Source organism: Festucalex cinctus, chromosome 11 (genome assembly GCF_051991245.1).
Source record: "Festucalex cinctus isolate MCC-2025b chromosome 11, RoL_Fcin_1.0, whole genome shotgun sequence".
NCBI classification, from domain to species: domain Eukaryota; kingdom Metazoa; phylum Chordata; class Actinopteri; order Syngnathiformes; family Syngnathidae; genus Festucalex; species Festucalex cinctus.
The window spans coordinates 5,701,421-5,762,368 of NC_135421.1; the positions used below are offsets into that span (position 1 = coordinate 5,701,421).

The 60,948-nt window shown below is 43.1% G+C and overlaps 2 long non-coding RNA genes across 2 annotated transcripts; one reads left to right on the forward strand and one right to left on the reverse strand.

Moving 5' to 3' along the window:
* Positions 1-37,861: 37,861 nt before the first annotated feature.
* On the forward strand, positions 37,862-54,867 carry LOC144030126 (uncharacterized). The gene is made up of 2 exons (XR_013287200.1): positions 37,862-37,921; positions 54,449-54,867. It is a non-coding gene; the product is annotated as an uncharacterized LOC144030126 (long non-coding RNA).
* Positions 40,083-40,900, reverse strand: LOC144030125 (uncharacterized). Its single transcript, XR_013287199.1, has 3 exons — positions 40,791-40,900; positions 40,550-40,604; positions 40,083-40,474 (listed from the first exon to the last, which is right to left on the reverse strand). It is a non-coding gene; the product is annotated as an uncharacterized LOC144030125 (long non-coding RNA).
* Positions 54,868-60,948: the final 6,081 nt, after the last annotated feature.

Below are 60,948 nucleotides of genomic sequence, written 5' to 3' on the forward strand. Positions count from 1 at the left end.
TTTTGTGCTTGAGGTGGACGCATCGGATTCAGGAGTGGGGGCTTTGCTCTCTCAACGGTCTCCGGTCGACCAGGTGCTCCACCCCTGTGCCTTTTTCTCCAGACGTTTGACACCTGCCGAGGCAAACTACGATGTGGGAAACCGTGAACTTCTGGCCATTGTCGGTGCACTTCAGGAATGGCGTCACCTTTTGGAAGGAGCTAAGGAACCATTCACAGTGTTCACAGACCACCGTAACCTGGAATATCTGCGAACTGCCAAGCGGATGAATCCCCGACAGGCCAGGTGGGCGCTTCTTTTCACACGCTTTGACTTTATCACGTACAGACAGGGCACTAAAAACAAGAAGCCAGACGCCCTCTCTAGGATGTTTGAGTCGAGCCGTGGAGAGGCTACTGAGGATGAGACTATCCTTCCGGTCCACTACGTGGTGGGGGCGCTGCTCTGGAGGATTGAGGAAAAGGTGGTGGAGGCTCTACGAGACTTACCTGTGCCTGCGGAATGCCCAGCAGGTCTACTCTTTGTTCCTGACGTACTACGACGAGAGGTCCTGCAGTGGGGCCACGAGTCGAGGGTGGCCTGTCATCCTGGAGCGACTCGTACGCGAGAGGTTATTTCCCAAAGATTCTGGTGGCCCTCTCTCAGGCAGGATGTTCTGGACTTCGTTAAGGCATGCGCCGCCTGCGCATGTGGAAAGGCTTCTCACCAGCCTCCGTCGGGCTTGCTCCATCCCCTCGACCATGGTCACACATTGCTTGGATTTGGTGACTGGTCTCCCGGGGATCTTCCGTGGTCCTGACTATTGTGGACAGATTCTCCAAGTCTGCTCATTTTGTCGCATTATCCCGGCTGCCATCCGCTTTGGAGACCTCGCGTTTACTGGTGAAGCACGTTTTCCGTCTGCATGGCATACCACAAGATATTGTGTCAGACCGTGGACCACAGTTTGTTTCACAAGTTTGGAAAATGTTCTGCAAGTCCCTGGGGGCCACCTACAGCCTGTCATCTGGATACCACCCGCAATCCAATGGACAAACTGAGAGAACCAACCAAGACCTCGAAGCGATGTTGCGGTGCGTATGCCAGTATAATCCCACTACTTGGACAATTCATTTGCCTTGGGTTGAATACGCCCACAACACTCAGGTTTCCTCTGCCACTGGTCAATCACCCTTCTATGTTGCTCCGCTGTTCCCTTCCCAAGAAGGGCAGGTGGTCCTCCCCTCAATTCAATTGCACCTGAAGCGAGCCCATCGGGTCTGGCGGGAGCACCGGGCGGCTCTCTCTCGCACTGCTCAGCGCAACCGCCAGGTGGCGGATCGTCGCCGTCGACCGGCCCCTGTCTACAGGCCGGGTGACATGGTCTGGCTGTCGTCACGGGATCTCAGGCTGGCCGGTGGGGCCAAGAAGTTAGGACCGAGGTTTGTGGGTCTGCCCGAGGTGGAGGCCATCGTGAACCCAGTCTCTGTGAAGCTGCGACTTCCACCGACCCTAAAGGTACATCCTGTCTTTCACGTGTCTCTGCTCAAACCGGTATCCTCCAGTGCCTTGAACCCCCCCGGCAGCTCCACCTCCCGCTCCACGTACTCTGGATGGTGACCCGATCTACACGGTGAAGGAGATTTTGGATTCTAGAGCTCGGGGCAGGGGGTTCCAGTACCTGGTCGACTGGGAAGGCTACGATCCTGAGGAGCGGCAGTGGATTCCCCGCTCCTGGATCCTGGATCCGTCCCTCCTGCGTGTGTTCCATGCGGCACATCCGGAAAAACCAGGTGGTCCGCCAAGAGGCGTCCGTTGAGGGGGGGGTACTGTCATGTTGCTGGGCTCTCAGTGTGTTTTCCTTGTCTCACAGTGCCTGATTAATGAGAGGGGCGTGTCCCCTGCACCACACCTGCAGGGCATCACCTATTAGGCCTTCATAAGGACTGGGACTCCTTGCAGCCACTGTCGGGTCGTTGCTCCGTCTGCTCACAGCCATCGTCTAGTGTTTCTACTGTTTTTCGCCTTCGCTAATTATTATTATAGTCCAAGATTCTCGATTTTCTTCTACGTAAGTTTTGCTACGTCTCTTTTTGTTCCCACTTTTATGTGGCGTGTTTCATAGCTATAGTAAGTTGTTGCTTTCTTGTGTTTGCGGTTTGTAGCCTTCGGGTCTTTTTGTGTTGTGTTAATTTCCCTCCTTGCAATTTGCAAGCACCTTTTGTTAACCTTTTTCCTGGCTGTGTCCAGCGCTTTATGTTCATATTCACGTGTTTTGGTGAATAAAACCTCTCGCTTACTCCTCTGTCTTCTGGGATCCACTCTCCGGTCGCACCGGAACCTAACATGTTTAAGCATCGCCAAGCAAAGGACACATGAGAGCAACACCTGTGGATTTCACGACCAACATGTCAAATAAAACAATTGTTTAAAAATCTTCCAGCAAATTCGACATGTTGAGTTGGGGCATTTGATCACTGTGATTGGCTGTTAGCTAGAGAATCGGCACACGGGGCAAGAAGAGGAAATGACAAATGCAGATAAACAGTACTCAACTTAACTTTATGTTTTTTCAGGACAGCACACATCAATATTAAAGTCCCCCATAAAGAGGATATGATCCCATTTCCGCATGATTTCGGCAAGAAGATTTGCAAAGTTGTTTAAAAAGTTCTTATTGTATTTTGGAGGTCGGTGAATGACACAGCACAGTGACAGTTTGGCCGACTTCAAAGAAGGTGGCTTCAAAGCTGTTGATCGATGTTTGGCTGCCCATCAATGGGGTTCAGCGGTTAGCAACACATTGCACACAGTGCAAGTCGCACCGCCTCCGCTTTCCACAATTCCTTGTTTAGCCCCGCCACTCATGGCATTAATAGTGTCACTGTAGTAGAGTGACGCCATGCCGCATGCACTGTGTGGAATAATGAAGTGTCACTCTGTGGCACCGCCCAACTCCAGATTTAATAAAAAAGTTATTAAAAAATAAATAACTTCATATATTTATCCGAGTCCTGATTGGGAGACAACGTCCGATACCGATCGAGTCAGCAACCACGTGATCGAGCCCAATTTCCGAATACGTGATCTGATCGGGACATCCCTACTTAATTGTTACTTTAGCATTGTTCTCAATGTTGTTTAAATCCGGACTTTGGGAAGTCCATTCTAAAACCTTAATACTACCCTGGTTTAGCCATTCCATTAGTACTTTTAATGTGTTTGAGTCATTGTGCTGTTGAAACACCCAACTGTGCCCAAGTCCCAACCTTTGAGCTGATGATTTTTTTGGGGGAAAATGGAAGTTAATGGCGGCACGGTGGTCGAGTGGTTAGGCCATCTGCCTCCCATTTCTGAGGACTCGGGTTCTCGGGCTGAGGACAGCAGCTTCTAATTCTTGGCTGACCTGCTTGGTCAGTTCTCGGTTGACTCTTCACCCTCCTGACCAATTTTCTCTCAGTAGCTGATAATAGCTTGCATTTTCTTCCTGATCATGGCAGTGATAAACAGTGCCATGCACTTTATACTTGCGAACAATTGCTTGCACTGTTGGTCTTCGGACCTGCAGATGCTTTGAAATGGCTCCAAGCAACTTTCCCGACTTCTTCAAGTCAATGATTTGCATTTTCAGAACATTTTTTTGACACTGCTGAGTTCCTTTGACAGTCCATTGTTGCAAATTGATGGCAAATAATTCTGAGCGACTTTGTCACAATAATGCCAAGGTATTTCAATTGAGTCGCTTTCTTAAATGGCAGCAGGAGGGAGACTCACCAAGTAATTTAATTGGGAGACTTTTGTGCAGGTTAAATTTATAGCCAGATTGTAGCTTAAACTGTTACAAACTATCCAAAATAGCAGGAAGGGACATATCCGTAGAAGGTCATCAGCATATAAAGGCAATTTGTTGGAAAGGCCAAAAGAGAAATCCCATCAAATTTCTAAGGCCGAAAGAGAAATCCTTTCAAATTTCTGTTCACTAGGAAGCCACAGGGTTAAGGGTTCAATAGCAAGAGCAAACAAGGATAGTAAGAGAGGGCATCCCTGATTGGTTCCATGAGATAAAGGAAAATGACTCAGACTTTACGTCATTAATGTTGATACTGGCTATAGGGGATGTGTAAAGAAGCTTGATCCTCGATATGAAATTTGGATCAAAACCAAATTTTCCTAGAATTTAAAACACTCCAAATGTTCAAACACCTTCTCTGCATCTAATGAAAGAATCATTTTGTCAAGGTTCGAGGACTTGCAGATGATGTTCAATTGTTGATAGATTGTTTGACCTGCAATGAAACCAGTTGGTCTGGGTTTATTGGCGTCGTAATGACTTTCTGGAGTCAAATGGTGAGCACCTGAGAATTTTAAAGTCAACATTTAGGAGGGAGATTGGTCTGTAACTGCTACAGTAGAGGGAAACTTCATCCTTCTTGAGCAGCAGGGTTATTGATGATGATATAACATTAACTTAATCTGTCACTACAAAAACCACAGGTAAAGGTTTTGATCAGACAGCTAAGAGAAGTCAGATGGGTGATCCAGATTGCCAAAATTTAAATAAAGACCAATAATTGAATGTGTCATGCATGAAATATTTGTATTTATTTTATTATCATTTGGCAGGACTAGCGCCCCAACCAGCAACATTCACTGTTTTTTCCAGGTTTGGTCATGTAATTTCCCCGATATAGCAGATTGTCAACTGTGTGTGCCGATTTATTGGTTTCACTATGTTGACACAGCTGTGACAGCTGTGTGATAAAGTTGTCTGCACAAAGTAAGACTGATATAGATACAAATAATTTGAAAGATATGCAGTATTTCTGGAATCAACATGATAGGTTAACTGTTATAACAGATACTCTCTCACATAACTTGCACAGTTTATTGACTTATATTTTGAGTTTTACTTTTATTTAATATTATTTTATGTAATATTACATATATGTTTTTAACATGGGCAATACATCATATGTACCATAATATCACTGTAAAACCCCCTACTGCCAAATTTGTGACCTGCCATAGCAAAGTTAGTCTCATGAGGCAGTAATGGTTCAATAGGTAGAAATTTAACCCCTTTCATCAATCAAACTTTACATTTTCAAGAAATAGACATTGTGAAACGTTAAAGAAAATCACACTATGTAAAAGATACTCAATAACGAAGTTGGAAATTGTCTCAAAATATAGCATAACAATTGTCAGGTGTGTGTTGTTGATGTGGGCCTAAGCACTGTTAAGAAAAGGCAGTGAGGGAGAAGTGGTCAAAAATGTTTATTTAATTAAACAAAACAAAAAAGGCCACTACTACTACTACAACTACAAAAAATGGTTAATTAACAAAAGTTAAAAAAAAAAAAAAAAAACACAAGGATTAGCAAGGCTTGGACCGAGGGAGCAAACGAACAGATGGGAAACACGACATAAACGGTGAACCGACAAGAACTGAACGAAAGCAAGGAACTAAATCCACCAACAGTGTGTGCAATCTTTTAGTGAACACCTGGACAAGACACACATGGCTGATGGAGCTGATTGGATGACACAAGGGACTGGGTTGACAAGTACAGGTGGACATTATAAAACTTGATTAGACAGACAATGCAGGGACATCAGGAAATCATGTCATGACAAATACAATCTTACCCAAACTTTTCTGTGTTTTACATACAAGTATCAATATCAAGCTGACAGCTCCATTTATGCTAATTTTCTACTTTGACTCATTTCAAAGGAAGACTTTAAAAGACTTATGAAAAACTAACCAGCTATTCTGTAAAATGGATAATTTCAACTCTTCCCTGAAAAAATTGCCACTTTATCTTGAGCAATTATGATTTTATCGCACTTTTTCTGAATATTTTTACTTTAAGTACTGTATCGGCATTTTGGACAGTCACGTGATCATCGTGACGTATCGCATACACATATACATTAATACACATTGAATGACGTGGCCGCCGGTGGCAGCATTGAACTCACGAGGAATGATCGCGTCCCACGGCGGACATCAAAGGTGGAATTTCGCCTTACAACAAAGAAGTACTTATTCAAAAGCAGTTACAGCCACAGATAAAACTGGCAGATTCGGCCGCCGGCGAGTTGAGTGGACATTAAACTTCCGGGTGACTTTTTGTTAACTTTGTGTTCATATTTGAAATGCTGTATTGTATTAATGGTGTTACAGCTCCCCCTATTGTCGAACATGGGGTCAGCAATGCGCAGTGGATGTTCAGTTGGTTTGGTAATGGCGGATGGCAAGCAGGTGTTGACCACTCCGAGGAATAAACGTTTGTAAAGACATCAAATGTCGTGTTGATTTGTACAATTCAACTCTTTTCACTCTGCTACATGTCGTGAGCCAGGGGCGAACTGGGGGGAAAAAGTGGCCCGGAAGTTTTGACGGACCAGCCCACACGTGTATTGTGGGGAGCCAGCCAGCCTGGTGTTTCGCGAAGATTTATTTATTTTTTTACCATAATCCACTGTATGTAGAATATCACGTGACTAAAACCGTAAAACAGGTGTACGGGCTTCCTGGGGTATGCTGCAATAGCTAACAAGACAACAGGTTAATGACTATATTGTTAGACCCTTTTAGTGCATATATATATATATATATATATATATATATATCCATCCATTTTCTTGCCCGCTTATTCCTCACAAGGGTCGCGGGGGCTGCTGGCGCCTATCTCAGCTGGCTCTGGGCAGTAGGCGGGGGACACCCTGGACTGGTTGCCAACCAATCGCAGGGCACACAGAGACGAACAACCATCCACACTCACACGCACACCTAGGGACAATTCGGAGCGCCCAATTAACCTGCCATGCATGTCTTTGGAATGTGGGAGGAGACCGGAGTACCCGGAGAAGATATATATATATTCTTCTTTTTCTTTCGGCTTTTCCCTTCAGGGGTCGCCACAGCGAATCAGTTGCCTCCATCTAACTGTCCTCTGCATCCTCTGCTCTCACACCAACTACCTTCATGTCCTCTTTAACTACGTCCAAAAACCTCCTCTTTGGTCTTCCTCTCGATCTTCTGCCTGGCATTTGAAAACTCAGCATCCTTCTTCCAATATAGTCACTATCTCTCCTCTGGACATGTCCAAACCATCTAAGTCTAGCCTCTCTGACTTTATCTCCAAAGCTTCTAACATGTGCTGTCCCTCTGATGTACTCATTCCTGATCCTATCCAACGTGGTCACTCCCAAAGAGAATCTCAGCATCTTCATCTCTGCCACCTCCAGCTCTGCCTCCTGTCTTTTTCTCAGTGGCACTGTCTCCAGACCAAACAACATTGCTGGTCTCACCACAGTTTTATAAACCTTTCCTTTCATTTTAGCTGAAACTCTTCTATCACACATCACACCTGACACTTTTGTCCACCCGTTCCAGCCTGCCTGCACACGCTTCTTCACTTCTTTTCCACACTCTCCATTGCTCTGGACTGTTGACCCTAAATCCTTAAACTCCTCCACCTTCTTGGTTTCTTCTCCCTGTAACCTCACTCTTCCACTTGGGTCCCTCTCATTCACACACAGTACTCCGTCTTGCTACGGCTAACCTTCATTCCCCTCCTTTCCAGGGCAAACCTCCACGCTTCTAGCTTCTCCTCCACCTGTTCCCTGCTCTCACTACAGATCACTATGTCATCTGCAAACATCATAGTCCAGGATAAAGGTAGGCCACCAAGGCAACAGGTTTATTTCTGGTCAGCAGCTGTCTCCTCTCAAACTGAGAGGAGAAGGGGATGTCAAAAAGTGGAGAACTAAAAACGCTCCACTGGGGAGGAAAAAACAGGCAAAAGGAACAGGGGACAACAAAAGGCGCTCCGCTCGGGAGGAAAAGGCACAAAAACAAGGCAAAACGACAAGGCAACGGGAACAAGGACTCGAGGACAGTGGGACGCTTCCCTGCACTGAGGTGTGACACTTCGGCAACGGAGGGGAGAATGCTGATGGCTTTTATTGTGTGGGTTGATTGGTGGCAGGTGGCGATAATCATGGGCGGGGACCGGTAATTAGTGAGCGGCAGGAAGGGCAAGTGACCTAGGGTGAGAGGAGAGTTAGAATTTCAAACTAAAACAGGAAACATGACTGATAAAATAAAAGCATGAACCGCCACGCCGGTGGCGGCGTGACAATACCCCCCCCCCCTCAACGGCCGGCTGTCGACGGCCCAGGTATGTCTGGTGTTCTGCATAAAAATCATCAATGAGCGAGGGATCAACGATGAACTGGGAGGGAACCCATTGCCTTTCCTCCGGGCCGTATCCCTCCCAGTCTACCAGATATTGTCTTCCGCGGCCCCGATTACGAACGTCCAAGGGTTTTCTGACCTTGTAAACGGGGCCGCCATCAATCATCTCTGGGGGAGGTGGATGAGGTTCGAAGGGTACAAAACGCTCCACTGGGGAGGAAAAAACAGGCAAAAGGTACAGGGGACAACAAAAGGCGCTCCGCTCGGGAGGAAAAGGCACAAAAACAAGGCAAAACGACAAGGCAACGGGAACAAGGACTTTCGTGGACCGGTTTAACTTGGCTGACGTGGAATGTGGGATGAACTCTGAGGGATCTTGGCAGGCGGAGTCTTTACGGCAGCTGAACCTAGAGTCTTGGTTACGGGAAAAGCTTTTGGACATGGTACCTTGAGTCGAAGGTGTTTAGCTGACAGCCACACCTGTTGGCCTGGGCGGTATTCGGGCGCTGGTCTCCTTCTCCGGTCGGCGGCCCTTTTCACCCGGTCTCCCTGGCGTTGAAGCGCCATCCGGGGCGCCGACCAGACTTTGTGGCACCGACGGACCATGGTCTGGACCGAGGGGACCGTTGCCTCCTCTTCCAGCTCGGCGAAGAATGGGGGGTCGTAACCATGGACGCATTTGAATGGGGTGAGACCTGTGGCAGATGTGGGTAGAGAGTTATGTGATTGCTCGACCCATACCAGGTAATCGCTCCAGGAAGTCGGGTTCTGGGATACGAGGCATCTGAGTCCGGTTTCAAGTTGTTGGTTTAGTCTTTCGGCCTGTCCATTGGCCTCCGGATGGTACCCCGAAGTCAGGTTGGCCTTGGCTCCCAGGGCTTTGCAAAACTGAGTCCAGAATCGGGAGACGAACTGTGGTCCACGGTCGGAAACGATGTGTAGGGGGAAACCATAAAACCTGAATATGTGGTGAATCATGATGTCTGCGGTAGTCTTGGCGGATGGGAGCTTGGTCAGTGGAATGAAGCGAACCATTTTGGAGAATCGGTCAACAACTGTGAGGATTGTGGTTTTACCTTGGGATGGGGGTAGTCCGGTCACAAAGTCCAAGGAGATTTCTGCCCATGGCCTGGATGGGATTGGTAGCGGTTGGAGAAGGCCCATCTGGGACTGATTGGAGGTCTTGTTTCTGGCACAAGTTGGACAAGCGGCGACATATTTTTTGATGGTGGTCTCCATTGCCGGCCACCAGAATCTCCGGGCCACAGCGAACATGCGGATTCCAGGATGACAGAACAGTCGTGATGTGTGAGCCCAGTGGATTACCTGGGCTCGGAGCCCCTCAGGTACGAAGAGCCGACGTGGAGGGCATGCCGTGGGGGGAGTGACATCTCGAAGAGCCTCCTTGACGTCGTCCTCTATCTGCCACCTCATAGCTCCTACCACACAGTCTCTGGGCAAAATTGTTTCGGGCTTGGTCTCAAAAGGTTCGGATTCGTGGACCCTTGATAAGGCGTCAGCCTTGATGTTTCTGCTGCCTGGCCTGTAGGTGAGAGAGAATGCAAAACGATTAAAAAAACAAAGACCATCTGGCCTGTCGAGGGTTGAGTCTCTTGGCATGGCGTAGATATTCTAGGTTCCGGTGGTCGGTCCAGATCACGAAGGGGTGTCCAGCTCCTTCCAGCCAGTGCCTCCACTCCTCGAGAGCCACCTTCACAGCTAGCAGCTCCCGATCTTCAACAGAGTAGTTGCGTTCTGCTTTGGATAACTCCCGCGAGAGGAAGGCGCAGGGATGTGTCTTGACGTCCTCTTGGCATCGCTGAGACAATACTGCCCCAATCCCAATATTCGAGGCGTCCACCTCCACCACGAACTGGCGTTTGGGGTCAGGAACTTTGAGGATTGGGGCATTGGTAAATGGAATTTTTAAGTCCTTAAATGCTCTTTCGGCTTCCGGGGTCCACATGAATCGAACCTGCGGGGACGTCAAGGCGTGTAGGGAAGCGGCAATGGTGCTGAAGTTTCTTATGAACCGTCGGTAAAAGTTGGCGAATCCGAGGAACTGCTGAACCTTCTTTCGCGAGTCCGGCGTGGGCCAATCTCGTACGGCGCTGACCTTGTCGGACTCCATCTCCACCCTCCCGGATGAAACAACAAATCCCAGGAAGGAGATGGTGTTGACGTGGAACAGGCTTTTTTCCGCTTTCACGTACAGATGATGATCAAGCAGGCGTTGCAGGACTCGGCTCACATGGCTTCGATGGCGTACTTGGTCAGGAGAGTAAATCAGGATATCATCCAGATAAACGTACACAAAGTGGTCAATGAAATCTTTTAGTACTTCGTTAATCATGGCCTGGAAGACTGCTGGAGCGTTCGTGAGGCCGAAAGGCATGACCAGGTACTCGTAATGTCCCCGGGGAGTGTTGAAACCAGTCTTCCATTCATCCCCCTCGCGGATTCGGATGAGGTGATAGGCGTTTCAGAGATCGAGCTTCGTGAATATCTTAGCTTGCTACAACTGGTCGAACACCGAGGACATCAATGGCAGTGGGTACCGGTTCTTAATCGTGATGTCATTCAAGGGGCTGTAGTCAATGCATGGGCGTAGGGATCCATCCTTTTTGCTCACAAAGAAGAAGCCTGCCCCCGCAGGCGAGGAAGACGGTCGGATGAGGCCGGCTTTCAAGGAGTCGTCAATGTAGGTGTTCATGGCCTGGCGTTCGGGTCCTGAGACCGAGTACAATCTCCCCTTGGGGATGGTTGATCCTGGGATCAAGTCAATCGGGCAGTCATATGGTCGATGTGGAGGAAGAGTCATGGCCTTGGTCTTGCTGAATACCTCCCGCAGGTGGTGGTAGCAGGAGGGAACGGTGTGCAGGTTCGGGTATTCCTCTTGAGCGGACGAGGCGAGGCGAGGTGAACCTTGGCTGTGGTGGTCCGGGGTGCTGGTTGTTCCAACCCGTGAGTCATGCAGTCCTTTCCCCACTCCAGTACGACTCCGGAGTTCCAGTCGATCCTGGGGTTGTGTAAACGCAGCCAAGGGTGTCCCAGAACCAAAGTGGGGGAAGAAGCATGGAAAACATGGAAGCGAAGAGTCTCGAGGTGCTGTCCGATTCGTACTTCCAGGGGTTCGGTGATGTGGGTGATACTAAAGAGTTCCTTGCCATTCAGCGCTCGAGCATGAATGGTCAGGGGAAGGGGTTCGGTGGTGGCTTGTACTTGCTTTACGAGGCTCCAGTCCATGAGGCTCTCATCGGAGCCGGAGTCGATGAGGGCTGACAGATCTGTGGTGAGCTTGCGGTGAGTTATCTGGATGTGCGTGAGCCTTTGGTCCTTGGCGGTTCGGGGTGACGGGGAACTCACCGGTGAGCCTCTTTTAGCGGTGCAGGTTCCCACTAGGTGGCCAAGTTCGCCACAATAGAAGCAGCGGCCCTCTCGGCGGCGACGCTGTCGCTCTTCGGGGGTTAGCTGCGCCCGTCCAAGCTGCATGGGTTCCTCTTCGGCGTGGCCCACCTCCCTTAGCGTCAGTCGGGGTGGGAAGATGGGCTGCGGCCTCCCTGTCACCAGGGGCTGTGACCGAGAGGTGGATTCCTCCCTCCTTTGGAGTCCGGCGATCTTGGTCAGTTCTCGGTGACGATGATCTGTGCGGATCGCGAGGGAGATCAAAGCGTCCAAGTCTGTGGGAAGTTCCACGGGGATCAGGAGTACTTGTATGGCGGGTGAGAGTCCTTTCATGAAGTGATCTTGTAGTGCTGTGGAGTTCCAGCCACTGTTCGTTGACAAGGTGCGAAAGCGGATTGCGTAATCGCTGACGGGTTCTCTGCCTTGTTGGAGCCGGCTCAAAGCTCGTGCCTTCTCTCGGTCGTTGTTGTCGGGATCAAAGACTTGGCGCAAGGCGGCTTGAAAGTCCCGTACATTCTGACAGACCGAGGAGCCCCTGGCCCATTCCGCGGTTGCCCAGGTTTTGGCCCGTCCAGTCAGGTGGGAAACCATGAAGGCCACCCGGGACCGGGCTGTGGAGAATGCCTGTGGTGAATGTTCAAAATGGATATCACATTCCGTGAGGAAAGTCTGACAACGTCCGGGTTCACCGGAGTATCGTCTGGGGAGGCCAGTCTCAATCCTACCCCGGTGAATGACGTGGTCAGGACGGAGAGTTCAGGGTGGGGTAGCTGTCCGGTGGTGGCTGGAGCTCGACGCCGCATGTGGCTCACCAGCTCGTGGACCTGGCTGGACAGTTCCCCCAGCTGTGACATCATGGCTTGCTGAACCCGGTCATGGTTGTCAAGCTGGACCTCCTGGCTCTGCAGTGTAGCCTCGACCTTTCCTGCTGGGTCCATGCTGGTCGAAGTGTATTGACACGACAAGGAGAGGTAGGACTCAGACGCAGGATAAAGGTAGGCCACCAAGGCAACAGGTTTATTTCCGGTCAGCAGCTGTCTCCTCTCAAACTGAGAGGAGAAGGGGAAGTCAAAAAGTGGAGAACTAAAAACGCTCCACTGGGGAGGAAAAAACAGGCAAAAGGTACAGGGGACAACAAAAGGCGCTCCGCTAGGGAGGAAAAAAGGCTCAAGGCACAAGGGGTAACTAAGGGCGCTCCGCTGGGGAGGAAAAGGCACAAAAACAAGGCAAAACGACAAGGCAACGGGAACAAGGACTCGAGGACAGTGGGACGCTTCCATGCACTGAGGTGTGACACTTCGGCAACGGAGGGGAGAATGCTGATGGCTTTTATTGTGTGGGTTGATTGGTGGCAGGTGGCGATAATCATGGGCGGGGACCAGTAATTAGTGAGCGGCAGGAAGGGCAAGTGACCTGGGGTGAGAGGAGAGTTAGAATTTCAAACTAAAACAGGAAACATGACTGATAAAATAAAAGCATGAACCACCACACCGGTGGCGGCGTGACAACCACTGTCTTACAGTCCTCATACCTGTCCTGCACCACTTGAACATACTTCTCCGCCACTCCAGACTTCCTCATACAAAACCACAGTTCCTCTCTGGGCACCCTGTCATAAGCTTTCTCCAGGTCAACAAAGACACAATGCAGCTCCTTCTGACCTTCTCTGTACTTTTCAATCAACCTCCTTAAAGCAAATACTGTCGTACTCTTTTTTTTTTTTTTTTTTTTTTTTTTTTTTTTTTTTTTTGGCATGAAACCATACTGCTGCTCACAAATGTTCACATCTGCCCTCAGTCTAGCTTCCACTACTCTTTCCCATAGTTTCATTGTGTGGCTCATCAGCTTTATTCCTCTGTAGTTTCCACAATTCTGCACGTCTCCCTTGTTCTTAAAAATGGGCACCAGCACACTTCTCCTCCATTCCTCAGGCATTTTCTCACTATCTAAGATCCTGTTGAACAACCCAGTCAGAAATTCTACTGCTACCTCTCCTAGACACTTCCATACCTCTACAGGTATATCATCAGGACCGAGTGCCTTTCCACTCTTCATCCTCTTCAATGCCATTCTCACTTCATCCTTACTAATCTTTGCTACTTCCTGGTCCACAACAGTCGCCCCTTCTACTCTTCGTTCTCTCTCATTTTCCTCATTCATCAACTCTTCAAAGTACTCTTTCCATCTTCCCATCACACCGCTGGCATCTGTCAACACTCTTCCATCCCTATCCTTTATTACCCTAACCTGCTGCACATCCTTCCCATCTCTATCTCTTTGTCTTGCCAACCTGTATAGATCATTCTCTCCCTCCTTACTGTCCAACCAAGCATACAAGTCATCGTAAGCCTCTTGTTTGGCCTTTGCCACTTCTACTTTCACCTTACGCTGTATTTCCCTGTACTCCTTTCTACTTTCTTCAGTCTTCTCAGTGTCCCACTTCTTCTTAGCCAACCTCTTTCTCTGTATCCACTTCTGCACCTCCTCATTCCACCACCAAGTCTCCTTATCTACTTTCCTTCCAGATGACACACCAAGGACTGTCCTACCTGTCTGCCTGATCAAATTTGCTGTAGTTGTCCAGTCATCTGGGAGCACATCCTCACCACCCAGAGCCTTTCTCAACTCCTTTCTGAAAGACATACAACACTCTTCCTTTTTCAGCTTCCACCATTTCGTCCTTGGCTCTGCCCTTGGCCTCTTTGTCTTCCTCACCACCAGAGTCGTCCTACACACAACCATCCTATGCTGTCTGGCTACACTCTCACCTACCACTGCTTTGCAGTCGCTGATCTCCTTCAAATTACACCGTCTACACAAGATGAAGGCTACACAACCACCGCGGATTGGCCATTTATCTTGGCCAAAAATTACGCGACCGCTTCAGTATTGTCCAACACCATTTGTTTGTATTTATTTTTTTTTCCATGAGGAGTGCGTCTAATCAAGAGTGCTACAGCCTACAGCAATGAACTTTTGTTCACTTTTACGCCGAAAATGAGCTGTTGTGTTCCTCCTCACGTGTCTTTGCTGTGCATCCTCTTAACTTTCATGCCATCAGTTTTCAATGATGCTCCATTACCAAATCATTTGCATTAAATTTATGGACTACTTGGTCTAATATTGAGCCATATTAAATGTGCTTTACACCAGGCCTACCTGTCAACGTGCTGCTGGAACCTGCATCAGCGTCTTTGGGCCCCTTTCCGTCACTAAAAAGCATTTGGCTGCACTTTAATGTAGCATTGTTATTTTCTTCTGTAGCCCATTTAATCCCCATGTAATAGAGAGAAGGGCCCAGATTCGTTTAATTATTTTTAGGTTGAGTTTTAAAGCAATTGTGTACCTATTACCAGGTTGGGACAACAACTATTTGTTAGAGTAAATAGACAAGACACCCAAATATCAAACATCAAAGATGTTTAGTTGTGAAAATTTGCAAGAGAAAGAAGAAGAAAAATACAAATGACGTTATCTAATGGCATAGAAACACAGCTCTTAATAAATTGTACCACTTTTATGCAAACAGAGAAAAAAAACTTCTCAGAAGACTTCAGCTTCCTTAATTGTACCAAAACAAAACCTATTTTACAATCTAAGCCGGCATAAAACAAACCAACCCCAAAGAAACGTTGCAGGCCTGGTCGGTTCTTCGTGCACAAATAGTTTAGATGTCGTACTCACAGTTCTGGTGAGAGATGGAGATGGTGTGCTCCACAGTGGGGGAAAGAAAGAGGAAAAGAATTGGCAAAGGAAGAATGTCAGGGAAAAAGAAAGGGGCAGAGATGAAGGGGTTGCGCTTCAGTCGGTAGCACAAACGGAGATATGCGAGGCACGGTGCGAAGAATCAGCTCTCAGTCCAAACCAGTAGCAGAAACCGGGCTCTCCAGACGTCCAGCAGAGTGCTTTCCAGACTGCTCACAACTGACCACGACTGCTCCTGAATTAACAGGACAGTACTGAGCTACAAGTCCATTTACTATTTCGTGTTGAACTAGCAGGAAATGGTCACTCAACTCAGTATCATTAGCGGCTACAGCTAACGAATATCACTATACTGGTAAGTCTAATCGCTACTCGCGATTAGCAACAAATGCTAATTCAAACCAAACGGACTGCAGTGGTTTTTTAAACATAACCAGACAGATGTAATTACCTCTTAGGCATCCCGGTATGTACAAACATCCAGTAAAACGAGTAGTTTGTACCGATGTAGTGTGCAACAAGCTCACACAGCTCGGTGAAACAGCTTCACTCCGGCAGGTGCTCAAGCATTCTCATCTCACGTCCACTGCAACAACCTAGCGTCAGTTGTAATAAGACCCGCCCCTTCGATCTCAACATACTGACATTGGCTGAACACTTGACACTTACCCAATGACAATAGAGAATAAAGATGAGTGACAGTTTACATAAAGTTAGGTTGCATTTATCGCCAAAAAATAACTATTACAATAGGAAATATACATAAACGAAACAAATAAGGAACCCACATACTTATTTGTAACAACAATTATTTTCTATTATTTATTTATCAACTATTTCTCAACACTTTGAACTGGGCTACACTTCCATCTTATTTTTTTCGGCACCACTCATTTCCTTCTCGCCCGCCTTTTTTCTTTGACATTTTTCTCTCTTTTCTCCCTCGCTATATATCTTGCTTTAGTAACAAGCTCCTACAACTTAGGGGGGTGGTGCGCTCCTGTGGGCTGACGCGCTTGTGCGCTCGTTTATAGTTAATTTACTGCTGCAGTGCTGCTTATTATTGATCACAAAGCGACAATCCGACGAAGCATACACGGTCAGTTGGCCAGCATTGTTATGAGTTTGTGTTTGACACTGACTTGGGCGAGTCACTCCGCCAGGCGCCAGCAGTGCGTGTTCTCCTGACAAGTTGCACGGCTGTTGCTTTGGCTTTGTTTACAGGCTTTTGGTGAGTCGGCCTGTATTTATAAAATAGTGGGCTGGCTGTACATATATTCTCTTAAATGATGACTATATGTATTGTAAAACACGAGGAGCGCAAAAAAAACAAACAAACAAAAAATCTTTTTTTTTTTTTTTTGTGGCCCGGGTCACCGGCCGTCCAGACCGGCAGCCCACCGGGGATTTCCCCGGTACCCCCGTGGGTCAGTCGTGAGCTAAGCCTGCTTCAGTCCAAATTATGAGCGGCCACCATCTCACACCCACATGGACTGACATGGAACCGGACATGTTGAGGACTTTACTCTGAACAGAATTGCCGCAGTATTTGTGATCGAAGACGTCTTTTTCTTGCACATTATGTCAGCAATTTCCCATTGAAATAAGCGAAGACGGCTTCCGGTTACGCACGGGGAAACGTCATCACGATCACATGACCAGGTACATGGCGTCCCACACCGTACAATCGAATTCGGACACTTAACCGGTTTAAACTAAATTTCAGGGAATAAGATGCCAAAGATGTTTGTACTTTTATTCTTTGTACACAATGCCTAATCCAATACTGGAAAGTGATTAATAAGGCTTGTGTTACTTTAATAATCCTACATCATTATCAGCTAAAATTACGTTCGGAAAAAAGTTAAAAAGGTTAAAGTGTCATGTTTCTGTGTTGGGTAGTTGGGTTTTAGTTTGGTTTTGGGTGTTTGTTGTCTTTTGTCCAGTTTTGTCTCCCCTAGTCTCGTCACTGTTAACCTTGTCCACCTGTGTGCGCCTTCCCTCCCCGTTTGTGTGACCTAATTAGTGCCCTCTGCCTGCTGTGTCTCCCAGGTGTGTCCTGTTAGTGTCATTGGTGTTGGTATAAGGGAGTGGTGTTTGTCTCACATGGGTGTGGGAGCATTGCATGTTGTTTGAATGTTTGAAGTTGAATGTTTTGTTTCTCAGTGTTGTGTCAGTCTGCCAAGTCTGCCAAGTGTTCCACGTCAAGTCTTCCAAGCCACGCCACGCCAAGTCTTCCAAGTCATCCACGCCACGCCAAGTCTTCCAAGTCATCCACGCCACGCCAAGTCTTCCAAGTCATCCACGCCACGCCATGTCTTCCAAGTCATCCACGCCACGCCAAGTCTTCCAAGTCATCCACGCCACGCCAAGTCTTCCAAGTCATCCACACCACGCCAAGTCTCCGCATCTGTTCACGCTAAGTCTCCGCATCTGTCCACGCTAAGTCAGTCCAGGTTCGTCATGCCAGTTCTCCCCCCGTTTGTCATGCCAAGTCAATCCACGTTTCCCACTGTCAATAAAGTCATTCTAGTTGCTGTCATTCTTCTTCTCCCTGCCTGGTTTTTCGGCCTCTGGGTCCATCGACCACACCCCCACCATAACATAAAGTACCACTGATTGAGCCACAGGATTTTCCATAAACATTGGCGATGAACTCTAGCATCACTGTTGCCAGGTGTACGATAATTATCGTATTTGTATGATAATTTGACCCTCTGTTCGATGTACGATCAATAATCCTAAAAAATGGCAAATGTACGATAATTTGACCATTTCGTATTATTACCGGCAAAATTTAGTTTTTTTACGAACCCTGAAGGCATTTGTTGTCATTTGACATAATAACAGCCAATTGCGCTTTGCTGAGCGCGAGAAACGAGTGACGTCCATGCATTGATTGGCTGAATGGTAAGTGCCCGCCCCCAGGAGACGCTCCCAGACAGGAAATCGCGCGAGACTGAAATCACCATAACAACGTGAATGAGAGCCAAAAGTAGAAGACAGAGGAGAGATAAACCAAAGCAAAGTGAATTCCATTGAAGGTGATAGTGAGGAGGGACGAGAGACAAGAAAGAGAAATAAGCAGCACCGAGCTGTAGGCTGAATTAATGGTTTAAAAAAATGTGTTGCTTTTAACACCCCTTTTTCTTTTATTAGCTTTTATTTTGTTCCTTAGACCGCAATCTTAGATCTGGCAGAGGCATCTTTTGAATTACAGTTATAATTCTCTAATAGAAAATATACAAGCTTCCTCCTGTAAACATCATTCAGCATATGTATTGAAGGCAAATTGTAAAATGTCTGAAGTCCTTTTGTTTACGTTTAAAAATTTTAAAACATCATAAATCATGCTGTTTCTACTAAGCGCTGTCCCAAATGTACTGTAAATATAGGATTGTATACTGAGGAACGTTTCTTTCTTTGGAGTAGTAATATGGCGGCCTCGCGGCTTCAAATGTCTTGGCCTGGCTACCCAGTAATATATACAGATCAGTGACGTTAACCCGCAACGAAGCTCTGAGTGCCTGTAAGCCACACAAGAACGACTATATTTGACTGTCGCGAATCAGTGAATTTTGGTTTTGACAGGTGTACGATAATTTCCATCAAAATACGATAATTTTGAGTCTATGGTTCGATAATCCTATATTTCCCACCTGGCAACACTGTCTAGCATACCAAAAATTGCTCTACTGGAGTTCATGACCCCAAAATGCTGGCATCTGATTGATCTATTGGCATTCGTTTGAATAATGTGTAATAATGGCAGATATACACCAGTAGGCCTGTGCTGTAGCAGTCCAACTTTCCCATCAAAGGCAATGTTTAAAAATAAGTCGGAAATTGTCCTAATTGAAGTACTCGTGAAAGATCGCAGTCAGTCGATCATGTGTAACACGCCCACCAACAGTGTGTGCAATCTATTAGTGAACATTTTGCCTTTTATTTAGGATTTTAGAAAATCAGGTCCTTTGTCTCATTAAAAAATATTGCTACAAAAAGAGGAGACTAAGTGGGCAGGGTTAACCTACATTGCATAAACAAAATTAGTTAGTTGGAAGAAGTTTCAGTATTTTTTTTAGATTGCTTGTATGTACAGGGATGTGGTGCATTGCGACGTGCACAATATCCACTTTTCCTCTTCGGGTAATGTTCCCATTTCTTGATTAGCATGTGTTGTGGCAGATGGGAAACAGAGGGAAAAAATGCCAGTTGTGCCAGATTGAACCATTTCTGACACTATGCGTTGTCACATTTGCTCTACCGTTGCTCGGTTTGTTTCTGTTGCATATCTTGGTGAAGCTGAAAATATGCAGGTCATGGAGCTGTGGATTGTGGATAAATTCAAGGAAAAATATGAAGCCTCCCAAATGTACACAGGGTTCCAGGTCAATCATCTTGATAGAGAAGATGAGAGAGAGAGAGAAAAAAAAAAGTTGATTATGGGCATCTCGTATCCTGCCGCCATATACTGTTGATGAATTATTTATTTGCTTGGGTGGTTCATCATAAAGCTAGGTCATCAGGAAATATCACTGTGGGTATGTGTGTGATGCTTGGTTGATCCCAACGCTAGCAGGATATCAGGTGGTCTTTTAATTACTCCTCTGGTATAGATAGAAATCACAAATGTGGCAGATGGATACTTCAGTTATCAAGGTCCAAATATCCAGAGCACCTTGAGTGTCATTCAAATAAGAGAGCCTTCTACCTGTGGTTTTAGACGCCAGAAGGAATGTGAATATGAAAATATAACTGCACTCTTTCACGCCCCTTGGCCTGCATGCCAATTCTTGCAAAACACGCTCTTGGTTCCCTCCTCAATGACGCCCACCTCCCTGGGCTCACAAATCCAAAGCAGCTGCCTATCCATCTGGGGATCATAAGATGACTTGGAGAATTAAAGCAGTCCTATCATCCGTGGCAGACTGGGCATCAGTACTGCATCATCACCAGCGACAATGAGGACGCTTCCCTTCCTTATTCAACTGCTGCTGTATGTTATCAAGAAAAAAAGCACTGGTAAACTCAAACATTTCACCTTTATTTATTTTACACCTATCTTCTAAAATCTAAATAGTAAATCATGTTTGGAAGTCATTTCCCAGAAACATGGACATAATGGTAGTATGATTAGCAATGCATCAATGGCAGTGCACAAATGTAACAATATCATGATAGAAATACAGAACCAGAGTGTGGGATTTTTCCTTGAATGTAATCAAATCTAATAATAATAACAATAATAATAATAATAATAATAATAATAATAATAATAATATCAAGTCATTTATTCTTGAAATATGTTTGGTAAATGGGACTCAAAGTGCTTTGGGTTTTTCCTGGCTCAAATTGAGGCAGAGGTGGTACCATCCTGACTGGACAACTACCGATACCAGGTATCGGGATCGGTGCCAATACAAGTCTTGTTCTAAGGTATCGGCACTCGTGGCGGTGACCTACACCATTATCGGTCGCCCTCCTGCAGCCTTTCTACGATCAGGAACTAATAATTAGAAATTATATGAGTACAATGTTGCCATTAATTTCATTCAATGTTAAGGGAAAATAATATATTGAGGTATATAGGTCTTTCTTTCAAATCATCTGTCATTTTTGGGTGGGGAATTTTATTTACTAGTCATATCGGTATTTGGCATTAGTATCGGTGACTAAAGAGTTCAGTATCGGTCTGGACATCCCTAATCCTGACCATGCGCCATGACGTGCATCATTTAACCACTAGCACTACCAGAATGCTAAAACAACTAGATCTTCCAGGTCTGTCATTTTAAGCCTAATATGGTCATTACTCCCTGTTTTGAGTAGCTAATAAAACCCCTCTCTTGATTTTCTGAGGCGGATTGATTTCGATTATTAGGCTTGTACTGCCAAAAATGTCATGACTGCATCACATCTAGCAACCTATTTTATTTATTTATTTTTTACTATAAGCTTTTACTATACCTTGACCTGCCGGGGGTGGGCTGGTTCTGACTTGCTGTCTGAAGTCCTGAGTGACCCAGTGAACACTCATCGTGATTCACCAGACTGTCAGTTTCGTTTTAGAATGTAGCTGTAGCCTACAGCCTCCTCTTTATCAGGCAGGAGGAAACTTCAGGTGAACCTGGTGTCCGATAGCGACCCCGAAGCCACATAACCCGAATGCCCTGACCAAGAACGTTTCAACGGTGTTTGTCCCGTCACTCCACGACGTTCCGTTCCGGAGATAGAGGGTCGACAAACCCGCAATTTTTACCCGGGAGAGCAGGCAAGTTTTTGAAAATCATCGGCCTCCTGGAAGTATTGGGGCGGCTGTATCTCCTGAACCGTACGATCTACCAGGGACATAAGGGCACCCCCAGACTCGTCTCAACAACAGCTTTCCAACGATGTCGGTGCCACAACATTGCGTTCCGGAGATAGAGGCCGACAGTTTCAATATTTCATACCCGCCGTAGCCTCCGTGCTGAATGGCAGTTGAGGCAGCGGCGGCAACTACAGAATCCCAGCGGCACAACCCCGTGGGTCCCGGTGACATGAAAGATGTACATTGAGAAGAATAGAACCGTCAAAATAACGGCTCTGGAAGATCTACGTCCAAATAAGTTTGCCTCGCTTTCCTGGCTGTGCTGCACTCGCGTCCATGTCTGTTGTTGTCAATAGGAGGGCGCCTCTGTAGCCTACGGGTACCACAATAGGTCAAATTGCGCATTGACTTACCACTTGAAATCAATAACGTTAATTTTTTAACAAACTAATTTGCGCATAATTAATTAATTAATTTTTCTACTGTCAATTATAAAAGAACGGGACGGGGCAAAAAGTATTCTATTCTATTCTGTCATTTGGTAGATTTGGCTTATATATAATTATTGAACGTAATCAATCGCGTGGGTATTGAAAATTTTGAAATTTTCTAAAATAGTTGGTAGTGAAAGAGTTAACAATAATAATAATCATCATCATCATCATCATCACAATAGTCCCAATAAGAATAAGAAGAAGACTATTATCATGTTAAAGCATTCATTCATTAAAACGGTTCTGTCATAACATTTCACGAGTGGGAAGTATCGGCCACTGTTTTTTTTCTTCTTCTTTTTTTCCAAGATTCAGAATATGAATTTCCGTTCCATGATGTGGCAACGTCTTAAAGTACAGCCCATGAAATGCACAGAAACTTCCAAATTTACTTCCAGCTTTACCAGCAAGACAACCAGACGCCCAACAGCCAGCCAGCGTCATTGTCAAAAATGCACACTATATATAGCTACAGACTACAAACATTTTGGATTCCCACCGTGGATGAAATATTGGCGTCATAATTTCGCTCCAGGCAAGCGAATCTCACGGCAAGTGCTCAAATCAAACAACGAGTGGAGGTTTTGCACTGTGGCTGGCAGGAGCCATTATTTAAGTGGATGACCTGGCCACAACCCACTTTTTTTTGTGTGTGTGTGTTTACTACAATCATTAAAAAATCATCCACTAATACCTATTAAATTGTAAATATAGTTCAGTGTTGGAAAAAACTGTTATGTTTATTGTATATTCTGTGTATGACTTTGGCGATGGCTGGAGCGTGCCACCTCTGCCTTGCAACCAGGAAATGGGTGAGAGCAACGGTTGCTCTGTGATTTGTTTCTTCTTCGGTACAATAAAGTTGGGAAGAAAAGAAAAGAAAAAAAAAAAGCTGTTTCTTCTTTGGTTATTGCTTCAGGTCTTTTCGGTGCACTGCTGCTGATATAGCGCCTCCATAATGGTGCAACGCTGCAACTGCAGTTAAAATATGTTGCTGTTGAGCAGATTTAGCGGAGGTGGCCAACTCGGAATTTTGTACATAGAAAAAATCCTGCATTTGACTACTCATTCACCTACTGATGATGCAGCATCAGGGGCAACTGGGCGGTTCAGTATCATGCTCAAGGATACTTCGATATGGTCACAATTGCATGGGTTCAAACCCACAACATCTGGGTTGGGAGACGACCACTCTACCATTGAGCCACGTCGCCCCATATTGCAAAATCAACTGAAAAATGTTATCAGGAAGGTGTCCAAAGAAATGTGAAAAGTGCAACGTACATTGTCAGTGCAGTATACGTCTCCAAATAACTCAATATGGCTATTACGTAAATCACATTAAATCCAGGCACAGGGGTCTGACAATCATACAGTTTATAAAGCCTGTTTTGGCACAGATCACCTCATTTAGAAACAGGAATGTGTTATAGCTCTTTATTTTCGTGGTTCTGCTTCATCTGCTTTGATGTACAACCCGTCTGAATGGAGATGTACTCTATTTGACTAAAATAATAATAATATGTATGTTCGGCAATGGTTTACATAAAAAGAAAAAAGCAGCTGCATCTACTGCAAATGATTGACAGCTTATATATCTGACAACCAGACATTTGTAGAATGGCTGTATTTTGGAATGCAATCAAAGACAAAATGCTGTTTCTGAACTTTCACAGCCATAAATTACCCAGGCCCTGGTGGATTTCAGCAAAAGTCCTAAGTGCCTCATTTATATACTTTGTTGTGGAGCAAATCAGACTAAGTGAGGTTATTGACCCACATGGCCTGAGGATTGTTGTGTGATGCGGCCACAGCATGTATTGCAATGGGATTAATCAACGACAGATAATCTACCCTCAACTTGCTCTGATTAGAGCTGCCTCCAAGGTAACATTTGCTCTTGTGCAAGCTAATGTGCAAGGGTAGCATGACATTGGGGAAAATGGAAAGGCTATCTTATGTGTACTGTCCCTGCAGGCATGGACAGATCTATTTTGTTCCTTTGACGTACTTGTCGGTGTGTGCATGTTTCTCAAGAGAACATGCTTCGGCAGTATGCACTTCACATTTGCTGTAATATCAACCAGGGTATGGGTATCTATGTTTTGAAAGAAACAAAATACTTAAAGGGGACATTTGGAAATTGTACTTTATTTGTGTGTATACAAAACATTAGCTCTCTGGAAAGCCTGTACATTTAAACAAGTACAAATTTGTTCTGCCTCGTTATGAAAATATGTGTGAGAGAGCATGTAAGATTTCTAACTGGTGGAAGAAGAGGGCTTTGGTTTAGTGGTCTTGCCTGGTGCACAATTGTGTTAGAAAGAAAATAAAAAATTGCAGCTTTGCAGAAACATTACAAAAATAAGTTACAAAAACAAAGGGCCCCATTTTCATGCCCAGCACAAAATAGCACAGTCTAACTGTGCGCATGGATGCTTCCTTTAGGTATTTTCCTCGAAATTGACTCATTGGGTTCCAAAATATGAGATTGGAGCACGTAAAGTGAGTTCATACAGGTAAACGGCAAGATCTCTCCTTGCGGATGATGTAGTCTGCCACGCATGTGAAGTGGGCAATTGGAGCGCCTTGCACCCTCAATCATGAACCACCCCCCAGTTGTGATGCGAGGTCAGGATGCTGCTATTGAAATTATAAATGAAATACAATGACTATCCACCACACGTCTTCAGAGCGCCAAATCGGTCTGCCTACGCAGAAATCCACTATTTAGACAGCGTAGGCGTAATGCATCTGGGAAATTCACAAAGACATGCCCCGGCACGAAGATGAAGATGCGCCTGTTTTTACACTAAGCACAGTTTACTTTCTGTCACAACATTGCGATATGCCTGAGAATGTCTTCTGCTGGCGGCACGGTGATTGACTGGTTAGCACGTCCGCCTCCCAGTACTGAGGACGCAAGATTGAGTCCAGGCTCCGGCCTTGCTGGGTGGAGTTTGCATGTTTTCCCCGTGCCTGCGTGGGCCTTCTCCGGGTACTCCGGTCTCCTCCCAAATTCCAAAGACATGCATGGCAGGTTAATTGGGCGCTTCAAATTGTCCCTAGGTGTGTTTATGAGTGGATGGTTGTTCGTCTCTGTGTGCCCTGCGATTGGCTGACAACCAGTCCAGGGTGTTCCCCGCCTACTGCCCGAAGCCAGCTGGGATAGGCTCCAGCACCCCCACGACCTTTGTGAGGAGCAAGCGGTTAAGAAAATGGATGGATGAATGTCTTCTACTGTTCTGTTTGTAATTGCTTTTAGGTGGTGTGCTTTTTTTTGTGTGTGAAGCACATTAAGTTGGCTTGTGTATGAAATGTGTTATATAACTAAAGTTGCCTTGCCTTGCTTCAATAAATCCTTAGTTGACATTACCAAATAGAAGCTGAAAAAAAAATCTACCTAGTTGTCATGGTTCAGCTTTATGCTTACAAGTGGATATAAATAAATGAATAAATAAATACCGTACTTTCCGCACTATAAGGCGCACCTTCAATTTTTTCAAAAGCTGACCATGCGCCTTATAATCCAGTGCACCTTATATATGGATCAATATTGAGCCGCAACAGGTCTCGCTGTCAAGACGCTTTCGGTGACCCTGCACGATCGATGACACGCATGCGTGGAAGATCCGCCATCTTGGATCGCTAGCTAATACTAATACTTTACCTCAGAGAAAATAATAAAACAGCTGGTTATTCATTTTGGGAGTGAATGGAGTTGTCAGAAAGCTGGTTTGTAATCTATTACTAAAGTTTGACTGACCTATCTGACTGTTTTGTTGACATTTCCATTAGCGCAGCACCATCTAATGGATGCATAACATAACCCCAGCCTTATATATGGAAAAAGTTTTAAAATATGTCATTCATTGAAGGGTGTGCCTTAAAGTGCGGAAAATATGGCACGTTATTTTTTTTTTAATTATTATTATTTTTTACAGCATTTCAAATTCCAAATTCCAATTGAATGTTTAATTGCCAAGGACTTCTTGGCAGGTCCGAAATTGACTGAGTGCAGTGGACGACAAACACAGCTACATGAAAGCCCCCTGGTCATTCAGGAAGCACATTCCGCAATTGCAAAGGTTGCTTTTCTGTAGTACTCATGGCAGTTGTGGATACACATTATACATTTTGTCCATTAGAATGTGGGGAGCTAGGGCAGGCTGACAGGTGGTGGTTTTTGCCCATTCTGAACCCTGAAGAGCAATGGATGCAGGTCTTCTGAACCTGAACAAGAATCTGCAATAGGATCTCCATTATGTTATTGTTCAAGTCTGCACTTTCACTTGAAATAACAACAACAACAATTGTCGTGGCTTAACTTGCATTAGTAAAAACAATGGTGTGCCATTCATCAAAAAAAATAATAATTGCATCATTGGGGAATTGTTTATTAGAATTTGTTTTGAATTGTGGGTGGTGGGGGGTTTCAAATCAACCTAAAATAAACATTCAGCCATGTGCTGTGAGGTAAAATCAAAATTGATTATTAACAGTGACAAATGGTGGATGGAGCCTGTATGTGCACTGTGTGAGTTGCTGATCTGCTTCCTGAAATTAGTAAAGTTATTTGTTTTTTTAAAACTCTCATCTTTAAAGTTATGTCTTTAATTTGACTTAGCTCAAATGCAACCTGTCGTCTGAAGATTGACTCTTTTTCTTTATCCACATCTTTTTCTGTGTTGAAACCAAATCTGACAGCATTTGACATTTCTTTTAGCAATTGAGGTTTTCGCAGCTCACTGTCCTTTTCCCTGACACGTCGTGCCTTTTTGCACAAGTGCTGGCTGACACTGGACTCTGGCAATGGGCTTGTCTGAGCAGTGACCACAGACTCGCTCATTTCCAGGTCCAGGCTAGAATCTTAAACAAGAGAGGACACCTCTTCATTGGCCACTGTCTGTGTTGCTGTATCACTAACATCTTCCAGTTGTTTGATAAGATTGCAAACATATGTAATATAAGTGGAAATTCTATAAGCAGTTGGTAATTCACAATTGCACACATTTTAAAGGCAGGTCTTCTGTTTTCACTCAGGAAAATACACTATATAAATACAGAATGTATAGCCATGAACTCCTTCTCAAACTACGCCTCTGGGCTTCTGTTAATGTGTGGTGGTGATTTTTTCCTAAACCCCCATTAGTAATTATATTGTTATATTGACCTAGAAATGCTGTAGCAGCCATGCATCTCACTACAAAAGTAAATGAATGCATGACTATTTGGAATTAAAAAATAAAGATGATGATGATACTCAAATTGAGTTTCATACAAGACATGTTGTTTAAAGTGATTTAAGTTAACTGAATACTTCACATACACGGAACAGAATGAAGATTAAAACAATTATTTGTAACTCGTGTTATGGTGCGGACGGATAGAACGGATTTCAACGACGACGTGCGCCGTGTGTCGCTCGATGGCTCGATGCCAAACGGCCATTTCTCATGCAACGATATGGAGCGTGCATGGAACGGCGGTCTCGGCTCTGTAGCTAAATCGCTTTGTGCTTAAAAAGACTTGTTATCCCCTTGGGAGGCAGCTCAGACACAAAAGTGTGTTGCCTCGTACTTCCTTTCTTCTGTGACCAGGCAGGGTTCCCACAACTACAGGGAATGTGCAAAAAGTGTTTCCATTTCACTTTAGCGAAATACTTCTATTTCAACACGTCTCAAAACCCACCTCATGAGAGCCTAAAAACTTTTTTGAGATATTTGAGAGTTTTTTTTTGTTTTGTTTTTTAAATCCTGTATTTCCTTTACCAGTGCTTCCTTTTGCGCAAACCTGAGGGTAATGGAAACTGACCTACTCGAGTGGAAAGAGGAACAGGCTATCGGATCAGAAGTTTGAAATACGTCTCTTGAGATTCAACCCCTGGTTTGAGAGCTAGAAAAGAAGAAATGGACAGGTGGAGAGGAAAGGTGTACGGAGGGGGGGGAGAGAGAGAGAGAGAGAGAGAGAGAGGGTCAATCCATCTTTTTTATTTTATTTGAAATGGCCAGATGTGAGGTAAATTTACATAGTTTTGTGAGGCTAAAAATAGTTTGTTTGCTTGTCAATGTTGACACTGTTTTCAGCTGATTATTATTTTATTCTTTCATATTGCACAGCAACTTTTGTTTTGAAGGCAAGTTGATAAAAACAAAAATGCCTGTCAAAATTTTGGCACGTTTTATAGTTCCATTACATTTCATAGCATTAGGACTGAGGGAGTTGTCTTTTCTCTTACTGTATGACAGAACACCAACAAAAAAACACCTTTATCTATCTATCTATCTATCTATCTATCTATCTATCTATCTATCTATATATATATATATATATATATATAAGTGGGCAATTGGAGCGCCTTGCACCCTCAATCATGAACCACCCCCCAGTTGTGATGCGAGGTCAGGATGCTGCTATTGAAATTATAAATGAAATACAATGACTATCCACCACACGTCTTCAGAGCGCCAAATCGGTCTGCCTACGCAGAAATCCACTATTTAGACAGCGTAGGCGTAATGCATCTGGGAAATTCACAAAGACATGCCCCGGCACGAAGATGAAGATGCGCCTGTTTTTACACTAAGCACAGTTTACTTTCTGTCACAACATTGCGATATGCCTGAGAATGTCTTCTGCTGGCGGCACGGTGATTGACTGGTTAGCACGTCCGCCTCCCAGTACTGAGGACGCAAGATTGAGTCCAGGCTCCGGCCTTGCTGGGTGGAGTTTGCATGTTTTCCCCGTGCCTGCGTGGGCCTTCTCCGGGTACTCCGGTCTCCTCCCAAATTCCAAAGACATGCATGGCAGGTTAATTGGGCGCTTCAAATTGTCCCTAGGTGTGTTTATGAGTGGATGGTTGTTCGTCTCTGTGTGCCCTGCGATTGGCTGACAACCAGTCCAGGGTGTTCCCCGCCTACTGCCCGAAGCCAGCTGGGATAGGCTCCAGCACCCCCACGACCTTTGTGAGGAGCAAGCGGTTAAGAAAATGGATGGATGAATGTCTTCTACTGTTCTGTTTGTAATTGCTTTTAGGTGGTGTGCTTTTTTTTGTGTGTGAAGCACATTAAGTTGGCTTGTGTATGAAATGTGTTATATAACTAAAGTTGCCTTGCCTTGCTTCAATAAATCCTTAGTTGACATTACCAAATAGAAGCTGAAAAAAAAATCTACCTAGTTGTCATGGTTCAGCTTTATGCTTACAAGTGGATATAAATAAATGAATAAATAAATACCGTACTTTCCGCACTATAAGGCGCACCTTCAATTTTTTCAAAAGCTGACCATGCGCCTTATAATCCAGTGCACCTTATATATGGATCAATATTGAGCCGCAACAGGTCTCGCTGTCAAGACGCTTTCGGTGACCCTGCACGATCGATGACACGCATGCGTGGAAGATCCGCCATCTTGGATCGCTAGCTAATACTAATACTTTACCTCAGAGAAAATAATAAAACAGCTGGTTATTCATTTTGGGAGTGAATGGAGTTGTCAGAAAGCTGGTTTGTAATCTATTACTAAAGTTTGACTGACCTATCTGACTGTTTTGTTGACATTTCCATTAGCGCAGCACCATCTAATGGATGCATAACATAACCCCAGCCTTATATATGGAAAAAGTTTTAAAATATGTCATTCATTGAAGGGTGTGCCTTAAAGTGCGGAAAATATGGCACGTTATTTTTTTTTTAATTATTATTATTTTTTACAGCATTTCAAATTCCAAATTCCAATTGAATGTTTAATTGCCAAGGACTTCTTGGCAGGTCCGAAATTGACTGAGTGCAGTGGACGACAAACACAGCTACATGAAAGCCCCCTGGTCATTCAGGAAGCACATTCCGCAATTGCAAAGGTTGCTTTTCTGTAGTACTCATGGCAGTTGTGGATACACATTATACATTTTGTCCATTAGAATGTGGGGAGCTAGGGCAGGCTGACAGGTGGTGGTTTTTGCCCATTCTGAACCCTGAAGAGCAATGGATGCAGGTCTTCTGAACCTGAACAAGAATCTGCAATAGGATCTCCATTATGTTATTGTTCAAGTCTGCACTTTCACTTGAAATAACAACAACAACAATTGTCGTGGCTTAACTTGCATTAGTAAAAACAATGGTGTGCCATTCATCAAAAAAAATAATAATTGCATCATTGGGGAATTGTTTATTAGAATTTGTTTTGAATTGTGGGTGGTGGGGGGTTTCAAATCAACCTAAAATAAACATTCAGCCATGTGCTGTGAGGTAAAATCAAAATTGATTATTAACAGTGACAAATGGTGGATGGAGCCTGTATGTGCACTGTGTGAGTTGCTGATCTGCTTCCTGAAATTAGTAAAGTTATTTGTTTTTTTAAAACTCTCATCTTTAAAGTTATGTCTTTAATTTGACTTAGCTCAAATGCAACCTGTCGTCTGAAGATTGACTCTTTTTCTTTATCCACATCTTTTTCTGTGTTGAAACCAAATCTGACAGCATTTGACATTTCTTTTAGCAATTGAGGTTTTCGCAGCTCACTGTCCTTTTCCCTGACACGTCGTGCCTTTTTGCACAAGTGCTGGCTGACACTGGACTCTGGCAATGGGCTTGTCTGAGCAGTGACCACAGACTCGCTCATTTCCAGGTCCAGGCTAGAATCTTAAACAAGAGAGGACACCTCTTCATTGGCCACTGTCTGTGTTGCTGTATCACTAACATCTTCCAGTTGTTTGATAAGATTGCAAACATATGTAATATAAGTGGAAATTCTATAAGCAGTTGGTAATTCACAATTGCACACATTTTAAAGGCAGGTCTTCTGTTTTCACTCAGGAAAATACACTATATAAATACAGAATGTATAGCCATGAACTCCTTCTCAAACTACGCCTCTGGGCTTCTGTTAATGTGTGGTGGTGATTTTTTCCTAAACCCCCATTAGTAATTATATTGTTATATTGACCTAGAAATGCTGTAGCAGCCATGCATCTCACTACAAAAGTAAATGAATGCATGACTATTTGGAATTAAAAAATAAAGATGATGATGATACTCAAATTGAGTTTCATACAAGACATGTTGTTTAAAGTGATTTAAGTTAACTGAATACTTCACATACACGGAACAGAATGAAGATTAAAACAATTATTTGTAACTCGTGTTATGGTGCGGACGGATAGAACGGATTTCAACGACGACGTGCGCCGTGTGTCGCTCGATGGCTCGATGCCAAACGGCCATTTCTCATGCAACGATATGGAGCGTGCATGGAACGGCGGTCTCGGCTCTGTAGCTAAATCGCTTTGTGCTTAAAAAGACTTGTTATCCCCTTGGGAGGCAGCTCAGACACAAAAGTGTGTTGCCTCGTACTTCCTTTCTTCTGTGACCAGGCAGGGTTCCCACAACTACAGGGAATGTGCAAAAAGTGTTTCCATTTCACTTTAGCGAAATACTTCTATTTCAACACGTCTCAAAACCCACCTCATGAGAGCCTAAAAACTTTTTTGAGATATTTGAGAGTTTTTTTTTGTTTTGTTTTTTAAATCCTGTATTTCCTTTACCAGTGCTTCCTTTTGCGCAAACCTGAGGGTAATGGAAACTGACCTACTCGAGTGGAAAGAGGAACAGGCTATCGGATCAGAAGTTTGAAATACGTCTCTTGAGATTCAACCCCTGGTTTGAGAGCTAGAAAAGAAGAAATGGACAGGTGGAGAGGAAAGGTGTACGGAGGGGGGAGAGAGAGAGAGAGAGAGAGAGAGAGAGGGTCAATCCATCTTTTTTATTTTATTTGAAATGGCCAGATGTGAGGTAAATTTACATAGTTTTGTGAGGCTAAAAATAGTTTGTTTGCTTGTCAATGTTGACACTGTTTTCAGCTGATTATTATTTTATTCTTTCATATTGCACAGCAACTTTTGTTTTGAAGGCAAGTTGATAAAAACAAAAATGCCTGTCAAAATTTTGGCACGTTTTATAGTTCCATTACATTTCATAGCATTAGGACTGAGGGAGTTGTCTTTTCTCTTACTGTATGACAGAACACCAACAAAAAAACACCTTTATCTATCTATCTATCTATCTATCTATCTATCTATCTATCTATCTATATATATATATATATATATATATATATATATATATATATATATATATATATATATATACATATATATATATATATATATATATATATATATATATATATATATATGTATATATATATATATATATATATATATATATATATATATATATATATATATATATATATATATATATATATATATATACATATATATATATATATATATACATATAGGCGGCAACCACTCGTCCACCTCCCAGTTCTGAGGACTCCGGTTCGAGTCCAGGCTCGGACCTTCCTGGGTGGAGTTTGCATGTTCTCCCCGTGCCCGCGTGGGTCTTCTCCGGGTACTCCGGTCTCCACCCACATTCTAAAGACATGCACGGCAGGTTAATTGGGTGCTCCGAATTGTCCCTAGGTGTGCTTGTGCGCGTGGATGGTTGTTCGTCTCTGTGTGCCCTGCGATTGGCTGGCAACTAGTCCAGGGTGTCCCCCGCCTACTGCCCAGATCCAGCTGAGATAGGCGCCAGCACCCCCCGCGACCCTTGTGAGGAATAAGCGGTACAGAGGATGGATGGATGGATATATATATATATATATATATATATATATATATATATATATATATATATATATATATATATATATGTATATATTAGGGCTGTCAAAATTAGTGCATTAATTTTGAGTTAATTCAAAGTTCCTTTAATGCCACTAATTTTTTTTTACGCGACTTGGGGTAATTCCAGTCGCAACACATCCACGTCAACATTTAGCAGTAATAAATGTAATAATAATGCATATATTTGTGGAGACTGGGGTCAAGTTGTATTTTACAATTTTAAAAAAGTGCAGAATTTCACAAGTTACTTCATATTAAAGATTAGATAGCTCTTAAAATGAAAAGAAAAATGTACTGAGCTGTCACCAATGTCTTCCAAATAATGCCATCTAGTGGCAGAAAAATGACCTCAACACAAATCAAAATCACACTAGTTTTTTGTTTTTGTTTAACAGTGTACAGTACATCCTTAATTTGAACTCAATTGTATTAATTATTATGAAATTACTTTATCACTGACTAAAATATACAATATTTCTATTAGTTTAATATTTTTTCAAATTTTTTTGTGTTATCAAGAGTATGAAAACTTGGGGAAAATTATTTTAGTGTACATTTAGAACAGATATAAAATGTTACGATTAATTGTGAGTTAACTATTGAAGTTGTGCGATTAATTCTGATATATATATATATATATATATTAGTGGTGTTTAAAAAATCGATTCGGCAATATATCGCGATACTACAGCATGCAATTCTCGAATCGATTCAATAGGCAGCCGAATCGATTTTTTAACATCCATTCTTGATGGAAAAATATTCAAAAAAACGTCTAACTTTCACACCTTAAGCATGGAAGAATGTTATATTAATGGAACATTAAATCAAGACGGTTCAATACGCATCTCGATACATGGGGTGCGAGCCGATACAAGGACGGTTCGATTTTAAAACGAAACGATTCGGTCGATTCAGTATGATTAGGTTTCGAAGTTCGATTCAGTAGGATTAATGTTCGATTCAGTTCGAATATATATATATATATATATATATATATATATATATATATATATATATATATATATATATATATATATATATATATATATATATACATATATATATTTACACATATATATAAGGGGTGTCACAATGTCGTTTTTTTTTTTTAATCGAAATCGATTACAATTATGTCACGATTTCGACCATCGAAATAAAAGAGGGGATAGACGATCACCCCCACCTACTCCGGACGCCCCAGCAGGGAAAGCAAATGAGACACAGCGCATGTAGCTACAAACGCCACTTGTTAACTGACCTGCAGTAATGGCAAGCGTGGATAAAGGAGACGGAGCTCGAAGCCGCTCCTGCTTCTCTCAAGTCACCAGTTTGGAAACATTTTGGGTTCCTGGTGAGTTGTGTCGACAACGACCACAGTGTGCAAGATATGCTATGTACCATATCCAGCCACGGGAAACACTACAAACATGGCAGGACATATATGCAGGTATAACAAAGATTTAGATTTGTCACGTTCAGCTAGAAGTGGGAAAACAACGGTCCAGCCAACTATTCCACCCTCATTTACAATGAAACTTCCACACACCTCAGCTTGAACCACGGTATAATATGCCCAGCAGGTCGCATATTTCAACAAAAGTTTTGCCCTCCATGTATGAAGATGCTAAAGAAAAGGTTCTGCTGGGTCTGAGCAATGCAGTTGGTTGCCATAACAACAGATGGCTGGATAACATTCTAACTTCAATGAAATGAAGATCGTGATTGGAGACGAGACGTGTCGTCCCACTCCGTTGTGCGTGAGAGGGATGACTGGCAGGTCTCCGTGCCCTTCCTATGCTTTTGCAGTGCTGTGCGATCATATTACGAAATGATTCGTACTATTATGTAAAAACGTCTATCCTACCATATAACTGTGTTATATGTGTTAATACTTACATATTTGTGAAGTGTGTTGGGTTAGCTCTATTGCTACTAGGGATGAGCCTGATAGCCGTACAACACAAGTATCCGGTATATGGATAATTCTTTTTTTCCAGATACAAACATAAACGGATATAGTTCCTTATTATCCATATCCGACGCTCTACCGCTCCTCTTACTCTCTCACTGCTGCTGCTCCAAATCAGTGTGTGTGTTGTTCTACAATTAAACTTTCGTGTGGACGGGGCCTTTAGTCTCTTGTCTTTCTGTCTGCGTTGATCCATTGTAGCTTTCCCCTTGTCACTCTGGCGGTATTTTGTTTGTTTTTTTTCCCCCCTGTTGCCCCCCTCCAACACACACGCACACACCTCTTGCATCGCTTGCTTCTTGGAGTTTGCTTTTGATTTTGTTAATTAAAATCCTGTTTGGGGGTGGCACGGTGGATGAGTGGTTAGCACGTCCGCCTCCCAGTTCTGAGGACTCCGGTTCGAGTCCAGGCTCCGGCCTTCCTGGGTGGAGTTTGCATGTTCTCCCCGTGCCCGCGTGGGTCTTCTCCGGGTACTCCGGTCTCCACCCACATTCCAAAGACATGCACGGCAGGTTAATTGGGTGCTCCGAATTGTCCCTAGGTGTGCTTGTGCGCGTGGATGGTTGTTCGTCTCTGTGTGCCCTGCGATTGGAGGGCAACCAATCCAGGATGTCCCCCGCCTACTGCCCAGAGCCAGCTGAGATAGGGGCCAGAACCCCCCGCGACCCTTGTGAGGAATAAGGGGTCAAGAAAATGGATGGATGGAAAATCCTGTTTGGACTTCTCTGCCTCCTCACCCTGCTTCATCGCATTTGGGTCCACAATCACACCCCAAAAATAACAGCATCACTGTGTGTAGTGTTCTACCAATTCTCCATGCATGCGTTGTGTGTGTGTGGCTTGACTTATTAAAATAAGTTTTCCACTCACTTGAACATGTGAACGTTGTAACATGAGGACTCATAGGAATTCCAGTAATGTCAAATGTGTCAGCCTGGATCGAGGTTTGACGTTTGGTGGCTCCCATTACAATGCGTCACATTGCATCAATCTTTTTCCATCTATAAAAAGGCAGCGGGAGACGATTCGGTGAACAAATCTTTTGAACAGTTCTTTTAAATGAACTGATTCTAAGTGATTTAGTTCACCCAAAAGAACTGTAATTCCCATCACTACCCTATAATATCCGCCCATGCCGCCGGGTCTACACGGGCATAAGGCTATATGACATGAAACATTAAAATATCAATGTCATCTGACTCCCTGAAAAAAAAAAAAAAAAAAAAAAAAGGTTTAAACCAATTAAGTGTCAAAATGATGAAATTAATTCGATTAATTTGTCCATTTAAAGTACCACGATGTGAAAATTAGCTAAATCCTGAAATCGAGGTGCTTATAAATAAATACACATCCTCTCCCTTGAGCGGCTCGCGTCTGCTTATGCTCATTGTTTTGGGGTCCTTCGTTTGGTGGTTGGCGCGCTTGCTGATGACGTCACGCTGCTATCGCGAAGCTGCGGTATGGGACGTCATCGGAAGGCGCACAGGACCCCGCAACAGTTGTGCAGGCAGTTCACACATGACCGCCTGTTTGCTACTTCGGCCAAACGCTACACTGCCTACTCGCACACATTATGTCTCCTGCAGAAGACGAAGACTTGATACCAAGAAAACAGACTCATGTTATGTCTATTATATGGAATTGGTTAGGCTTTTACAAGAGCGACATAGAGCAAACTACAAGCATGCGCAAGGTTTCCCGAACAGCTGTTAAAACGAAGAGTAGCAGCACAACTAACTGATTATAATAAGCTGTTGATCTTGAAGTTCTATTATATACAAATGTTATTGCGAGTATAGTTGTATTTTTGCACAAGTGGTAGAATACTGGATGTGTGGTTTACAATACCTGTTTACAATTGTTAGAACTACTTGTGGCATTTAAGTTATGCAAAAGCTATGAGTAGCTTTTTTTTGTACAACTATGTAAGGGACATTTAAGTTTAACAAAAGCTATGAGTAGCTTTTTCTTCGCACAAGCTAGGTATGTGGCATTTAAGTTTAGCAAAAGCTATGAGTAGCTTTTTCTTTGCATAAGCTATGTGGCATTTAAGTTATGCAAAAGTTATAGGTACTTTTTTTGCATAAGCTATGTATGGCATTTAAGTTGAGCAAAAGCTGTGAGTAGCTTTTTTTTCGAACAGCTATTTGGCATTTAAGTTATGCAAAAGCTATAAGTAGCTTTTTTTGCTCAGCTATGTATGTTAAATTTACGTTAAAACTGATTCAAAATCAGTGTACGTTATTGTCTGAACATTTTGCACAAGATTTATTTTTGAATGAATCAAACCTTGTTTAAATGTTTTTTTTTGTGTGTTTTTTTTTTTTACTTTTGATTTAAATCAATTAACTCTTTCAATCCCACGCATTTTCTGACAAGGTAACTCCAGAATCCCACCAGATTTCGAATATTTTCACCCATTTTCAATGCTTATTAGAATATTGTGTGCTATGACTAAGACATGGTGGGTGTCGTTTGAAAGATTGGGGTCTCCTCTTTCATTAGAATTTTTTTTTGCAACAGTTGGTTCAATAAAGCATCTAAAAAAATTAACGCAGTGGCGTTATGATGCAGGATTAGATTTAGGGTTAAATAAAGTAAGTAAAATACCACGTTTTGATGTAGGTGGGACTGCACACTGCAGCTTTCTACCTTATCAAATAAGTAGTGTGCCGTGTTACTTTTTTTTTTTTTTAACTCTTTCAATCCCACGCATTTTCTGACAAGGTAACTCCAGAATCCCACCAGATTTCGCATATTTTCACCCATTTTCAATGCTTATTAGAATATTGTGTGCTATGACTAAATAGACATGGTGGGTGTCGTCAATGGCAGAGCCAGAGGGGGGGCCGGGGTGGCACGTGCCCCTGCTGAAATGTGATTGGACCCAGCAGACGCCAAATGATTGGCATATCACGGCACCGGCGCAGTGACGTCGCACGCCTGGCCGATGCAACCTGCCAGCATTTTTTTTTCAAGCAGACGCCTACTAACTGTTATGCCCCTCCTGAACAGTAGCTGGCGCTACTTACGACAAAGCATTATAATCCACCTCACTAGAGTCTGGAGAAGGAGAATCATCTGTTTTGAGCAGTCTCCTGAATACCGAGAATGCATGTTGGCGTTTGGCTATATCATGTTTGTTTGCCTGTGAGACGTGAGTGACTGTTTAAAATAACTTTTATGTTCAGATTATGGGTGTCAAAATTGTCGCATTATTATCTCGTTAACTTAAAGTGCCTTTAACGGCACTATTTTTTTTTAACACTCGATTAACGACCGCTCCTTATTTGGAAAGCCTCTACTCAGGGAATTCTAGTCACCACGCAGTAGAAACGTCCACGTCAAAACTACCCAATAGAAATGCACTGGAGCTAAAATACAGTGTTTAAGGGGCAGAATATAGGTGGAGGAGCCATTTGGACTGTGTCTCACCACTACCACCCGTGCCTTGCTTTGAAAGAACGCACTCGGTTAGCCGTTGCGTTCGCACCGAGCACCAAGAGGCGTCCATGGGCACTCTGAAACCCCTGTGAGAGTAAAGAGCCGAATGGACGCCGTCTTGACAGTTGGAGTGAGCACAAGCCTATTTATCTTTAAATGTGAGGCGTATTTTATTCAGCATCTCCACAAAATATCTCATCAGGGTGAAAGTGAAACTACCGATGTGTTCGCTGTAACAGTAGAGCGGCCTCAGCTGCGTCTCGCATCCGAGAACTTAACAAAATAAAAGCGTCCGACGTCATAAAAAGGATTCACTATAACACAATTTAGCAGTAATAAATTAAATGATACTGCCTAATGTGTGGGGATTGGAGTCAAGTTGTATTTTACAATTTTAAAATGTGCAGAAACTCGCAAGTTACTTATTGTTTAAAATTACAGAGCTATTAATATGAAAAGAACACATCGGTCGTTTCTGGTTCCTATGCAGTAAAAATTCGTCATTTTACAATGCACATCCTATTTCACTTCACAAAATAAAAGCCTAGAGCGAATGCATATACTGTATTTGTGGGGACTGTGTTGTATTTTACAGTTTTAAAAATGTGCATAATTTCACAAGTTACTTCATGTTAAAAATTATGCAGCTCCTAATATGAAAAGAGAAATGCATTGAGCTTTCACTATTGTCTTACAAATCAGTCACGCTTTTTACAGTACAGCACATATTTTATTTTTAATTGAATTATTATGAAATTGCTCTATCAATGACTAAAAAAAAAAAAACCATATTGAAATTGGGGGGGGGGGGGTACATTTTATTGTAAATGTAGGTCTAAATTGAGATATAAAATGTTCAATTAATGTGTGATTAATAGTCAGTTAATTATTGAAGTAATGCGATTAATTATGATTACAAATTTTAATCCACTGACACCTCTAGTTCAGATAGATTGTTTTGGACGGACATCAATAAGCAACGTAGTTTTGTGCAAGCTAAAAATAAGTATGTTGTTGTTGTTATGCAATACAATAGCACCCTCCAATGGTTGAAAGTTCAAACCGACACTAACTGACGTTTGCATTTACAGGTAGAAGGGGAGGATTTATTAACATGATTATTAATTAATCACATTAATAAATTATGTGGTTGTAAATGAAGTAGTAGTTGGAGTAATACATTTATTTTTCACAGGGTGTGTGGAAAATGAAGTTTGGCACTTCGACAGGATCTTTAGTCATACTGTAATACAAATTTGCATTATGTTCATATTATAATGTTATGTTGATAAAAGTACTGTAATTGCATGAATACAGTATCTGCATGTGGGTGCAAGTTCATTCAAGTTAAACAGTGCTGAATTATTTTTTTGTACATTTGATACATTTTAATAAACGGCACATTATGTGCAAAAATCTCCCCTGTGCTTAATATGTACTTAAATATATTTGAACATCGATAGAGACTCCGATTGAAATTAATTTTCATGAAAACAAATTTGGCATCATCTTTGGATGAAGTATCCTTGGCCCCCCCTTGGCCCCCCTATTTATAAAAGTCTGGCTCCGCCACTGGGTGTCGTTTGAAAGATTGGAGTCTCCTCTTTCATTAGAAAAAAAGAGTATGACTCTACCTTATTCTGTTCTTTAGTAATCATCATTTGAAAATGGCTTGATTTGACATAATTCAAGAATCTCGGGCAAAATAAGGAGAAATGAAGCTTTTTGTGAAATGATGCATTTTCTGCAAAACAGTGACTTTTACAGTAATATTTTTTGGTTTAGTGGCATCTCAAATATCTCAACAGTCCTTGCCTTCCATAAAACATGAAAAAAAAAATGAAAATGTGTTTTTGATAGCAAAATAAGGATTTATTTACATATCTGATAGCGTGTGTAAACAGCAATATTTTCACATTTCACAAACTATTTACAAAATGTTGATTATTTACAGGAATGTTTGTGCATGTGTGTGGGCGTGCGTGTGCGTGCTCGTGTGTGCGTGCTCGTGCGTGTGCGTGCGTGCTCGTGCGTGTGCGCTATTTACGTACTATACAGGGAAATAACAGCTCCATTTTCACATTTGATAAACTATTTACAAATTTGGGGTTATTTACAAAATATGCATGCATGAATGGGTGCATGGGTTTTGTTTTGAAACCCAATAGTGTCTTTTGTGTGATCGCGTGTGAAGCTTTCTTCTGCGTTCAGGGGGACACTGCAAGATGTTCACACGCTTGTGCCTCTGCCAGTGTAGTAGCTGCTTCTGTAAATTACAGAAAATACTGTGATCAAGATGTAATTTTTATTATTGTTGCAAGGTATTGTGATTTTTTTTTACCTCTCGGTCGCACTGCGTGTGACTGCGAAGGGGCCATTTGTGTACGCTGCCCCAACTGTAATCGAATGTTGTGCAACATGCGTTAGTTAGTACGAGGTTACAGACATTGCACATACAGTATACAGAAGCATGTCTGTGAATATTCTCATCCATCCAAGTCATTTCATCCCTGTCACATTCAATATACTGAACTAGTACAACTGTGATCACTCGATTTACAGAATGCTAAACGTTAGCTTACCTCCGGGGCTTCCAGGAGCTTTCGGGGATAAATCGCTGCTGCTGCTACCTTTGCCACACTTGAATTGATCTGTTCAACTGGTGAAGGCGGCTCGAATTCGCCAAATTCGTCACAGATTCCTCGTCAGATGACGTGGACTGGTCAGAGATACGACGATGCAAACTTTCACTCCGTGTGTCAGAGAACGCCGGAGGCGGTGGCTTCTGAAGTGGGCGCCCGTGACGTTTTTGTCGCTTTTCACACTCTCTTATGCAGAATCCGGCTCCTTGATCTTTCTATTCGTCATCTCTTGACCGATCGTGACAAACGCTCTGCTCAAAAGCGTGAGCTTTTGTTTTTAGCGGCCTCCGGTTAGCCGCCGTTAGCACTCGTCTTTTCTCCCCCAGCCACCGGCCCCCACCACTCCACAACACTCCGCCTTTACTAGGAAATCACATCCTTCTCGTGTAAAGAGACCATCACTGCCATCAAGAGGGCACAGTTCGTCACTACAGTGCTTCACGGGCTTAATATTCAGAGGGAAACTGCCCAAGAGTCTCATCCACCCATTCATAAAAAAAAACACATTTGACGAACTTTTTCGTCTTCGGGTGACGCCCACCGGGTGTCACATGACGAACTAGTTCGTCGGCGGATTGCAAAGAGTTAAAATCGTAATCGTCCAGAATGACAGACAAAAATCGAGATTTTATTTTTTGGCTATAGCGCCCAGCCCTACCGTGTACGCTATAATAATGGACTTTTTTGTGCATTACATCATCGCTGTGAGGTATCCAACAAGTCCTCCAACAATAACAACCATATTGGTCGTTTTACCATGCACCAAAATATGACCAAGTGTCACGAAAAAATACAAAACTGAGACTCGAACCAGGATCATTTGTTCCAGAGACTAACGTCTAACTTACTGAGCTAACAATTCAGTAACGATCTTAGTGTTCGTTTTTAGTGTTGACGTGTATGTTGATTCGCCGTCGGACTAATGGTTGGGGTTAAGATGAGGCTTTCAGTGAGGTTGTACAGTACATGTTATGTCTTTACATGGGACACTAATGGTTGAGATTAGGAAAAGGCACAGTGAAGTTGTAGACCGTTAGAAACATAGTCAACACTAAGAAAACATAGTCAACACTAAAACAATCACTGGACGTCTTTACATCGGACACTAATGGTTGAGATAAAAAAAAAAAAAGGCACAGTGAGGTTGTACACCGGTACAAAACATGTACTGTAATCAACAGTCACAAAACATGTAGTCAGCACTTAAAAGACTCACTCGACGAATAGCCCAATGAGATAATCTTTAGTATTTATGTGCTATTTAACATGCAGAAGGTTCATTTTAGACACATTTCCTGGTCTATATTGTGCTATAAAGATGACTATGGCATCGCCAAGTATTGCCATAATTTAGACAGCACTATGCATCTCAGGTTGCATGCACATTCTTCCTGTGGGAAAGAAATTGGGAGGAAAAAGGCATTTGCGGAAGTGACTGACGAACATGCAGTTTACCATTGTTTGTGCGCAACCAGTCCGTTATGGTGGCATTAAGAATGAAAAGCGTGACTGATTGTCCCTGCGCGATTGGCTGGCAACCAGTCCAGGGTGTACCCCGCCTACTGCCCAGAGCCAGCTGAGATAGGCTCCAGCACTCTCCGCGACCCTTGTGAGGAATAAGCGGTCAAGAAAATGGATGGCTGGATGGATGAATGGATGGATGGATGATTGTCCCTGAAATTAATAGATACATGTTCTAATGACCCTAGTTGTGCTTGTGTGTGTGGATGGTTGTTCGTCTCTGTGTGCCCTGCGATTGGCTGGCAACCAGTCCAGGGTGTACCCCGTTTACTGCCAAGAGCCAGCTGAGATAGGCGCCAGCACCCCCCGCGACCCTTGTGAGGAATAAGCGGTCAAGAAAATGGATGGATGGATGGATGGATGGATGGATGTTCTAATGATAGTCTGAAAATATTAGAACAAATTTTGCAGTATTTGTATTATTATCATTCACGTCGTGATGGCTCCCGTTGCTCGCACAAAAACTTCCGGCACTTAAAAGAGAGAGAGAGAGAAAAAAAAAAAGAACAAAAATAAAACATGACTGACTGAGACCAAACTTCATGAGTACATGTGTTAATATTAGTTTGGAAATATTAGAACAAAACTCGCAATATTTTGGACATGTGCGGAAGTCTTAAATAGTCTTAAGTCTTAAATATATTATCACATGTCTACACATACATGTAACAATCTGAAATATTATCCAAAATATTGTTCTGTAAATAGTTCTATTTTTTTTCAAGTTTTTATTTTTTCCAAATATTTTTCTTAATAAGATTGAGATCACTAGGGCCCTAATTACCCCACCTTTGTATGATCCTATTTGAATGACTAAAAAATAGATTCGTTTCATTGGCAAGATAAATAAAAAATTACACATGGTCAAAAAAAAATAAAAATTCCACCCAACCAAAAGGATGTAGGCAGAAGCAAAAGCTTTCAATTGTTGTGCCTATACCTATTGTTATGAGCAGTAGCATTGATAAAATCGTAACGATACCCATCCCTACTCGTCAGTATGTTTGTATTTAGTTCCCTCCTTTTTCAGTCCTTTTTGGTTCGTTATCTTTGTCACGTCTGGTTTCATATTAGTTGTTGCCATGATCCTCGTCATGTCATGTCTTCATCTTCATCATCTACACCGTTATTTGGGATTTAAGTATTCCAGTACCTTGTTTGACTTTTTCCTCATTTTGGAAATATATTCCTTTTTGAGTCAATACCTACTTCACCCTTCATGGCTACACCTGCTTCCCTGCACTTGGGTCCTCATTCCTAACACAACCCACTGCCCAACCCTGACAACATTTCTTTGGGCAAATATGTGGTAGGTTTGCAATTATGCCCTGCTCTTTGCATTTTAATATCTTTAAGTCGAGTCATCTTTATGTTGAATTGAACAGTGAGTAAAGAGAACTGAATCATTTTGTATGTTTTAGAGACACATTTATTTTATGCATCAAATTTCAGTCACCTAAGGTAGCATAAAAACTTTGCTCAAGCGAAAGGTAAAGACTCTCATTAAAAAGTAACTGTCACAGATTCAGACAACCATTATCATTGTGCCAAACACTATTCATGATTGTTAAATAAAACTATACATAGGAGTGGCCTTCAAAGGTATGCTTTGTCTCTTTTAACAACATCCCACTCAGCCATTTGTTTAGATTCCACAGCCTGGAGGTGTGGACTTTTGCCATAATACAGATCACAGTATTCACTGTGTGACAGATTTAGGACTCAGCTATAGAGGAAAGATTGTAGTAACAGCATCAAATTACTGGTCCATTGCCATCAACATTTTCTCAGCGTGTGCATCTTGAGGAGGGATGGAGGTTTCTATCATAGTGGCAGTTGTCTTGGCTAGCATTCAGAGGCCTATAAGATCTCCCACACCTCAAGCAGTCACTTTAGATGAGACTCCAAGAGCTGATCAAAGGCATTTGTCTCGGGCCACGCAGGATGCTGATTGCCTCAATGCACTTACTGACACCACTAGGATTGTGTAAATGCACCCTAATTAAAATGGACAGTACCATGAGATGAAGAGAGCGACTGTCTGTGTTCTGCTTTGTCTTTCTTTGTTGGATTTCTTTTATCTCACCAAATGCCCTTTCATTGACTAGCACACCATTTGTGTTGTACATAGAAGAATTCTTAAAGAAGAATCGTTTTTCACTGCCAATGCCCCCTTTTAACCTGTACATACTGGCAAAGCCATAAGCTCAATGTCAATGATGGCACTGTGCATTGTGGGCTTTCTGCTTAATGGAGAAAGTGGGTTCACATCACAAAGCAGGGCTTAATGGTCCGAGTGAGAGTAGAAGTGCACTGCATCAATATCGTTTCAGTATTGATGCAGTGCTGTAACGCTCAGATTCCACAGAGACCCAAAGTTGATCAAATTTCTTTTCTTTTTTCAAACCCCAATAAGCATTTGTAGAGAAGGACAGTCATTGCCCTTGACCGAGCAGTTTCAGGTAACCAGACTCTTTGCTGGCCACTAAGCAGCAGGAATCAATATCATATCAGGGCCCAATGGAACACCTGACAGTTCAATTTCACAGCAAGTCTCAAAATCAATACCTTTGGAATAGTTTTGTATTTTCCCAAAGGGTACCCACTAGAGTTAATCTATAGTGTCATTAGTATGGGTTCACAGCATGCATGGTCATTACACTGTGTAACAATAAATGTTCAAAAAAGACAACACACTTTATCCTCTCGTGCTTGACTGAAGCCTCTAATTGAAGAAAATGTGTTCTCCACGACTCTGACTGCTTGCGCAACTCTTTGTAATTCATGTCAAAGAGAATATAGGGGGACGCTGTCAGGCCTATCTAAAAGATACAGAGCATGGGAAATTGAACAAGGGTTTATCAAGCAGAAAATACATTAAAGTGTTTAGTTTGGGATAGAGTGCTTAAGGGAAGGATTGTTTACCCCTGAAACATGGTACTTAGACATTTTTTTTGTCACAGCCCTTCACCATTAAAAAAGTTTTTAGCCTTGTAGATTTCTATGATCACAATATATTTCCTGACTAACGACACAATTCTGAGCCAAACACGAAGGAGCAGTTTCTTTAAGTGGTGACAAATGGAAAGTGGAGAGATATTAAGAGGCTGTAAAGAAGTATATCATTTAGAATTTACTGTGTCTTTCCAATCTAATATACAAGGTAACAAAACAATTCTGCACGTGCAGTTCTTTAATGTCACAGATTCGAAATGGAAATGAAGGAAATTGAATTTCCTGTGAAAATATTCCATGTGGAAAGAAACGATTCAAGCTAACCAAGCTTTGAGAGGCATGGTTGTTTTGCAAAGTCATCACTTTGAAATTGTATTCCCCCCTTTTATTACATCCAAATTTAACGAGGCTTGAGGGCAACTACCAGTGGCAGAACAGCAAACAGGAAATGGCACAACAAAGCATAAGATTAATAAATCTCATTGTTAGCATCAGGATGAAACCTCTAATGCAGAGGTGTCAAACATAAGGTCCGCGGGCCAAATCAGGCCCGCAAAGGGGTTTAATCCGGCCCGCGAGACGACTTGTAAAGTTAAAAATAAAATAAAATAAAAAATTGTAATATTGGACCAATTAATCAGCCAGCCACAATCAAATATATAAACTTGTAATTTCCAAAGCAGTCCTCAGATGAGTAATGTAACTTGTACACGGAATCGCCTTGGAAGTCATTATTTTACACACAACTTAAAGTTATGGTTTGTTTATTTTTTTTATTTATTATTATTTTTTTAAATCATAGACCAACATAAACGTGTTAAATACGACACAAATTCAATTACTGGTAACACAAATACATATGACAAGGATTAACATCCTTATGACTTCATTAACTGTGCCACACAATGCATTCTGGGAACTATATTTATGCAAAACAGGTAACACGTCCGGAACTCATACAAGTATTGCCACGTTTCATTTGCATTCGTGTTATTTTTTTTAAACATAGATTACAGTTGAGCTCGGTAATTTAGGGCTGGTCCAAAAATCTCAAAAATATGCGAAAATTGACGGCAATTGTTTTTAACTCTTTGACCGCCAAAAACGTTAATAACGATGACTAAAATCACAATGTATGCTGCCATACATGATGACAACTACTTTTTTTTTTTTTTAATCAATGGACAGTGCAATGTCTAAGTGCACCGCTGCCTGGTCAATGGGTTGTGGAATCAAAAACACTCACTATGGCCATCAGATGACAGCATTCAATTTTCAATGGGCTGCCGGTGTATGAAATTACAATGAAACATGACAAAATCTGAGGAAATATAACGTTTTCAAGAATGATGTAAATGATCAAAGCCTTTTTCATATTAAAGTTTTTTTTTGTGGCAGTAAAAGAGTTAAGTTATATACCATTATTTTACCGATCCGGCCGACTGAATAATATATTTTCCTCCATGCGGCCCCTGAGCTAATATGAGTTTGACTCCCCTGCTCTAATGTCACAATTTGGTTTTTCATGAGGTAAATTAGCCTGACTGTTACATCACAATCCAGCACAATTGCGGAATGGTTTGCTTGTAGACACATGATTCAATGGCTTGAAAAACATTATTATTATTATTATTATTATTATTATTATTATTATTATTATTATTATTTTTATTATTATTTTCCGGTCTTAAAGCTGTTATAGCCGTAGGTAAGTGTGGTTACCAAAAAGTGAGGATGTATTGTTCTATGATTTCTGATACTGTACAGTACAGTATATTCATTATTAATGCCTTTCATTACTGTGGTACAGCCAAAAGTCATAATGACTGTAAATGTGTTACCCAGGCGTGCCAAACTCTATATAGCTCAGGGGCCACACACAGCCTAATTTGACGTCAAGTGAGCCAGACCAGTAAAATCATATGATAATTAATATAAATAAAATCACATCATAAGTAATATAATAAGTTGCTCTTGATCCCTTTGTTTCAGTACAAAGAAATACAAGCATTTTAGTCAATCATAATGAACTATCCCTTTTTAAAACATTAACAACCACCTCAGATTTCTTATTACAAAAAAAAACAAGCAATTTGTATCACTTACTGCTGATTGTCTGCTGCCAGTTTGGCATAACAAATATGAATCTGTTCTCAAAACCCTTAACTGGATAAATTAAGTTTAACTAAAATAAATGAATCTACCTCTATGCATTATTACTAATCACAATGACTATGTGTGTGCGTGTGTTTGTTTTATTTATTTATTTATTATCTGTCATGTTGCTGGGCTCTCAGTGTGTTTTCCTTGTCTCACAGTGCCTGATTAATGAGAGGGGCGTGTCCCCTGCAGGGCATAAGGACTGGGACTCCTTGCAGCCACTGTCGGGTCGTTGCTCCGTCTGCTCACAGCCATCGTCTAGTGTTTCTACTGTTTTTCGCCTTCGCTAATTATTATTATAGTCCAAGATTCTCGATTTTCTTCTACGTAAGTTTTGCTACGTCTCTTTTTGTTCCCACTTTTATGTGGCGTGTTTCATAGCTATAGTAAGTTGTTGCTTTCTTGTGTTTGCGGTTTGTAGCCTTCGGGTCTTTTTGTGTTGTGTTAATTTCCCTCCTTGCAATTTGCAAGCACCTTTTGTTAACCTTTTTCCTGGCTGTGTCCAGCGCTTTATGTTCATATTCACGTGTTTTGGTGAATAAAACCTCTCACTTACTCCTCTGTGTTCTGTGATTCTGGGATCCACTCTCCGGTCGCACCGGAACCTTAACAGAACGACCCGACACTGGATCCTACAGAACACAAGGAGGTCCGTCACGCATTGGCCAGCCAAAATCGCCGAGTGAGTTAGCAGGAGTCCACCATCTCTGAGCTCAGGGAGATGGTCACCTTGCTGGTCCACCGGCTGGAGGAAGTTGGTGCCCAGGTTGGACAGTTGGGGGCTGGCGGCAGAACAGACGCCTCCGCTGCTGTCGGTCCCGCCAACTCACCGGTAACACTTAGGGAGCCAAATCTCGCACATCCGTCACGCTATGGGGGGGAGCCTGGGGATTGCGGCACCTTTCTTCATCACTGCTCCCTAATTTTCGAACAACAGCCACTCACCTATCATAGCGACAACTCGCGAGTGGCTTTCGTGATGAGTCTTTTGACTGGCCGAGCGGCAACCTGGGCCATGGCCGTGAGCAACACTCGTCCGGACCTAAAAGCATCTTTTGCTCTGTTTTCTGCCGAGTTACGCCACGTGTTTGACCATCCTATTCGAGGCAGGGAGGCCGGTAATCAGCTCGTGGACTGTACTCATTGCCATCACTCCGTAGCTGACTATGCTATTACGTTCCGCTCGCTGGCCGCTGAGAGCTGCTTTAATGAGCCCTCCATGTGTGTTCTTTTCCGTCGTGGACTCAATTCTCGCGTTAAAGATGAACTGGCCTTACGGGACGAAACTGGAAGCTTGGAGGACCTCATTGCTCTATCCATTCGCTTGGATAACAGGATCCGGGAGAGACAGCGGGAGAAGGACTTGGAACGTTCGTCTGAATCAGCCAAACCTGTTGGTGACGTCGGCTCTCAGGTTGTTGCTGCAGCCCCAGTGTGGGCACTCCCCGAGGCGGGGCAGGAACCCATGCAACTGGGAGCTGGCCGGCTTCGGGCTGATGAGAGGAGACGCCGGGCCCGATCTGGAGCATGCTACTACTGCGGATTGCGGGGCCATCTGGTGGCACAGTGTCCTCAGCTGTCGGCTCGTCACTCCACACCACTGGTCAGGATGGGCAGTCAGCAGGCTACAGACGGACCCAAGTCAACCATAGTTTCACACACCACAACACCGTGTGAGTACAACCGTGCTGCCTCAATCACGCATTCCTCTGAGACTAAGAGACTTGAGCTCCCGGGAGAGGTCGCTTTTAATTGTAAAAGAATTAAGGTGGTGGCCCTGGTCGATTCCGGGGCAGATGATAATTTTGTTGATCCAAGTGTAATAGCGGCCATGGGTTACGAGCCTACAGCCTTACCGAAGGAACGTAGGGTTTACGACCTCAACGGGTGCCTTCTGGGGGTAGTAACTCACACCACTGAGCCTTTGTGTTTACGTCTTTTAGGTAACCATGTCGAGTCTCTCAGTTTTTTGAATATGTCGTCACGATCGGCACCAGTGGTGTTGGGCTTGCCTTGGCTAAAGTTACATAACCCCGAGATTAATTGGGCTAAACCCTCACTTGAAAACTGGAGTGTTTACTGTCACGCACATTGCCTGCGGGCTGCTGAGGGGGGCAGTTGTCTGCCTGCTATTTCCTCAGAGGAGACTCTTTGTCTAGACAACGTACCACCCGAATACCATGATTTGAGTAAAGTCTTCAGTGAAGAGAGGACACAGACGTTACCGCCCCATCGCCCCTACGATTGTGCTATTGATTTAATTCCTAATATGCCACTTCCTAGTTCCCGGCTGTACCATGTTTCCCAACCTGAGCTGGCAGCCCTCCGGGAGTATATTTCAAGCGCACTAGCGGCAGGGCATATACGGCCATCCACCTCCTCTATGGGAGCTGGGTTCTTCTTTGTTGATAAGAAGGATAAATCACTTCACCCCTGTGTAGATTATCGTGGCCTAAACGAAATGACTGTAAAGAATAAGTACCCGTTACCGTTGCTGGATTCAGCTTTCGCTTCCCTACAAGCCGCCAAAATATTCTCAAAATTAGATTTGCGCAGTGCCTACTACCTTATCCGCGTCAGGGAGGGGGATGAGTGGAAAACTGCCTTGAAGACTCCCCTGGGTCACTTCGAATATTTGGTGATGCCTTTCGGGCTAACTAATGCTCCAGCAGTCTTTCAATGTTTCGTGAACGATGTCTTGCGCGATATGATTAATGTATTTTGTTTTGTCTATTTGGATGATAGCCTAATCTACTCCCGCGATCTTAAGGAACACCAACAACACGTTAGACTGGTTCTCCAACGCTTGCTAGCTAACCGTCTATACGTTAAACCTGAAAAGTGTGAGTTCCATTCATCCTCCGTACAATTTTTGGGGTTTGTGGTGGAGGATGGCCAAATCCGAGCTGATGCTGGGAAAATTCGCACTGTGCTCGAGTGGCCAAGGCCAACCTCGAGGAAGCAGTTGCAGAGGTTCTTAGGGTTCGCGAACTTCTACCGTCGGTTCATCCGCAATTATAGCCAGAAGGTTAGACCACTTACTAGGTTAACATCTCCTAAGCTTCGCTTTGAGTGGTTAGACTCGGCAGAGGAGGCTTTTAATGATTTGAAGAGGGCATTTACCTGCCCGCCTGTTTTGCGTCACCCTGACCCTCTTCTTCCTTTTGTGCTTGAGGTGGACGCATCGGATTCAGGAGTGGGGGCTGTGCTCTCTCAACGGTCTCCGGTCGACCAGGTGCTCCACCCCTGTGCCTTTTTCTCCAGACGTTTGACACCTGCCGAGGCAAACTACGATGTGGGAAACCGTGATCTTCTGGCCATTGTCGCTGCACTTCAGGAATGGCGTCACCTTTTGGAAGGAGCTAAGGAACCATTCACAGTGTTCACAGACCACCGTAACCTGGAATACCTGCGAACTGCCAAGCGGATGAATCCCCGACAGGCCAGGTGGGCGCTTCTTTTCACACGCTTTGACTTTATCACTTACAGACAGGGCACTAAAAACAAGAAGCCAGACGCCCTCTCTAGGATGTTTGACTCTAGCCGTGAAGAGGCTACTGAGGATGAGACTATCCTTCCGGTCCACTGCGTGGTGGGGGCGCTGCGCTGGAGGATTGAGGAAAAGGTGGTGGAGGCTCTACGAGACTTACCTGTGCCTGCGGAATGCCCAGCAGGTCTACTCTTTGTTCCTGACGTACTATGACGAGAGGTCCTGCAGTGGGGGCACGAGTCGACGGTGGCCTGTCATCCTGGAGCGACTCGTACGCGAGAGGTTATTTCCCAAAGATTCTGGTGGCCCTCTCTCAGGCAGGATGTTCTGGACTTCGTTAAGGCATGCGCCGCCTGCGCATGTGGAAAGGCTTCTCACCAGCCTCCGTCGGGCTTGCTCCATCCCCTGCCAGTGCCGTCTCGACCATGGTCACACATTGCTCTGGATTTTGTGACTGGTCTCCCGGGGATCTTCCGTGGTCCTGACTATTGTGGACAGATTCTCTAAGTCTGCTCATTTCGTCGCATTAGTCCCTGGGGGCCACCTACAGCCTGTCATCTGGATACCACCCGCAATCCAATGGACAAACTGAGAGAACCAACCAAGACCTCGAAGCGATCTTGCGGTGCGTATGCCAGTATAATCCCACTACTTGGACAATTCATTTGCCTTGGGTTGAATACGCCCACAACACTCAGGTTTCCTCTGCCACTGGTCAATCACCCTTCTATGTTGCCCATGGCTATCAGCCTCCGCTCTTCCCTTCCCAAGAAGGGCAGATGGTCCTCCCCTCAATTCAATTGCACCTGAAGCGAGCCCATCGGGTCTGGCGGGAGGCCCGTGCGGCTCTCTCTCGCACTGCTCAGCGCAACCGCCAGGTGGCGGATCGTCGCCGTCGACCGGCCCCTGTCTACAGGCCGGGTGACATGGTCTGGCTGTCGTCACGGGATCTCAGGCTGGCCGGTGGGGCCAAGAAGTTAGGACCGAGGTTCGTGGGTCCCTTCGAGGTGGAGGCCATCATGAACCCAGTCTCTGTGAAGCTGCGACTTCCACCGACCCTGAAGGTACATCCTGTCTTTCACGTGTCTCTGCTCAAACCGGTATCCTCCAGTGCCTTGAACCCCCCGGCGGCTCCACCTCCCGCTCCACGTACTCTGGATGGTGACCCGATCTACACGGTGAAGGAGATTTTGGACTCTAGAGCTCGGGGCAGGGGGTTCCAGTACCTGGTCGACTGGGAAGGCTACGGTCCTGAGGAGCGGCAGTGGATTTCCCGCTCCTGGATCCTGGATCCGTCCCTCCTGCGTGTGTTCCATGCGGCACATCCGGGAAAAACCAGGTGGTCCGCCAAGAGGCGTCCGTTGAGGGGGGGGTACTGTCATGTTGCTGGGCTCTCAGTGTGTTTTCCTTGTCTCACAGTGCCTGATTAATGAGATGGGCGTGTCCCCTGCACCACACCTGCAGTGCATCACCTATTAGGCCTTCATAAGGACTGGGACTCTCCTTACAGCCACTGTCGGGTCGTTGCTCCGTCTGCTCACAGCCATCAATTGTTTCTACTGTTTTTCGCCTTCGCTAATTATTATAGTCCAAGATTCTCGATTTTCATCTACGTAAGTTTTGCTACGTCTCTTTTTGTTCCCACTTTTATGTGGCGTGTTTCATAGCTATAGTAAGTTGTTGCTTTCTTGTGTTTGTGGTTTGTAGCCTTCGGGTCTTTTTGTGTTGTTAATTTCCCTCCTTGCAATTTGCAAGCACTTTTTGTTAACCTTTTTCCTGGCTGTGTCCAGCGCTTTATGTTCATATTCACGTGTTTTGGTGAATAAAACCTCTCGCTTACTCCTCTGTGTTCTGTGATTCTGGGATCCACTCTCCGGTCGCACCGGAACCTTAACAGAATCAAGTCACCTTTTATTTGTATAGCTCTTTGGAACAGTCGCAGCTGTCACAAAGCACTTACGGAACACAGCTGTAAAGCCACACAACTTTAAGTCACATATTTGTAACGGAACAATATAGAACAATGTTGCACTTTATAAGCAAATCAGGTAGCTCTAGGGATTATTTTAATTCCAAAGCGAGAACCATTTAGAAAGATATAAGGAAACTGGCCTGGGAATAACTTTGACTTAAACCAGTGGCGGCTGCTGGTTGTTCAAATGAGGGAAAGCTCATATTTTAGGTCTCAGACAGATCATCTAATCGAACTGCCCAAATGGTAAGGAACGTTTGCGAATACAATGAAACGGGCTTTCGTGTGAATGGGGCCCAAGTGCAACACAGCTAGCATCTAAGCTAAGTAGGCTGGCCTTACAAGTAATGTTGGTCTAACAACTTTGACAGGTTGTGTCAGGCGAAGTGTTCTCAATACAAGTAATAATGACAAACGCGATTAATTCTACTCTGCTGTTAAAAACCCTAAAGAGCAACAACCTTGAATATGGATCCTGAAATGAGACATATGTGCGTGTAGGTGTTTCTAATTAACTGGAAAGACAACTCAATGAACGAATTCCAGTGCAGTGTATCCTCTCGGATTTTTTATTTATTTATTTTTTTTCCCCCACGTCGGGCCCGGAGTGGCGGGGCCCCACAGAAGTTAATTCGTCAATGGAGGGGGTGTTGTCTGCAGGGCTGTACACTATCTTTTAAACTAATTATTTTAGTTGCTCACACCTTTTTTGGGGAGGTGGAGTATGACTGTTTTGCTGAAAATGTTTTTCTTTTATGTGAACATTATTTTCTTTAACACAGGGTTCCAGCTCTTCTAGTGAGGCATCTTCCCCTTGGGAAAACCACACATTGTCATTGAAGCTCAGATGACTGATGAAAATAAAACTGCTATACTATAGGGCTGTCACTAATGGCTTTTTTTTTTTTTTAAGTCGACCTCCCCTCTCATATTTTTAAGGACTAATCGACTTTTTATTATTATTATTATTATTATTATTATTATTATTATTATTATTATTATTAAAAAAAAATTAGATTTGAGGCCGCAAATGTTCGTGTGTTGAATTGAGTGGATAATCTGGATATAAATACCCATTGTTCCTTATATTTCCTGTACAATAATAGTCTTCCATTTACAATCTAACTGCGCGCACGCACGCACGCACACACAGACCCGCACCCACACAGTGTTCTCAACTTCCTTCAATGTAGACTTTATACCCTCCCGGCCGTTCGTTACCCGTAGCGGCTGACATGCGTGCATGTGAAAGGCAAGCTATTGTGTGCCATCCTGCCTGCATATATCGTTGAGAAGGAACAGTGCAGTTAGACGGTTAGCTGAGCAATGCTTTGTTACTCGCAGTCATCTAGCGGCGCCTTAAGCGGTAACTTCCAGTAAGTCAACATACAGTGCTTTATTATTATTGTCACGCCGCCACCAGAGTGGCGGTTCATGCTTTTGTTGTCACAGTCAGGTTCCCGTTTTATTTTGAAAGTACTAACTCTCCTCTCACCCCAGGTCACTTACCCTTCCTGCAGCTCACTGATTACCGGTCCACGCCCATGATTACCACCACCTGTTTCCAATCAACCCGGATATAAAAGCCACCTTCATTCTCCAGTCAGTTGCCGAAGTGTCACATCTCAGTGCATGGAAGCGTCCTCACAGTCCTCGTACCACAGTCCTTGTTTGATGTCTTGCCTTGCCTTGCCTTGCCTTGCCTTGCCTTGCCTTGCCTTGCCTTGCCTTGCCTTGTCTTGCGCCCCTCGTTTGCCCCTTGTTTTCCTCCCTAGTGGAGCGCCTTTTGTTGTCCCTGTTTTTGAGTGCCCTTTTTGTATCTCCAGTTTGGAGCTCTTTTTGTTCAGCCTTATTTCCCTCTTTGAGAGGTGTTTTTTGTTTCGAGCCATTAAAGCTGCAGCCTTGTTGGCCAACTGTCACTCTGCGTCTGAGTCCTACCTTCTCTCGTCGTGTCAATTATGATTATATTAAGAGGAGAAGCTTGGTTAATGCTTATTTCCTTGCTGGGCATAAAAAAAAAGCCTTGCAGTGGCAGCTTTTCATCATCATCACGTTTATTGATCAGACTCAGGTCCACATAACAAAGAGACATAACATATAAAAGAGGAAAGGATAAAAAAAAAATACAAATAAAAAGAATAATAATAATAATAAAATAACAAGATAAAATAAGCGAATTTAAACCTCAACAGATGAGACAATTGTACCAATATGACCAAAAATGGGATCCATATCGTACAGCACTTAACTTAGAATTTGTCAGCAACTGTATGATGCCATTCTGTGACCCATTTAGCCTACACATAAATCTATACATCAAGTGCCTCATTAAACCCTCAAATGAGTTAATTCTGGCTGTACAGAACAACTCACTAGCACTACTCCACCTGGGCTTATTTAAAAGAATCCTAAAAGCATCATTATAAGAAACCTGAAGCTTGTGGAGGCTTACTTTTTTAAACCTTGCCCACAAAGGAGCAGTATACAAAGGTGTACAAAATGTTTTAAAAAGGTTTACCTTAACAAGGTCAGAACACCAATAAAACTTTCTACACAACATATTAGCTTGTGTGTACAACATGAGACGCTGCCTGTACATGTCATCATCATCGCACAACAGATCTGTAATGATGTGTCCAAGATACTTAACTTTACTACACACAGTTAACACATGTCCAGACAGGGAGGAAGATGGGAATCTAAGGTCCTTATCCCCCTTTGCCCTGCAAATCAGCACTACACTCTTCTTTGCATTATATGTAATATCAAATTTTACACCATAGTCAGAGAAAATATTTAGCAGTTGTTGAAACCCTGCACTACTAGGTGACATAATAGCAAGGTCATCTGCATACATAAGATGGTTGATCACAGTGTTGCCAAACATGCAGCCAGTATTACACTGCCCGAGTTGCTCTGACATATCATCCATATACACATTAAACAAAACTGGAGAAATAATCCCTCCTTGGCGAACTCCGTTCCCAACACCAAACTGAGCGGAGGTCGCTCTCCCCCACTTAACCTGCATACTCTGATTGGCGTACCAGAATGCCAGAATCCTAATTATAGTTTTAGGTACTCCTCTTTTATGCAATTTACAAAACAATTTCTAATGATTAACCCTATCAAAAGCCTTAGAGGCATCAATAAAACCAACTAAAACAGAGGAGTTTGCCCTTCTGTACGTATCAATCATTTCTTTCAGAGAATAAATACATAAATCTGGACTATGTTTGGACTTAAAACCAAGTTGGTTGTTAGTACTAACAAGATATGGATTTAATCTGTCCAATAATATTTTCTCCAGTACTTTAGAGAGTACACTGGCCAGAGCAATCGGTCTGTAATTATCCAGACTTGACACTTTACCTGCCTTATCCTTAATAACAGGAACCAGGGTAACCGCTAACATATTATTTGGTAAAATACCGTGGGACAAACAGCTCGTAAAACATATAGCTAAAAGAGCTGCAACCTTCGGGCCTGCATTTTTAAGGTGCTCATCAGAGATGTGATCTGAACCACAGGATTTATTGTCAGCTTGCTGTGAGATAGCTAGCAAAACTTCATTGGTTGATATTGCTTCTAAGTCGTAATTAGCAATATTACCTACTTTATATATCTCACTATCAACACAGCTAAATAGATCCGAATAATGTTGCCTCCACAGCTCAGCGATATTCTCAGCTCCGGAGAAACCTTCTATGGAATTTGGTAGAGAAGTGTGTTTTAATTAACTTGTCACTCCATTGTTGATGTATCATCCAAAAATGACCATATTATCACTCGAGATATTGTGTATATTTTTTTTTGTCTACTACGCTCGTTAGTCTTGAATTGACAATAACATTTGACAGTCTATGCTAGTTGATAGTCTTCAATATACAGTCTGTGGCGCGACCGCACACACGAAAACACGTAGACCCGCACACCCCCACACCTACACACACTTTTCAATGTGGACTTTTTTTTACCCTCCCAGCCGTTCGTTAGCCGGAGTGGCTCATGGCGAATGTGCGTGCGTGTGTAAGGAAATATATTGTGTGCCATACTGCCTGCATATCTCGTTGAGAATGACCAGTGGAGTTAGACGGTTAGCTTAGCAATGCATTGCTACTCGCAGTCGTCTAGCGGCGCTTTAAGCGGTAATTTCCAGTCACCATACAGTGCAGTGCATTGTGTTCTAAATAGCAATATTATCACACTAATAATAATAACAATAACAATAATAATACTAATAATTACTAAACTTACCTTGCTCTGGTTTCTTCAAGCACTGCATATGCATGTTTCCCCTAAAATGCTGCATCATTGATGACGTACAGCTATGGTACGCCATTGTTGTTTTGCACAATTTGCAAATAACTATTTGTCCTCTCAATCTTCTTGAAATGGTCCCAAACTCTGGACATTCGTTAGAGGAGTGCCAGGAGTCTTTTTTTTTTTTTTTTTTAAACTTTGTCCTCCTCAATGTACGGTAGTTCGAAACACACATAGGCATAAAAGGTCCATGTGAAACATGGACCGCGGCGGCGCAAACATGGTTCCGGGCGGAGCGTCGAGTTAAATTTTTCCAGTCGACCTATTTTTAAAGTCGACCTAGTTGACTTGGTCGACTTTTTTTTCCCAGCCCTACTATACTATGACTCTGAATATTATTCTTGTTCAGTGTTTGCTTGCTGTTGAAAGGGGACTATTGTAAAGTCACTTCAGTTTTTGGTGGCAAATGTTATTTGAATCACATATAAGAAATTAAGGAAGGTTTATTCATTTTTCATTCACATATCAACCACTAGAAGGGGGAATGGCAGCCTTGTTATTAGATTAGGTATTGTAAACATGAGTAACGAGATGTGCCATTGATTGTAATTAGGTAAAATAGTAAAGTGATTTCACCCCCATCATTCCTTTTGATATGTCAGCTTATTGGTAAAATGCCTACATTGTTTACATATTTGCAATTTTTAACGTTTAATGCATTGATTGACTTCTTTTTGCGTGAGTATGAAATGCCCGAATGCATCGCACATCTCGTAAGAGAAGTCGTCACTGTTTACATTCCATTAGCGGCTAACTGCTAAGGCCAGTGACTTGTGCCAGCCGTATCATATATTGACGGCATAATTAAATAGTGGATTCTTGGTGTCCTTAATTAGCGATTGAATATGACTTTGAGATGGCCTTGTGTTGATATAGGTCGTCGAGAGAGGCCCCCACTGTCACGCTGCCATAGGCGGGCTGGCGATTGCTTTTATTTTGTGAAGTCATTTCCTGTTTATTTTGAAGTCACGAACCACCCTCTCACCTCAGGTCACTTGCGCTTCCTCCTGCTCTGCTCATTACAGGTCCGCCCATGATTGCGTCCACCTGCCACCAATTACCCAGCCAATAAATACTCATCATCCACCACCTGCATTTGCCGAAGTGTCACAACCAGTGCATGGAAGCGTTCCCACAGCTCTTGAGCCACAGTCCTTGTATATTTGCCTTGCCTTGCCTTGCCTTGCCTTGCCTTGCCTTGCGTTTGCCCCTCTTTTTCCTCCCCAGCGGAGCGCCTTTAGTTGTCCCTGTTTTGAGTCCCTTTTTTTCTAGTGATGGCCAAATGAAGCCTCATGAAGCAATGAAGCTTTGCAGCCAATTGTTTTGCACATGTAGCAAAGCTTCGTGGTGCTTCATTTACTCTATGGCGCCATCAAGTGGTCTAGCAGCCCAAGATTAACAATATATTGTTAAGAATTCAATGGCTATTTGCTTAAGACAAAGATGTGAATGTGCTTGTGTTAGTAATTTAGTATGTGAAGAAAATACAAGTACTAAGGATAATTTGTTATTCATTTTTATTTAGAAATAATAGCTTTCCCACAGTGGCTGGCTTTAAACGGTTCCTTTTTTTCACCAGCTTTAGAAAATATTCTTTCACAAGGCACAGATGAAGCTGGGGTGCAGAGAAATGCGAGTGACAGTTTATATAAATTTGGGTAGGTATTTTTATGTCTCCCAGTACACTAATGGATTTTCATTCTGTACTGTTTGCAATGAGCGCCAAACGTTGGACCACTCCTGAAGCGGTCACGAGATTCAGCTGGCCGGTGAGGCTTCACACGTCATCATTTCCGGGTTTTGCCGAAATGACGCGCGCCTCAGTACAAGCTTCGTGGAAAGGCCCCTCCCATTATTCGACACAAGCTTCGGAGCCTCGGCCCATTTCGTTCCATCACTACTTTTTTCTCCTCTCCAGTTTGGAGCTCTTTATGTTCAGCGTTTTGTGTTTCCTGTTAATAAACTGCAGCCGTTACGGTCAACTGTTCTCTTGCGCCTGAGTCCTCCCTCTCCACGCTGTGTCATCCACCACATGGCGGAAAAAAAAAAACAGCCACGAAATACAGTGAACGAGTAAATTTCAAAATAAAATCAACCCTATTGCATTGACGCCCATGTGTTAGTAGCCATTTATTTTGATTGGCCTTCAGCAGGCAGCACGTGGTGGCTATCTTGACTCATCATCGCACTTGTTCTGAACAAATTATGGCTCATGCCGTTGCACTACTAATTAAAACGTACACTTTTACCCAGCGAACAGATGTTTTTCTTTAAAAAAACAAAACAAAACAGAAAACACTGTTAAAGTTGACCGCATTTGTGGTAAATTGGTCACAGTTTCGAGTCCTGCTGCCTGGTTGGCTTTTTCACCATCCCTCAGGCGTAAACTGCGTGGCTGGCTGCATGCCTCTGCAGCGCCCAACTGCTTTAATTGGAAATTTGAAGGAGCGGAAACTGCGGTTTAGGAATGGCGGGGCGGCGCCGCTGAATGAATACAATGGAGTCGCTGCAATGGTTTTCAATTGAGGTTGGACACCCTAGGCGGCGTGTGTTCGCTTCCCCACCCGGGACACCATATTGGTTTGAGTGAGTGGGTGACAAATAGGGATGTCACGATACCAGAAATTTAGTAGTCGATGCCGATACCACTGAAATTCTACGATTCTCGATGCCATTTCGATACCATGGTAAAAATAGAAAATAAGCAATAAATTCTTTACTTCAACATACACTCCTTTATTAGAAGTGAACAACAAACAATGATACTGTGTGCTTAAACAGAAGAATTGGCATGTAGCTTTAAAGCATTAAATTAAAATACTGTCCATTAATGTATTAAACAATAGAGTGAACAATAAAATAAAAATACTGTGCATGTACTAGCTAAGTACAGTAATAGCACAAATAATGTATAAAGCTTACAACAATCTACTCTGCCATAGTATTCAGAAGCCATTTGAATTTAGAGAGAGTCCTAACATGACAAAAGGGGTACAAGTGTCTACAAAAAAAAAATCAAAAAAAAAAAAATCAAAATAAGAACAAATATAAAGCAAGGGTGTGTTTCTGTAAGAGGTGTTAATTTGTGGAATCATTTTGGTAATGACTTGAAAAGATGCAAGTCAATTGTTGAGTTTAAAAAAATGTTTAAAAATAAATAATAAAATAATAAAATAAAACACATTCTTTTATTGTAATGTATTAATTTACTGTATTTAATGATTAAATAAATTAAAAGATATGAAGAATAAGGAGTAGGACTAGATAAGTTTTTACCTTCTTCCTACTCCCTTTGCACATGTAAACCATCACAAATAATTGGTGTTTCCTCTTTAAATTATTATTTGCTACTTGTTTATGTTTATATGTTATGTTTATATGTTCAATAAATAAACAATAAGTACTAAACACTAAAATACTGTAAAATGAAAAATGCATCACAGAGCATGTAGCATTAAAAAATAAAAATCTCATTCTGTGCTTATTTACCAACCAGTTTCACTGAAGTAGAGAGCGGCAGAACATGAAAAGTCTTTATTGGAGGAGAAGCTTGTGAACCTTTTTTGGGCATCAAGCTTGGTTTGCAAGATGAATGGATGGGAGCGGAGTTCAAAATCCATGCTGTCGAAGCTTGACTAGCATGTCTGCTTGTTTCCTCCCTGAAAAACTGTGAATTT